Genomic DNA, 65,720 nt, shown 5'->3' on the forward strand with positions numbered 1-65,720 from the left:
CCTCGCTCCAGATCGGAAAGTGCTCACTTCCCTACATACTATCTTCTATACCCCATGACAGCCTAGGTAACAGCGCAGAACGAACGAAACGGCCGGGGCGCTACCTGATGGAAGAGATGCGTGGATGCGACGACCCGTGCTCAGCACACAGAGGCCATTTTCCGTTAGCAAGCTTCACGGTCGACCACGACAGCTTATGCGGCAGCAATCTCAAGCCCAGCTCAGCGCGTCAACGTCCCCCAGTATCAAGAATGACGAAGGAAACTGATCAAAACCGGACTGAAGCGCAGAGTCACAAGCTTCCTCAGTGGGAGGGTGGTACATACAGCACACGTCGCCGTTGCTGGTCCGAGATCAACCGCGACAACAAATGGTCTGTAGGCTACCTGCAAGTTCCGCAAGTGCACGAGGTACATTGCTATGTACTAGGACTGCAGCCACCTCGTAGGCTACAGTGGTGCCCCCGACCTCTGTGCGGTAGACGCTATAACATTTAATGTTTGCCGGCGAGTTCGGAGAGACCTTGGTCCCCTGATGACCAGCTGACCTGATGACGTGACGACTTAATGACTAGCCACGTCACACCTCCCCTGCCGTGTTACGACAGACAGCCCGAATTGCCTGTCAATTTTACACCTCTCTTGGTGGACCTGCCGCCTTCGGATGACATGCCACCTCAAACCTGACCTGTCATCTGACCCGCGTTTCCTGAACCTATCTTGTACCCCAACTGACCTGCCGTATAGCCGCCAACCCGCCACCTCACGACTGACCTGCCATGGCACGACTGACCTACCGTGTCACGACTGACATTCCGTGTCCCGACCTTACCCTGCCGTGTCCCGACTGACCTGCCATATCCTGACCGACCTGCCGTGTCACGAGGGTCACGACTGATCCTTCCGTGTCCCGACTGACCTGCCGCTATCCCGACCGACCTGCCGTATCACGAGTGTCACGACTGACCTGCCGTGTCCCGACTGTCGTGCCGTCTCGCCGCCTGCCGACTGACCTGCCGTTTCCCGCAGCAGCTGCATGCAGTCGGCGTGGTCGCCGCGGCCGGCCAGGTCCATGGCGGTGAGGCCGCAGTGGTCCTTGAGCAGCAGGTCGGCGCCGCTCTCCAGCAGCAGTCGCACGTTCTCCAGGTGGCCGTGCTCGGCCGCCAGGTGCAGCGACGTCTGGCGACAGGCCGCGCCGTGCGCGCGTCACGCCCCGGCGTCGGGCGGGGCCGCACGCCCGCCGCACCCCGCCGACCGCGGCCCGGCACGATATCGGACCGGACGGACACGCCAGGCACGCCAGGCACACCACGCAGTCCGAATTGAATGGACGACGCATGTCAATAAGGCCGGCTGGCGGCGGCCAGTGTGAGCTTTAAAGGCGCAGGCGAGTGATCCGTGCGGCGTGGTGGTGAGACGGGTCGGGACGGGCGCGCGTCCGGCCGCGGTCAAAATACGGGCGTCACTGCGAGCCGCACGAGCAGTGCAGCTGGGCTCTTCCGAGAGGCTATTTCTGTCCGCGCTGCGAGAAGTCACGGTGTCACTGCCCCCTCCTCCCCATCCCCTCTCTTCTTCGAATTCGCAGTGCCAGTCACGGTCAGACCCACGTCCTGGCCCACACAGATACAAGCTCGTCCAGACCCCAGCCGACAGACTGACCAACGGACCGACATTGGGACCGGATTGTGACCCGGGCTGATGGTGCAAATGACCCCAGTCCTGACACACCGCCGGACCCACAGGACCAGTCAGCGACAAGACCCACGGTCTGATCCATAGACGGACATGCACAACCCTGCTGGAACCAACAGCAACACTGTTGAGCTGACCAGGAGTCCAGATACCAAAACCAGCGTAACAACCAGGCCCTGATCCACGATCCGACCAATCCAAATCAGCTTACCGATTCAAAACCGCATAACGACCCACGTTACAACATGTGTTATAGCCCTCGTTTCGAATGGTCGAGCCCTTACCTTGACCCAAAGCCTAGCTCAAATCAAACGAGACAGCGAGACACCCCACAGCCCCAGACGTGCGCGCTCAACCACTAACACTGCCTTTAATCGCATTGTAGCAAGCGTGCCATGCGAGCAACGTGTTATCAGGTGAGACGTCACAGCGACCCGGTTCCTATGAAAAGCAAAAACTATTCTTTGTCCGTATTCAGACAATGGGTACGACGTAGCAGCTCGAGGGGAGGGGGAGAGGGAGGAGCACGGTTCCGACCACTCCTTGTTGGCAGCAGTGCCTCCTGTCTCGCACGTCCTCCTCTCAGCCAGGCAGCCAACGGTGATTCGGCACCCCTCCCCCGGGGCGCTGAGCACGCCGGGAGAGCGGCGCACTTACCCGGTATTCGCCGCGAGGGCCGCACGGCACATCCGGGTCCGCTGCAACAGGGGATGGACGCCATCAGCAGCCGCCTCGCCTCATCTGCCTCTCTCATCACGCGCTCGACTCACACTCGACACTTGAGCATGCGACCGTGCATCTGAGTTCTTCTAGAAAACGAGCATCTGTTGCGCAGTTTGGCACATGACCCCTTCAATAGAGCACTTCGTGGCCTGAATGTTGATTCCGTCAGTGTGCAGTGGGGGCAATTCAGTTTTCTCTGACAAGGACGACGGTGGGAATTCCGACAAGAATGGCGATAACCGGTACGCGCACTCAAAACGTTGTACCTAACACACTTAGCGGGATATAAAGCTACAGAAACAGCGAGCGTGACCATCCATCAGTCTATTAACCAGAGAAACGTTGCCTGTCTTCAAGGCTAGCTAAACATGACTGGTACAACCTCACGCGATGTGCGACGAAAGACAGCGGCATTCACAAACATACGTTTTTACTCGTTCTCGGTAGGGCTACACCACCCAAGTTTTTGACCGCGTCATCATGTTCGATAAACGTCAGCGGTATGTTCGGCGCCGTACGGAACCGCACCACCCCACCGCCTCTGCCCCCATGAAGGCGACGCTACCAGCACGTGCTATCACTTTAACATCACTCGGGCTCCGATCGGCGAAGATAGCTTTACCATCCAACGATCACTAAATATTCCAATCGTATTTCAAGCGTGCGCAGATTTCCACCGACACTAAATGAAACACGGAAAGAGACTGCGGGTAGTTTTGCGTTGGTAGTGTTCAGCGTTATAATCTTTACGTCCAGTAAACACGGCAAGGAAAGCCCACGCGTCAATAATTGATGTTGAGACGCAAAGCGTCAGGATGAACCGAACACCAAAAAGCACCATACGAGAATCAGGGTCGTACTGGATTCCACGCCGGTAAGCTCACATGTATGGCTTAAGCAAATGACTTTCATACATGATACGATGACTGGTATCTGTAACATCGTAGGTCGATTGCAACGCTAATAGTTTGGCAGAAAGTCCATTACATGGCGTCAGAAAACCTAACCGATATTTATTTCACGAAGTTGGAGCTCTAGTCACAGCCATTTGATACAGCCACGAGTTTTAAGTAAGTTATAGGCAGGCAAGAGCGCCTTCTGAAAGGGGGGGGGGGGGGGGTAAGAGAAGCCACGCGGTCAGTAAGAACTGTCACGCGCGGGAGGCGGCAGATGGTCTACCGAGAAGAGCGTGGCTGCGTTGCTGCCGTGACCTGAGATAACTTCGGCACGTGTTATGGAGGGCGTATAGGCGGTCAGACTGTAGAGAAATGAGCATTTCTCGAAATCTCCGACACATCCATGGTAGAAATGTGTGTTACTGAATTCATTCGTGACTTGTGTTGCAACAAAATGTCAGTTTTTTCTGCCCCCTGCATATCCGACAGAAAACATGCAAAAACATGGACTACAGACCCCACTGCGCTCAGCGATTTTCCATAACAGCTGTCAAACTTCCGCAACCAGAGCCAAACACCGCCGTATTTTGCCCCGTCCAGCGTGATTGCGTGAATGACGTGAGATCAAAGTCGGCAAAAGGCAGAGATTATTGCTGTGACTCTGGTGATATCCTCCGAGTGATTTTCAGCGTTCCAATGGTTTTGGGGCGCCCGCTGGGTCCGATAGCGTTCGTAGTGATAGATAGATAGACAGCTGGTCTGGACCGACGGACCGGTCGCCGCCGCTGTCAGACGGCTGGTCTGGAGCGGCGGACCGGCCGCCGCTGCCAGACGGCTGGTCTGGAGCGGAGAACCGGCCGCTGCCGCTGCCAGACGGCTGGTCAGGACCGACGGACCGGCCGCCGCCGCCAGAGGGCTGGTCTGCAGCGACTGCTGGTCTGGAGCGGCGGACACGCCGCCGCCGCTGTCAGACGGCTGGTCTGGAGCGGTGGACCCGCCGCCGCCGCTGCCAGACGGCTGGTCTGGAGCGGAGGACCGGCCGCTGCCGCTGCCAGGCGGCTGGTCTGGACCGACGGACCGGCCGCCGCTGCCAGAGGGCTGGTCTGCAGCGACTGCTGGTCTGGAGCGGCGGACACGCCGCCGCCGCTGCCAGACGGCTGGTCTGGACCGACGGACCGGCCGCCGCCGCCGCCAAACGGCTGGTCTGGAGCGACGGACCAGCCGTCGACGCCACAGGTGGCGCTGCGGGCGCGCTTCAGTCGCCGACGGCGAATCGGACAGCTATGCCCCTCACCAGCTGCCGCCCGAGCAGCAACCCAGCCTCGAGGTGTATCCAGTGTAAGCGCTGTGCAGTGCAGTGCTTCATGCAAACATCGCGTGCTTCGGCTTTAAATAAGCAAAGGCCAAGCAACCCAATTAAAAAAAGACAAAAGCTCAACTAGTAGCCATTATAATATATTTTCGAGACTGTGCTACACTTCAACATGCAATGACAACATGCGACAGCAACCCCTCATCAGTGCTTCAGGGTCGTGCGTTTGTGACCAGCGCCGCGGCGCGATCCGTGCCTGTCGCGTTGCCAGACCCCGGCTCAAGCCGCCCTCCCGGCCCGCAGCTGGCGGTCCAGGACCGTGAACACCGCTCAGCGAGGGTCGGGTCTGGCATCCAAAAACCACAAATGGGCTGAGCCGGCCCAGCTCTCGCTGCGCGGCGTAACACAACCTGCCGCGCTTCCCAGGCACGGGTCAAACCGCGACGTTAGTGAGGATGCATTCCCTCTGAACAAGGGCTCTCCACACTCATTCTATAATGCACATGCACAAACCCTGGATAGTGTTAATGGAGATTCCTCCACAAGTTACATTCAGCGCACGCATAGCATATGCACATCCTGAGAGCAGACAGTCATACTCAAGCTATCAGGCCGACAGACACCAGCCCAGTGAAGCCCCCCTACACAATCGCACACCACACACACTCCCGTTCACTCCTCCTCTGCCGTCCGCATGGCTGCCGGTGTCGCCAGGAAGGGGGAGGGTGTGAGGAGAGGCGTTGACCTCCCACTGACCGCCCGACTGGAGCAGCACGCGCAGACAGCGCGAGCTGTAGGTGGTGGCGGCGGCGTGCAGCGGCGTGCGGCCCCAGGAGTCGCGCGAGCTGATGTGCGCGATCTCCTCGCTGGCCAGGAGATCCTCCAGCAGCTCGGCGTTGTCCCAGAGCGCCGCCTGGCGACGAGAGACACGGTCACACACGTTCACGGGAGACACAGTCATACGCGGTCACGGAAGACATGTGTCATACACGGACATGGAAGACGCGGTCCCACTCGGTCATGGGAGGCACGGAGACACGGCCACACACGGTCACGGGGGACACGGTCACGGGAGACACGGCCAAACACGATCAAGAGAGACAGGGTCACCGGGGACACGGTCATACGGTCACACACGGTGTCATATAACACGGACGCGGTCACCCGGCCGGACGGCGTGGCGCGCCGCAGCTCGCGACGCCTCACACCGATTCCGGCCGTGTGATCTTAGAGTCCACCGGCGGCGCAAACAGCGACCTGGGTGGCCGGTCCGGGCGTCCTGGTCCTGGTCCTGGACCTGGACCTGGACCTGGTCCTGGTCCTGGTCCTGGACCTGGACCTGGACCTGGACCTGGTCCTGGTCCTGGTCCTGGACGCCCGCGGGGACCAGGCCGCCCGAACCAGGCTTTGGAAAGAGATGGTCCAATGCGCGGCTGGCGCCTTGGTGTTATTTTAAGCCCGTCCGCAATCGCACTTATGTCATCAGGTAACCGTGAACGGTGGGCAATCTCGTACGGGTGTGATGTGGAGCCTGCATGGTGTTCTAGACATGTTCGGGGACAGCTGTGCGCGTGATGATATCGCAAGTGTGCGTTAAAATACGCGTGAAGACAAGGTTGGCTATTGGCTGTCAAACACAGCAGTGCAATGAGATTCTCGGTAATCCTGCTTGCAGCATATACCACGAATGTGGTTTGCAGAACCTGTCTCCAAGCGGTGCGACAGGTAACCACTTCAGGCGGCAAACCAGGGGAAAGAGATAGTGGCCACGCAATCTTCAATACCTTGAGTTGAAATACGACGCCAAGCTGTCGTTATATTACCTGATGTAGCAGTCTCCCTGGGAACTCATCCACATCCTCTGGGCTCATTCTTCCTGCCACAATGTCAAATCTGTAAAGAAATTATAAAAACATGTTAATCGCCTCATTAACTGGCACTTGGACGCTGCCTCGAGATTCTGTTTTTTGACAATGGCATTATAATTGCATAAACTGTTCATTACATTAGCGAGTAGCACTATTCACATAGATAGATAAGACAGCAGTATTAGCCTTATTCCTCGGAGAAAAACTAGGAGAATGGAGATATAATCGGGTGGATATTTCGGCAGCATGCAGTTATGGAAACAGTAGCTAAAGTGAATTGTTTACAATACAAATATATTGTTGTGACAATCAGTTTAGGTGATGCTCTAAAAATTCTGAGGTGCCATTGTGCCAGAATTCACATCTGATAACATCAAGCCGCATATTGAGGCGTAATTGCTAAAGAACTGTGGTGTACATCTGGAACTATTTTGTTGATATCCTCTGTCATTGTGGTGATTTTCAGAGTTTGTTCTCTCAAATGATCAAGGTCATTGACTGAAGGCCTTTCCCAGAATACAACTCCCATTCCATGTTACATTGAATTTATTGAAACATGATGGCTTATATTCTGCATCTGCTCCCATATTTTGTTCAGGAATATAAATATGCTGTGAAGGGTCTGTTTGAATGCAAATAACCAAGTAACATTTTAACTCTGCAGGCAGGGACAGCGTCCGGGGGGGGGGGGGGGACGCATCTCTCTCTCTCTCTGTCTTTGGATAGGAGACAGCCCCCCCCCCCCCTATTCCAAAAAACTCTTTACAGGAGAAAATTCATTATTTCCAAGTATCTTTGCTTATGGGCATCAATTTTTTCACCCCAAAAAGTTTGTTCACCTCTCCAGGCATCGAACTGCCAAAAAAATATGACGCTGCGAGCCTTTCACCTTTCCGAGCATACGAACTGCCACTGGGACTTATATACATGACCACTGAGCCGTATTCCCACGATTGTTGGAGTGTGTTAAACATATTCAGTCCATCTCTCTCTAATCCAGTTCATTTGTAGCATCTTCGGCTCCAGAAATACCCCTCTCTGCTAGGCTGGGAGGCTGGATCCCCAGGTATGCTTGAGTTGCAGAATCTGCAGTTCATATAGATGAATCTGGTGACTGGTTTCATACTTCAACATGTGAACAGGTCTGCATTTTAATTTATGTAATCACAGACAAAAGATACAACTATTGCATCATCCAGGTCAGGTGAAAGCACTGACCCATCTGTCATTAATAAACAGGTGATCTATTTGAGAGCAATCCTGTGGCCAATCATCCAGCCCATCCTCATGATGCCAGTCCACCTGCAAAATCCAGTCCACAAGAATGCTTTGCCTCTGCTGGTACATGTTTGAGTGGCACGCTTGAATTGGAACAGCAACCACAAACAACTGAAGCTGAGCACAGACATTCGCCCAAACCTATCTAACATTTGCTTTATTTTACACAAGGGTACAGGGGTACTGGGTTTCAGGGTGCAGGTAACAAGAGGCAGTGAAATGTGTGAGCATTATTGTCTGAAAAGTAACTTCTGTTCCCTTTTCATTTTGAATCAAGTGAAAAAATATACTGTGGTCTTTTTGATGCATCAGTTTTTGCTGCCTGCATGATTTTGTACCTTTAGCCACTACTTTTTGTTACACTGTCACACAATTATTGTTCTGTTCCCATTTGTTGAGCTGTTCTTTCTGTTTCATTGCCAGTAAAACATGTTCACAATCTGTTCTTTATCTGCCAAACCATAAAGATTGTTTTCAAACACCTGCTGTTCTCTAAAATAATGCAATTCTGTGAAAATGGTGTGAATTACATGACCTAAGACGAAGAAATCGCCAACTTCTGAAAAAATCTGGCAGCATAATTGCTTTTCCTTAGGTGCAATGTTTAAGTCTGTAAAGCTGTGTTCAGACATTGCTTTTCCAGCAAGTACAAAATGTTAAATCATTTGAGCATTGGATCAATCAACCTGACCTATTACTGAGACCTGGCCTACAGCGACATTTTGAAGTACTTAAAATGTGTTGAAAATAATCACAGGGATGGTACCAGAAAACTTGCCAGAATGCATCTTTTCATTTTTGTGTTTTCCTGGGAAAAATGAATACAATATAATAATAAATGTGCCACCAAAGTAGGGCAATGCATGTCAATCTATGTGTACTCTGATTTGTTGGCAACAGCCAAACATGTCTTTAGTTTTGATTACTTTACGCTTTTGCTCAACTACACTGAAGCAGCTCCCTTTCATCCATGTCATCTTTGTCTTCAAGACCCTAGTGTTCTTATTCTTGGTTACACAGAAGCAAGAAGCTGTGGATATTGACCTTTGGGAGGCATCCAGGGTCAGTGCCACCAGAGAACAAGGGCCAGCTGCCTCATTGTGGCTTGCCAAGGGGGACCATTTGGGGGAATGTTCAAGGGGAAACAGGGGTTGAATTCCTCTTGAAATTTAAGGAGGCCCTGTAGTGTGACAGTGGACTGCAGATGACAGGTACAGAACATTCCATCAAGTGCAAAAGGAGGGCCCTCGAGGCATGCAGGAGACAATATCTGACCACAGGACGGTCTGGTGGTCCAAAGCTGGCCTTGTTGGTTGACAGGAGGTCCCATCAGATGTGATGGAGGCCCATCATATGCATAGGACTTTTAAGGTCCATAAAAAGCATAGGCTAATCTGCACAACTAAGAGAGGTGGCTTGCAGGTGAACACGCATGAAATCTCAACCTGCTGGTGTTTTGCCACTTGACATGCACATGCTTGATCAACTTTTGCATGGCATGTTTGAATGGCTCACACAGTTGTACATGCTGTGCTCAGAAGCTGACATTGTGACAAGACATTCCAATCACTGGTACAGTACAGGGCATAGGAAGAATTTGCACAGCAATAATCATTTGGGATAACTTCATTTATGGAACTCATGGTTTATCACCCATTTTTACACAAGTTTTATGACACTGGTTGTCTGGTCTTGCCTTCCCTCCTCTTCCCCCCTCCTCCATCACCAATTGATAGCACTAGCCCTGCCTGTAAGAGAAACTGTCTGTAAAGGCAAATGAACTTATGCCAAGTCACATTCCTGTCTATTTGAAACACTGTCCTTTCTCTCTATTGATTTGGAGCTTTACCTTCTTACTGCATTTTTCTGTTTAGACTCACTTAAACTATTTTGCATGGACTGATTTCTGGGATCAGAGCCCTGACTAGGCTGTGCTTATTACTTTAGCCCCGACCCCACCATCGGATTGCATCATTCCAGGTCAACAGCAGAATTTGGTGGGGAAAGGTCAACATGCTGCATCCGACATGACTTGATTTTAAGTGGCTGTCACTGGCTGCATACCATCTCAGTGCAGGGTAAATTATGTGCTTGATGAGGCCTGAGCCCACCCTACCATAGATGTGAAGATTGGAAAGCACGTACTTTGACCAACCACTTCAATCATTTGTGCATTTCTGCACAGCTTCATGTATGCATATATCTCTGAATGCCTTTCCTTGACATAAAACTTTAGATCTCACCTATTAATATTTCAATAGAGTAATACTGTCATTCATGTTTTGTCATTAGTAAAAGGGCAAGATAGTCTCTCCAAACTTGACCCATTCTTATTTGACTTTACCTCCCGTATCAAAAACCATGCATTAAAAGTGATATGGCACCCCTGATAATACACCCCTCAGCATTAGTGTTGCTAATGCTTGTAGAAACACCTGAATGAACTGGTTACGTTCTGACTTGACATTATCTCATTTAGCATTACTTGGAATGATCTAGGGATTTGCTTCCTTTATAGTGGGAGCTGCATGTTCCAGTAGACCATCCTTATCTGCCAACCAGACTGTGCAATCCATCTACCACATTTAATGCCTATATGACATCATTGTGCTCAACCTTGTGCTTATGTGTGCCATACTCAGGCCAGGCCAAATCATGCTCAATTTGTACATTAATTTATTCTACATGTTTGAAAAAGTCCTTTGCCTGAAATTGTCATTGCAATATTGAAATTCCCTGAAACATTGACTCTTTATGCTCTGAAAGTAGTAGTGCACTGAACCTGAGTGTGTGATACTGGTCATGATATGTCAGACATGTGGACATATTCCCACATACTTGGCAAACATTTATTCTCCAGTCTTGTCCATCAGTTCCAATCCTGGGCCAGCCTGACCAGCATCAGGTTGGCATATGCCTGTTACCTGGTCTGTTATGCTTTAAACTGTTTTTGTTCTGCATTTCAGTATGGCTCATTGAAGTCCTTACTCTGTGTTCAATGCAGCATGGCTGGAGTACATCAAGGTGGCAATGCAACATAAACTGAGCTATTGGCTGGACAGTGATGGTGATTGGGGTCCACCAATATTTTCTAGCCCTCCAGCGGCTGTAACAAGCCCGCAGCCATCACCAACTAGGGGTCACTTGGTCATTTCCTTTGACTGAATGGTTCTGCTTGGTTATATTGATTTCTTAAAAACCCTTCTGTAAAATAAAGTAGCAGTTGTCCTATAATTAAAGACCATTCGCATGCATCATCGTTTCTTTAACATGCGAAGTTCACAGAATATTTAAAGCGCTACGAAAATCACATCTCATCTCAGTTTAGCAGCAGAGCACGATTTCTGACTCAGAGGCATCCAACCATGTCTCACCTCCAAATACGTCATCCTCAAGAACGATCGAGACAAATCTGGGAACCCACCTACGCTTCAAACGTCCTCATACATTTGAACTTGTTTGCGAACGCCTTCAACACATGAATGGACAAGCAATAAAGAAATATCCACACAACAATGGGATGAACAGAATGCGCTCCTTCACGCCTCTCTTGCGCCGCTTTGAGTGGCCAGCTATCGCTGTATTCCTAGCTTTGTTTCTTAACCACCTGTCCTACCACCCATCCTTCCCACAAGAGCATATCCATTTTATCGTAACAGATGTACTTAAGGCAACCAGAGCCGTTCACAAATGACTTCTGATTTGAGTAGATCGGTTCTCTAAAGCGACACTGCAGCGCTACGCCGTCCTTTGGCGTTGAATGTTATTGATAATTGCTTTCATATATGCGCTTTTGAGCGCGAAATCGACATTTATCTCCCAGGTGACGTCTTATTTACAAACATCGATCCCGTACAACAGCGTTGCAGCGCTACCCCGCCGTTTGATCTCGAAACTTCGCCTTTCGAGCTTTCTGAGCGCCACAATCGACCTTGAAATTTGACCAAAATTTGAGGGCCCTAAGGTCTAAAAAGGCTAGCCTGAGGTCTCATTCAGGAGCCTCGGCCCGCAGGGCCGGGCACTCCAATACCAGCCAGAGGGCTCTGCACTGATCAGGGCTCCACTGAGTCGACAGGGGCCAATATTTCGATCAGACGCCACCAGTAACGCAATGTCGCCCCCTTGGCGGCATGGGCCTGAGTGACAAAGCCCAAGGCCCAAGCCCAAGCCCAAGGCCCACAAAGCCCATTCCCCAAGCAGTGACAAAGCCGGAGGCAGCGATTTACATTGTTCGCGGTCCCACAGCGCCTAACAGGGGCCCTGTGCTGTCAAGGCGCCCTGAGTCGGCCAGAGGCAATGTTCGAGGAGGCCCGAAGAGCCTAGAGGGCCCATTGGGTCCGACGATCAAGGGCCCGATTGGAGGGTACAAAGGGCTAGTCGGAGTCTTTTTCAGGGGCCCTGACCTGCGAAGACAGACCCTCAAATAACGGTCAGAGGGCCCTTTGCGCCGATCGGGAAGCCATGAGCCGATATAATCCTGTATATTGGTCAGGCACTAGCCTAACCAGCATAGTCGGCTTCGTGTCGGTATGAGCCTGAGGACCCCTTCCTAATCAGGTATCAAGCCGGGGCCAGCAATTTACTACTGGTCGGGGTCTTGTATCTGGCAGGGGTCCACAGCGCCTAAAAGAGAGCCTTGTGCTCGCAAGGGTCTGAGCCGATCAAGGGAATGTTTGATGAGGCCCGAAGAGGGACCCGGGCAGCCCACCAGAACCGATGATCAAAGGCGCGGCTGTAGCGCATAAGGGCGCGAAGGACTGGCTGTAGGTCATATAAGAAATCATGGCCCGTAGGGCCGTGAACTGAAAGATCAATCAGAAGTCCTCTTGCACCGTTTCAGGAACCCCTAAGACAATACGGGTGCCTGAGTCGGTCAGAGACCACGAACACCGAGTAGTCGGCTTCATGCCCGTCTGAACCCTTGAAAAACATTTCCCAAGCAGAAACGAGGCCGGAGTCCGCGATTTGAAATGCTTCGGGATCACTGACACAATGGGGGGCTCCTGTGCCGGTTCGGGGTCACGGTGCCGAACAGGGGACCAGCGGGGCACGTGGCCCAGAGTCGGAGCGGTGTTTGAGAGGGCCCAAAGAGGGGCCGGAGGGTCCCTCGAGACCAACGATCAAGGGCTCGATGGGAAGGCTGGAGGGTCCGAAGGGCTGGCTGTGGGTTACATTAAGGACCCCACCCATTGGCGTCCTCTCCATTGTCAGCGAAATGATCTCTTGTGCCGATAGTTCTCTTGCACCTGGAACAGAGCGTTCCTCTATTTTGGCCAGAGATTCCGACAACGAACAGTCGGCTCCGTGCTGGTCTGAGCTCTGGGGGCCCATTTCCCAATCATGGACACAAAGCCGGACCCGCGACCTGCATTGGTCGGGCTTCTGTATCGTCCAGGGGCCACAGTGCCTAACAGAACATTCTGTGTCAACAAGGGGCCTCTAATGGGTCAGGAAAAGATGCTTCAACAGGAATGGGGACGGGGGCCCGAATGATAGAGGGTCTCTTGCGTTGGTTGGGCCCCTTGCGTTGGTCGGGCCCCTCTGACAATTGAAGGTAACATAAGAGCTTATGATGAATGCTCACATTGAGGCGACAGAAGAGTCATGTGCCAGTGAGGGCCCGCAGTACCGAACGGTGGGCCCCCAGCCGTATTTCGGCATTGGCCCGTTCAGCCCAACTGGAGTCTATGTGTCAATTATTTGGCCACCTGCGGCGAGCAGGGATGCTGTTGCTTTAATGACGGCCTATGCGGGGATCTGGGGTCAACTGCGCGGGCTAGAAGGCCTCTGGCGTTAGGGAGCGGACCAATGTGATACGGCGGATCCCTCTCAGGGCCTCCGTATCGGCCAGGGGATGCCGCCCGTGTCATCAGAATGACGGTCGGAAAACACACCGCGTTGGGAAATAATGACCCCTCAGTCCTTGACCGTGAACAACAGTGTGCTCGGTATTGTGGTATTAAGGGAGCCCCTTGACCGGACAGAAATAAGGGGTTTCAGTAGTGTTGAATGAAGTGAGTCGAAATTAGTTCAAAACGCACAAGACCATCCCATGTTTCCCTGAGAACGTCAGTTATTTTGCAGAATCCACTAGTGAAACAAATCATATCAAAAGGCTTGACCACTGTGCGTCTCGGAAACCACAGCACGTGGTTCGGTTCTCTGCGGCCCCCGCCCTCCCCGCCAGTGAGAGCAGGCTATGTCACACAGCCCCAGCAGCTGAGTGCGTCATAAAGCCGCAATGACACGCCCGCGATCTCGGGGAACAAGGGTAGCGATGGCTTGGTTTGCAGTTTTTGTAAAACCGAACGGCGTTGGCCAGTGCAAGTTACGTCAAGGGCGGGCGCCTTGCGCGTAACAGTGACCGCCGTAAGCTAATGTTGAATGTTTTTTTCACAATGAATCTGTGCAGTTCAAAGATTACATTAGGCGAATCTTCTTGTTAAATTTTGAGGTTGTCCTCTTAGACAGATTCACAGAGTAACGCGTAAAATAAAGATCTTGTCTTTACGCTTCCAATTCCATCACCAGATTCCAGCACCACTTAGCGGTGCTTTAAAGACGATAGCGTTATTGCCATCAACCTAAAACCGCACAGGTGAAATATACGCCTGGAATATGTCTTAGTGTGCAATTTGGTGTTCAAAATCCTTCAAAGGTATTCATTGCGAATGGGTCATCATTTTCGTCTACCTGTTGGCCGCGGCCTAGTGTTAGACCCAGGGCCGACGGTGCGCAGCCTTTAGGAGACTGCAAACCTGGCGTCGCGGTTTTGGTCGCTAAGATGTGCGAGCGCGCATGTCCTCATTTACAAATGGGCCTGCATTGGGTACGAAAAAGGGGTCTCTTGAGGGTAGTTTTTCTTAGCCGCAAGTTGGGTAAAAAAAAAGTTGCTCTCATTAACAAATGGGCCACATCCGGCGATTTGTTGTGGGGGTAGAAGGCTTTTACCATCAGGGGCTCTTTGTCAGCCCTGTGCCCCACCTGCGAGGGCTCCGGCTATGTCCCTGGTCACCCTACTTATTTGATCTGAGTAGTAGTATGTGTAAGAATAGTAGAAGATTAGTGTATTAGATCGTGTACCTCATGACGTGTATGTCTGTCGACATGTTAAGGTAGTGCATTAAGTCGTGTACCTCATGACCTCAAAGGAGTAACCCATCTTTAGGACATATTTTAAAAGCATACCCAAGTGAAACCTCGGAACCAGTTACGCCTAATAATAGCAATGGGTGGTGCTAATGGGTGGTGCTAATGGGTGGTGCTAATGCAGCACCATGAATGCATGATAAGGATATCAGTAGTAATTAATTTCGAAGCCAAATTACGAGGTCAGCGCTTTGTAACAACGCAACGCTTCTTTCCTGCAGTTGTCCCGATCGCCGTCGTCATGACAACCGCCGTGGCACCTCTGCTGGTGTGAATAAGAGAACGTTTGTGATTGGTCCGGCGGACGATGAGAGCCTGTTACCGAGAAGCGCTTATGTTGACGTTTGGACCAGTGCATCACTTTGGATCAGGTTATGTTCCCATTCCCAAAGCCAAAGTGCGCCCCGAAAAAGCTAATGCTGTAAACGCCATGGAGGATGACTCGAAGCCATGGCGTGACGTTTAATGAATTCGCTGTACAATACCTTCGTGTTTGCGTTTTGTTTTTTGGCTGAGCAGAGTGCTTCGAGCGTTCGCAGTGTTTTTAAACAAGCATGTTGATAAACTATTGTGTTGCAAATTTTTCGTAACACGCACGTGATGGAAAGCAATGCAAATCAAATGTATTGTTTTCATAGTGGTGAGCAGGGAGTCTAATTAGATGTTTTCCACGGGATCGGCTGTTTCAAATCGAAATTCTGAGGCGTTTCCGATCTAGTATTTCTGATCAAATCGCACGTAACTGATTTAACAACTAGTGAAAAGTACAATAAAGGAGGCGTACTCCCTTTAATGGAATGTGCACACCAGTTGCATCAAACTTTTCAGGTCAAATAAATAGGGTGGCTGAACAGAATTTCTGGTCACATCAGGTCACGCATAACCCTGCCCAAAGAAATATAAATGATTTATTTTCACAGAGTGCATAAAATCCCGAATCAAATGGTGCTAACTGCTAAACCAAATACAGCTTACTTCAAACGAAAAAGTCATACATGTATGGAAACCATCAGTGTCTGGCGCAGTACATTATTTCTCGTTGTTTTTTACACGGGTCCTTACGACATGGAAAATCCCGTCCGTTGTAATTTTCTTTAAAGGGAGCATGCCACCTTTCTGTACTTTCAGTCAGTATTAGATCAGGCGCGCACGATGTGATCAATAATGCCGGTTTTCTCGAAATCCTTCTGGAAATCTCAGAATTTCTATTTCCGGTAGCCGCTCCCGCCGGAGAAATCTCATTGAACTCTCCGTTCACCATTATGAAAGGAATTCATTCAATTTGCCGTGCATTTTCCAACGAGTGTGCTCTGTAATGGTCCCAGTGCTCTTTTCAAGGCGCACTTCGGCCTTAGGAATAGAGGCACCAATCACATGGTCCACAGTGACGAGGTGGTTTAACCTTCGACCAATGCACTTCTTGTAACAGGCCCATGCCGTCCGCTGGGCCAATCATGACCTTTGCTTTTATTCACACCAGTATAGGTACCGCGGCGGTTGTCATGACGACGGCGATCGCGACAACAGTGAGGAAAAAGTGCTGTGCTGTTACAAAGCATTGGCAGCATACTTTTGACCCGGGAATAAGAAGAACTGATATCCTTGTTATGTCTTGAGGGTGCCGTGGTGCGCTACCCAGTGCCTGTCATTACACGTGACCGGTCTCGAGGTCACAGGTTTCGCTAATGTTTTAGAAATAGGCCCCAAATGTAGAACACTTCAAAAATGTTCCGAGTATGCAACATTTTAAATAACGACGACTTCTCTCGTCCTTTTACGAGCGCCAACGACTGGGACCTCTATAAGTCACGGCAAATAAGATGGATACCTCACATGGACAAATATAACGCGGTAGTTGGATAAGTAACGCAACTAGCATGTGGAGATCGAACTAAGCCTGGTTTAGTCGCATGTACACGGCTATTGCGTTAAAGGTTCCAGTGAAAGAAGTTTGATGACCGAAGCCGTGTTCAGGTCATACCAGGCCACGTGATGACTACTGGGCCTTGGCTAGTACTACCCGCTGTGCGAGTTGACTCGGGCCATAACCCGAGGGAGAGCCGGAGTTGTTTTTCAGGCCTCACCGCGAATGGACAGCAGTATATCATTTCATATAATGTATTCCGTCCCCTGCTAACCAGGTGACGTAACACGTCATTGCAGGCTCGTCTTCACTTCCACTGAGGAAGTGAAGACGAAATAATGGCCCGGCGCATGCAATTAGAAGTGGCACATTTCCAGGCAGCAAATGTCATGCTGGGTCGAATGGTGTCAAGTAACACAACGAATAACTGACATGTGATTTGGATACAATGACACCGATTTGGAGCCACTCAAACAGAACATGTCTCTGGTCTAGCCAGAGGTCACCAACACCGAACAGTCGGGTCCATGTCGATCTGAGCTCAGGGGCAATTTCGCAAGCAGGGGCACGGCCGGACACGCGATTTACATTGGTCAGAGCCCCTGCAACAATGCAGGGCTCCTGCATCGCTCAGGGGTCCACAGCGCGTAACAGTTAACAGGCACATTCCCCGAAACAGATGCTTAAACTACGTTATGTAAGTTGTATATCAATCGCCGCAGTGTTTCTTCGGCTCATTGACTAAAAAGTTCAGGCAGAATTGATCTTGCGGTAGCTTTAAGCTTTTATTCCAGTTAAAGAAGGTACCAGTGAAAAACATCAGACAAGCTTTCACTCATCAACAAATGGGCCATATTTGGTTTTGTAGAGCCCTTATGCTGTCAGGGTGCCCTTTGTCAACCTTGTGCCCGTCCGTTGCCCAGGTTCTGGCTGCGCGCCTTGTCAGATCTCGTGTTAAAATCAGTGAGAATAATTGCTTACAGCAGAGACTGATACAAATTTAGGTGAGAGATAACTCATTTCCAGGCATTATAAGTTATACTTTTGGACTACCCCTCATTCGATCAAGCAGCTGACTCCATTTTACTCGACATGACATATACTTTCTGGAAACATGTCATCAGCACGTGACCTTACCTGATCTCAACCCAAATTCGATAAACATTTTCATTGCACCTGAAACCTTTGACGCAGCTGGCATACACATTTGACAAAAAGAGGTTTGCACGGTTTGCAACATGTGAGTTCACAATGCACGTCCCACATCACGAGTGATATTTGTGCTTTCCGAATATCGGTCTTGCATTCAGAGGCCTCTAGAGGCTAAATTCGTATGCCCCGTGAAGAACCGAGTGATTCCCTCGTTATCTGAAATGTCACACACTTGAGGCACTTGAAAGAAAATAAAAAGGTTCAGTATGTTTTCGATCGTAGATCTGTGTTGAAGTCAATGCGAAATGTTGCGTTCCGCAAGAAACTCATCATTTCCCTTGAGTCAATAAAGGCTTGTTTGTTGTTGACGCACCGCCAATACCGAACAGTCGGCCCCGTGTCGGTCTGGGCTTGAGGGTTCATTTCGCAAGTTTCGACAAGACCGGGCCCCGCAATTCACATTGGTCGGACCTCTGAGTCAATGAGGGGCCCTTGTGTCGGTCAGGGAGCCACAATGCCTAACAGAGATCATATGTTGGCAAGAGACCCCGAATGAGCCAAGGGGGGCCCCTCGGGGTCGGCGATCGAGGGCCCGTTTGGAATGCTGAAGGACCTACCGTAAGTCACATTAAGGATTCTGGCCGGTAAACTGTGGCATCAATTTTCAGCCAGAGGGCCTCTTGCACCGATTGGGTCCCTTGTGAAAGGGTAGACCTATATTTCAGCCAGACATGCAGCGCCGCAGACTTGGCTCCACGTCGGTGGGGCCCTGAGGGCTTATTTACAAAACAGGGACAAGGCTGGGGCCCGCGATTTGCATCGGTCGGGCTCCTTGAAGCAATGAGTGGCCCCTGTGCCGGTCAGGAGCGCCCAGTACCTAACAGGGGTTTTTGTGTCGGTGGGTAACCCTGCGTCGCCAAGCGCCGTATTTGGTAGGCCTTCAAGAGGGACTGAAGGGCCCCCAGAACCAAAAATCAAGAGCCAGTTAGATCCGAGCCGAGATCTCTACCCGCAGCGCCGTGACCTGAAATGTCAGTCAGAGAGCTTTTTTAAGGACTCTCTTATTAGGGCCCTCTACCCCTGTTAAAAAGGGTCTCGACACGGGGCCAAACAGTTGGCTCGTATCGGTCAGAGGCCTGGAGACCTATTTGCAAACAAGGAACAACGCCGGGGCTCGCGATTAGCATTTATCGGAGTCCCTGCAGCAATGGGGGGCTCTGTGACGGCGGGGACTTCACAGTGCCTGTTAGGGGGCTCTATGTCGGCAAGGGGTCCGTAGTCGGCCATGAGAACATTTGCTGAGCAGGGACAGGAGCGAGACCCCGAATGTCAGAGGGCTACTTGCGTTTGTCGGGGCCCTCTGGCATTGAAAGGAAACATGATAACTTATGATGAAAATCCACAATAAGACAATGGAAAGGCTCTGTTGTGCCAGTCAGGCCTCCCCCCCCCCCCCTCTCCCCGTTACCAAGCGGGTGCCGTCCAGCCCATTCCTGCCAAAGGCCTGTTAGCCGAACTGGAGATTCGGTGCCAGTTATTGGACCCATGCGGCGACAAGAGGTCTTTTTACGTTTATGGGGGCCTCTGTGTCGATGGAGGCCCTCCAGCATGTCAGGGAGGGGACCAGCGTATGACATATCGCTCTAAGAGCCTCCGGATCAACCAGGGGATCCTGCCCCCCTCTCGCCAGCATGGCAGCCACTTGGCATCCCGCGCTGTGACGGAATGACCCTTTAACCCATGACCGGTAGCGATAATATAACCCCTAGCGTTTTACTCAAGGGGGCCTTGCCTGGAAACAAGTGAGGGGTCTCATTAGCTTTGGATAGAGTTGGTCGAACGGAGTTCACAAATGAAAAGGCGGACCCGTGTTTGGCTGAGGACGTCCATTCTTTTGTCGAGTCAAATAGTGAAACGAATTACATATATAAGCTATGAGCTTGCGCACTCTCAATTTCATCAGCAAGAACATCTATGGCCAGGTTTACAGTTTCCATAAAAACCGAGCGGTACTGGCCGCTGTAGATAGCAGCAGGCGGCAGGCTCCGGGAGCGCGAGAATGACCGTCGCGAAATTTAATGCTCCTTAAAACCTTCCGAAAACAACTGGCACCGCTCAAAGTTAACACTGGGGAGCATATCCCACCTGTGTAATTTGAGGCTACGCTCAGGACAGATCAACAGCTACGGTAACACAAAAATAGAAGCTCTTCCTTTTCTCTCCCCAGGGTTGTAATTTCCTATTTAGTTGGGGAAGGGGGCGGGGCTTCAGCCCCCTCAGCAACTTGGACTAAAACCCCCAACTTTGGGAGGTAGGGATAATCCGTGGTTTGGTTTGTTTGTTTTTGTTTTTTGTTGGATTAGAGCCCCTTCGAGCAGGAATGATCATTTCAGGGCTATGGGATGAAGGAAAATGGTTAACGATGGGACAGACGTGCATGCGCCTGGGGGGCTAACCGCCGAGCTTTAACCCGCGCATGCTTGGGTACCCGGCCGGGGTCCCCCTTCCCACGGGGCTCTCGGCCCACTCGTGGCTGACGCATGCAGCCCGCCCCGGACAAGCGGGGTGACGCGCGGATGCAGGATAAAGCAAGATAGAGGATAAGAGGGATGGATGAATCCATGGAAAAGCCTGTTTGTTGGCATATTTTTTGGGGGTGGGGCAGGTTGGACCTTTTTTGTTCAACACCCGCAAGCCCATTCACGAAATACTCCACTGACTATCCCACTTCCACCGCAGATTTCAGCACCAGTTCGCCGTGCTGTAAATACTAATCCGCCCCTGTTATTGTGGCGTTCAGGTGTTTTAGAAGTTTGTTTCCGTAGTTGAAGTTAAACCGTAGTTGTTCGACCACCTAACGGAAGTTACAGAAATCTGTGTTTGGCCGTGTCACCGGTGCGGAATCTGCGCATGGAGCGGCGGCCTTCGGTGCGGGTTGTTGTCTGTGTGGTGCGGCGCGGCTGGGTGTGTGGCTATTGTGGGCTGTGTGCCGAGCTTCTTGAATCGGCACTATTGCAAGTAATTGTTTGATTTAAGCGTAAAGTAATAAACCTCTATTAACGGACGGAACATTACAAGTGGCGATGAGGACAGTGGAACTCACGATGGAAACGTGTCGGGCGCCGACGCCATTTTTGGCTGCGGCCAGTCGGCCTCAGATCCTATGGACGTTGTGGTTCCAGGAGCTTGAGATCTTCGCTGTGGCCAGATTTTGGGAGCCGTGGACGGCTTCGCGTCAGGAAACACTCCTCCTGCATTACGTGGGTCAGGAGGCCCGTCGTCTGCACTTTGCGGTGGCAGAAGCAACGCAGCTGAGGGACCAGGACTCTGTCAAGTATGGAGTGGATCCCGTAGAAGACAAGGTCAAGGACCGGCTTCCGGAGGTAGCTGCTGTGTTCCGGCGCCTGTTTCCAGATAGACGATCAGAGCACACTGAGCGTGCGCTGTTCCGGAGATGTTTGCAGCAGGAGCACCAGTCTGCAGAGGTGTACATGGCAGAGCTGCATGAGCATGGTGCCAGATGTGGTTTCGGACCTCTCCAGGAGTAGTTCCTGTGTGAGCAGTTTGTCGAGGGCTGCTGCACGGACAAGCTGCTTGAGCGCCTTGCGGGGATCCATCCCTGACTGTATCTCGGGTGCTGGAGGTTGCAGTGGCTATGGATCTGGCAACGGAGCGCCATAGGCTAGTTGGTGGCCGTGCTGGCAAGCCTGTGCCATCACAGCCACAGCTGGAGGTGGCTGGTGTCGCGACTCGGAGGGCGCCTGTGGTTGCAATCCAGTGTTTCAACTGTGGTGGCCCACGCAAAGCAGGAGACGGCCACTGTCCTGCTCGTGGGCACAAGTGCAGGCAGTGTGATAAGTTGGGGCATTGCGCCAAGTTCTGTAGGGCTCAGCGGGCAACCAGGACCAACAGCAAGCCGAAGACAGCGAGGGCAGTGGAAGTACCGGCGGTCGACAAAGCAAAGGAGCAGAAGAGCCTGTGAGCTTAGGTGAAGGTGGATGGTCAGTGGTTGTGCATGCTGATAGACACCGGCTCAGCAGTAAGCATCCTGCCGCTGCAGCTGTACCAGAAGCAGTTCCTGCATCTACCTCTGCTCCCCGCCGCAGTGCGCCTGCAGGCGTATGGAGGTGCGTCCCTTCCAGTCGAAGGTCTACTTCAAGTGGATGTGAAGGCCGGGAACGGTAGGAGCTCCCATGTGGTCATATGTGTAGTGACGTTGGAGTACCGTTGCTGGACAGGGATCTTCAGGAGGTGCTGCAGCTGTTGGTTGTACGCGGGCTGGCTGTGTGCAGTCGGTCAGCAGGATCCAGACAGGCTGTTCTGCCTGTCTGGGTTCGTTCACCGAGTGCAACTGAAGTCAGGAGTTCAACCAGTTCAGCAGCGACTTCGACCTCTTCCGTTTGCTCTCAGGGATCAGGTACGAGCTCACCTGAAAGAACTTCGACGGGCTGGTATCATTGAGCCAGTGGATTCCTTCTCCTGGATTTCACCCATCGTGGTGCCCGGGAGACGCAGAGGCAACCTGCGCCTCTGCGTGGATCTCCGGGAGTTCAAGGAGGCGGTAGAGGGGAGCGGTCATCCCCTACCAGATATGCAGGATGTGCTGGAGCAGCTTCAGGGAGCGACCATATTCTCCAGCCTGGACATGAAGTCGGCCTACCGTCAGCTGGACCTGCACCCAGAGCTGATAACGTTTGTTACACATCAAGGACTCATGAGCTTCAGGAGATGCCCTTATGAGCTGAAGAGTCCCTCAGGCCTTCCAGAAGGTGATGGAGGCCATCATTCGTGGTTTACCAGGTGTCCAAGTGTACTTGGATGACGTCATCGTCTGGCGCGGCTCTCGAAGTGAGCTCGACGAGCGACCCTCTGCTGTCCTGAGATGTGTCCAGCAGCATAACGTCACCCTCAACATGGCGAAGTGCAGAATGAGGCAACCGTCAGTGGAGTTTTGGGGTTCACCGTGTCTTCGCGGGGTGCGCCTGTGAACCCAGGCAGGTTTCAGGCCCCGACGGAGCTGCAGCCGCCAGCTGGGCTCAAGGACATGCAGGCCATGCTCGGCCTATTCTGTTTCTACAGTCGCTTCGTGCCGGACTACAGCACGCGGGTGGAGCCTCTGTGGCGACTGCTGAGGAAGGGGGATGCCACCGTTCCCGTGGACCGCGAATCTGTCGGCCGTGATGGACGCGGTACGGCGGGGAGCATCTTGACCAGCCAGGTGCTCGCCATGTACGACCCACCCCTGCCGACCCGAGTCACCACCGACGCCAGTGACGTCGGGCTCAGTGCTGTCTCAGCTGCATCCAGAGGGGTAGAGGGTGATGAGCTTCGCCTCCTGCAGTCTCAACCCATCGCAGCGGCGGTACAGCGTGACGGAGCGGGAGGCACTCACGTGCATCTGGGCGGTGGACAAGTGGAGGAGTACCTGTGGGGACGGTCTTTCTGCCTCGAATGGACCATGCTGCGCCCTGCACCCTGGTGGCGTCACCAGGTATGGGTCGAGCCGGCCTAAGGATCGACAAGTGGGCGTCACGTCTGATGGCGTGCGACTTCAAGGTCGAGCACGTCAAAGGCTCGGACAACCCAGGGATGGCCTTTCGAGACTTCCAGGTCGGATTGAGGAGGCTCAAAAAGACGACGCCGTGGCGGTGGCAGCGGTGACGGCCCAGCTCCAGGCCGTGCGGCGGGACGAGCTGGCTGAGGCAACGCGGGAGCACCCGGTGCTACGCCAGCCCACGGAGCAGACTCCGAGGCGGTGGCCGCGGCGGTGCAGAGACTGCCCAGAGGAGCTCCAGCCGTTCTACCGTTGCCGGGGTGAGCTCAGCCTGGTGGACGACCTGATGCCACGCGGGCAGCGAGAGGTCGTCCCGGCAAGACTGCACTCCAGGACGATCGAACCGGCTTACGAGGACCACCAGGGATCGTGAGATCCAAACAGCGAGCTAGAAAATGTTGCTGGTGGCCGATAATGGACACCGAGGTGGAATCTGCTGTCAGAGCTTGCGACGCTTGCTCAGCGCTGGACAAGACGGCCAGGACACGCGGCGCGCCGATGCAGCCCGTACTTTTGCCACGAGCAGCATGGGACGAGGTCGGGGTGGACTACATCAGCCCTATGGAGACACCCGAGAACCAACGGTTCGCGATGGTTTTGGTGGACTTCTAGTCCAAGTAGATCGATGTAAAGGTTTGTGCAGAACCGAGCTCAGAAGCCGTTATCCAGTTCCTGGAAGTGATCGCTTCGCGAGAAGGCTACCCGAAAGAGTTTGTCTCCAACACGGGACGCACTTCACGTCCGTAGCCTTCACTGAGTACCTGCAGAGTGTAGGGACTTGTCAGATTCGCGTGACTCCGTACCACCCGGCGGGGTCGGGTGCGGTGGAGCGGGCCAACCGCACCCTGAAGTCAGCACTGCAGACGGCAGACCAGAGTGGCGAGGACCGCATCGAGTACCAGCAGAAGTTCACAGCAGTACCGGGGCACACCGCACGCCACCACCGGAGTCAGCCCGTCTGAGCTGCTGCACGGCAGACGACTGAGGACCAAGCTACACGCGGCAGCCGCCGAGTCGCCTCACAGTGAGACAAAGATGTAGCATGTAGTAAGAAGACGTATGCGGAGCCGGCAGGAGTATCAGCGGAAGTACGCTGACCGCACGAGGAGTGCCAGGCTACCCTCGTGCGCCGTCGGGAACTGGGTCAGGTACCGCCGGGTACCCCGGCCAAGGAAGGGGCGCCACCAACTCTCCGAGCTGGGGCAGATCGTGGCTCGCCAAAGGGCGTCTAGTTACGAGCTGGACTGTGGTACCAGGGTGTGCGCCGAGCGTCTCACTCGCTTGACGGCTGCACCTGATCACCAGCCGGCGGAGCAGGCCGCTGAGCTGTCTGTGGGACAGCAGCCGGAGCACCAGCAGAACCGAGAGAGTGCATCCTGGCCGCCTGAGCAAGGGGCACCGCGTGTGTCGGCAGTGGAGACGGCGGTAGCGCCTGGTCGCGCTGCGCCGGCGGCGGCGGTCGCGGATGACGAAGCTGTGACTGCTGTACCGGTATCGTCTGGTGGATCTGTGCGGGTGGACCCGGGGTTTTCCCCGGGCCGGCCCGGCTCAGCATCATCTCCGGCGGATGCATAGCCAGCAGGAGACGCTGAGGAGCGGCCGCCTGCCGGGGTGATCGCGGGAGCGGAGCTGGTGGTAACGGGCGGCGCTGGCGATGAGCTGGTGCGTGACGGTAACGGTGACGTGCGTGGCGCAGCTCTCATTCGTTCAGGACGGAGCGTGCGTGCTCCAGAGTGTTACAGATTTTCGGGGGGGGGGGAATGTAGGGTTTAGGTGTTTTGGAAGTTTTTCCGCAGTTGACATTAAACCGTAGCTGTTCGGCTGCCTAGCGGAGGTTACAGGAATCTGGGTTTGGTCGTGTCACCGCTGCGGAGTCTGCGTGTGGGGTGACGACCTTTGGTGCGGGTTGTTGTCTGCATGATGCGGCACGGCTGGCTGTAAGATATATCGCACGGGTAAGACATAAGCCCATTATATCTTCTAAGCATACGAATTTATATCATTAAGCACTCAAAGGTATTCTTTCAGATGCATCGAAATTTTGGTCCGTCCGCTGGCCGCCGCCTTTCCGCCGTTGGCCGTCGCGACACCGCGCGACTTACGGAGATCGCAACGCTGGACGCCCAATTTTTTCTTTTTCGTATCTGTGAGCGCGCATGTTCAAAACGTTGTTTCTTTGTTACGCTAGCTTGTATCCTATTATCCTATTACTCTGGCTTTCACCATCAGAGGGCTTTTGTCAACCCTCTGTCCACCCCTCGCCATGGCCCTGGTTGCGCCCCTGGACATCGTCCGGCAACGCAAAGCATGTCCCAATGCAAATGCGGATGGTTGGTGATTGACGGGTAGTGGCGGATGCTTAGGTTAATCGTTGTCATGTCAGTTGGCGCAAATTTTGAGTAACTTACAGAAAGCGCGGCGTTCTGAAGGGCCGCGTGCTCGAGTGAATGATGTCTTCAACGTCGTTTTGCGCATGCGCCAAAAACTAAGCTCATGCGGCAAAAGCAACGCACTTAATCCGTGCTGTATTCCGCAAGGCTGGCATACAATCTGCAAACCAGTGGAGGGGTGATGTGTCTGGGTGAGAACTGCGTGGGCGTGGAGTAAAGCTCAGGAGCTGTGGGTGTAAGTGTCGTGGATGCACTGTATGAACTTGATTGATCAATTATGGAGTGCAATTGATGTTTGCACTAGCTAAATCCGGGGAATGTGGATGCCCTGGAGCTGGACCCCTTCGCCTTGATTTTATCTGGACTTGACCTGGTGAGGTGAGTAGTGGCCCACTTGATTGGCAGGTAGATACCTTCCTTCCCATCCGCCTACTGCTATCATGTGTTGCTATGTGCCATTATTTTGGTGACGCCTTTAGTGTTGATGCTGTGGAAAGCTCCATTGAGTAATGATGCAGGAGGTATGAAGTGACATTAACTAAAACTGAGTGTCATCCTGTGGCCTGGGGAAATGATGGTGGATTTGTAATCCAGCAGTACCAGGTGCAAGTTCTGGAGCAGGAACATTGTCCCAATTTCACTGGAAAGGTCAGCTGGGAGCTGGTAACAAGGATCAACTCAGGACTCTGGCAGCTCTGCCAGCATTGCACGGCATGTGAAACCCACTGCCTTCCAACATCATAAAAGGATGGAGGCAAAATAAGTTGTTGAATTGGGTGGCACAGCTTTGGTAGCAGGTACAGGGTACAAGCAATAAGCTGTGCTTAGCATGTGCTCTGAAGCCAAAACCCATGATTCATACCATTCAAAAAAGATATTTAAAAAGTCCCAGAAATTAGGTGAGTTTTTTATGCCTAAGTGATATGGATTTGCTTAGCCTTGTATGTTTATGTGCTGAACCCATTTAAGTGAATTAGGTGAAACTTTCCTTTTTTGGCTTTAAAAAATATTTGGGGAGGGGAAGGTTATTCAATTTAAAGTGACTGTACCTACTGTACTGGTGCTTACTGGTTCTTTCAAACATTGGTTATATGTACAAATTATTGGTGATTGCCCATTAAACTCAGGACATTTATGTGTGCTGCATAGATATGCTAATGTGGCTGCTATGCTCTACACCAGGCATTTTTGGTATAGCATGCATTTTTTAGTTGTAAGACAAGGCTGCCATTGAATTCACTAGGCTGTTGCCAATAATTGTATGATATGCCCCTGACAGGCATGTAATTTTGACCAGTCATGAATTTATTTCCATCCTGTTGGGTACATCATAGGGATGCAACGTGCTTGCTATGATAATGGTATCTGAGCCTGTGATCTAGTCTTTGCCCAAGATGCTATATATTTACAGCATGGGAATGTGAAAATGTGATATTTATTATAAGATGTCAGGTACCATTATCATCATAACAAGCCAACTAAGGGCTACCAACATGCAATTGCACTGGTCAGCTGGATGGCCTTTTGCAGTGCTGGCAGTATGCTGTGATTTATTGCATTAACTCCCCCCACATTATGTTGTGGATGTGGGGGTTGTAGATCTATACCTATCACAAGGGAACACATAATGAAAATTGGCAAGGATGGTTGTAGACTAATACCTGTTATGAGAGAATAAGTTGCTAAAATACTGTAAATACAATAAATATTTGAGAGGTGTTAGCAAGGATTGACAATAAAACTTAATTTAAATAGTATATTGAAATAATTTGTCATGGATGTAATAAAAGGTGAAGAGAATAATAAAAAGTAGGTAGTGTATTTTTACAAGTGAAATACAATCTGGGGTAAAGCTTCACATCAGTTGCTTGCAGGCAGTGTGGAGAAATGGCTAACTCTCTCTAAAGAAATTGAGTAAAAGGTGCTTTCTCCCTGGATTTGACCACTTGCTATTTTCTGAAGAATGTAAGCTGCTCCCTGCAGCTCAAAAGAAAACCACACTGATTTTTTGGTAACATGGCTACCATAAAGTCCATCCGTCCCAGTGGCTCAGTTGGTTAGAGCACCTGCCTCCCGATTCACCCACCCGTGGCGGGGTGGGTTCAAGTCGCTTTAGGCGCTCGCTATTTGCCCTTGACAGGTATGGCCTGCTACTAGTGGCAGCGGTCGCACTGAAGGTCAGTTGACGTCAGAGGGCAGGACGGACCGTGCCGAGCATTGTGGCACGTTAAGCTTTCGCCACTAAATTCTGCCGTTGCCTGGAATTGTGTGATCGGATGGTAAGGGTCAGGGCTCACACAACAAGCACTGCTTAGCGTGAGAGCTGATCCCAGAAATCCATCCATTCAAAGGGTTTGGATCAAATTTTTAAAAAAAATCACTAATATATACATATATACATATATATGTATATGTATATATATATATATATATATATATATATACATGTGTGTGTGTAAATACATATATGTGTGCATGTGTATATGTATGCATGTATGTGTATACATATCTGATTGGCATTTTACAGATTTGATCCAAACCTTTTGAAGGTGTGTATGTGTGGGATCAGAGCCCATGCTAAGCAGTGCTTGTTGTGTGAGCACTGACCCCTACCATTTGTTCATCATCATCTGTAGAAACATCATCTGATCCCCATCATCTGCAAGGCCAGGGCAGCAGTAGAATTTGATGGTGTAAGTTAAGCATGCTTCAGTGCTCTGTACAGCCAGCCCTGCTCTCATCTGACCCTTAGTGCGGCTGCTGTGACAGACCAGAAGACCAGAAGACAGGTGGTTGTGGACCAGAAGACAGGTGCTACAACCAGTCATAATAATGGGAAGAATGAATTGAAACAGACTGGGTGCTTTGCTAAATGAGTGAATACCATGGACCCTAAAAGGAACAGGAGTAAAATACATGTTCAAAATGAGCTGTTAAAAGATGAATGAACCACCATAAAATTAGTGTGTTAAGATGAAGTCATTGTCAAGTGATATTTGTTTCAAATTGTTCCATAATGAATACATTGGGCATAAGGTTTAATGTCACAGCAGTGATAGCAGTAACAGAATAAAATAAGCATAATTTTTGACTACATCCTTATAAAATTGTCATATGGTAACCAACCTACCAAGATCTCTCCATGAATTATCATAGGTGTTTTTGTCCATTTCCTCTGTGGTTAAGCACCATTTAGACTGGAAAAACAGCCCCTCCACAAGTTACGCTATGTCAGCTGCCCACAAAAGTAGCATCAGTCACTCCTAAGTGGGGCTGTGATGCGTAATAAACACTGTCATGGTGCTTGTCATAATGGGAAGCCAATAATTTATGGCTTTGAGGTTTTGATATTGAATATATGCATGATTTGGAGCCGCACCTGAGCTTAACAATATGCTGTCCAACTGTGTTTGCTGTGTTGCACATCAGTTACAGTCCATCAAATATGTTGCCTTGTGTCGGCAACAGGGACAGAGGCATTAGGGGAATGTGAGCAAAGGGACTGGCAAGGATAACTCTCAAGGGGTGGATATAATTTTGAACCCATCAAACTTTAGGAGTCTCCAATAGGCCAACAGGAGCCACATATGACTGCAGGAGAAAATCAAGTCAAAAGCAGAGAATGGTCCTTGGGATGTGGGGGGCATGCGGCATGGGGCATGTGGGAGACTACCCTACCCTGAAGCAGGCCCTAGATGGTCGCAAGTCGCAGTCAGCCAAGTAGCAGGGCAGGATCTACCCCTCCTTTAGCCCCATGTTATCATCACGGATGGCTTGGGACATTGTGGAAAATCACCTGACAGAACATTGAAAACTGGCGTGATGTATTCTCACTAAGCTCCCCCTCTCCTTGGGGGAGCTTCACACTTCAGAACTGCAAAGTTTTGGTCCTGAAAACCGTGATGAGGAAACAATTTGCATAACTCGTCATGCATGAAAATGATGCGCTGGCGGTACGGTGCTCAGAGGTCTGGCTGACATCTAAGGCATCAATGGGAGGCATGTAACGTGAAGCTGAAAGATGTTACAACTTATCTGGCTGTTTGCATTGTCAGAGGTTTGAAAGTTTGGGGCAAGTGAGGAGTAACTTTGTAGGTGGACAGAGGCGTTGCATTCTGTCATCTTTTCGGCATTGGTTTTGGGGGTCATAGGGATTTCGCATGCCGAAGAGGCTCTTGTCTGTTTTTCCGAAAAGGGCAGACACTTCTGTCTTATACATGCAGCTTTCAAACTACGGCAAATTCGTAAGGCTGACATGTTACATTTGCGCTTCATGCTCCCCGGAATGATATTGACTAACATCCCGTTATAACAGGAGTGCTACATCACTGCGTCATACCCGCTTGCCATAAGACCCACATTAAGCCAAAACTTTGTAGAATTTTTTCCAGTGAGAAACCCTGCCTGACAAATATCAAGGGATGGGCGCAAAATGACCCTAGAAGTCGACGCGCCCTAAAACCCCAATCATCATCAAATGTCAAGGGAATCAGCGAGTCCATGGCATAGATTTCCAAATTTTACTTGGGAAATATGTGTGAGTAAGCAGTGGTGTATACAAGGGCAGCACCAAAATCTTATACCCTCTCCCTCATATTAAGTTTTAGGGGTATTGCACCTGAATGAATACCGACTATATCGAGGGACACGTTAAAATAAAAATGTTAAACACGTGCGGTGTTGTATACGACACGCCAGAAATTCCACGCGTTTGCGACACGTTAAAATGACTTCGGGTCACACATTTTGGGTTGCCCCCCGGCCCTCCGTGACGAAATCGGGCATATGCACCTGTCTGTGGACCCAATCCACTTCCTTGGTGATTTTGATCGGTTTATGTCGCTTCTCGACGGTGACCTGAAAGGCAAACCTCAGTTGCCACACTGAGAGGCCGAAATTTCATGATTGGGGTGGACTGACGTTAGATTGTGACGCTGTGAAGTGGCGCGGGTGTTCCGAACCGGGTGCTGTGACGGCGAGTCCCGTGATCTGGCCGGCCCTCGGCTAATGAGCGGACGCTGCCTTTCCGGCTGAGGTCATGTCGGCTCTCGGAGGGCAGCGGACGCACAGGCGGTCTGTGTCCTGTCCTGGTCTACTCTTTCTTCGAGGTGCCAAGTCGTCCTCTTAGTCTGCTCTTCCCCCGAGGTACCAAGTCGTCCTCTTAGTCTGCTCTTCCCCCGAGGTGCCAAGTTGTCCTCTTAGTCTGCTCTTCCCCCGAGGTGCCAAGTCGTCCTCTTAGTCTGCTCTTCCCCCGAGGTGCCAAGTCGTCCTCTTAGTCTGCTCTTCCCCCGAGGTGCCAAGTCGTCCTCTTAGTCTGCTCTTCCCCCGAGGTTGCCAAGTCGTCCTCTTAGTCTGCTCTTCCCCCGAGGTGCCAAGTCGTCCTCTTAGTCTGCTCTTCCCCCGAGGTGCCAAGTTATCCTCTAAGTCTGCTCTTCCCCTGGCGTGCCAAGTTGTCCTCTTAGTCTGCTCTTCCCCCGGGGTGCCAAGGCTTCCGCCAGGCTGCACGCGACCGCAAGCTCCGTGGTGTAAATTAAATCGCGTCTTGTTTCCACGCCTGGGAAGCCCAGGGCTGGTAGTCGAATCCGAATGAAGCGTCGTTCAACAGCCAACAAAGCGTCCGGTAGTCCAGGCAATCATGTCCGAAGGAAGCGTCTCAACAGCCCTCAGTGTTCAGCCGTGGAGGCGGTGCGGCTCGCTCCATCTGTCCCGCGATCTCATAGAAGGCCTAGTTCGTATCGATTCACGGTACAATATGCTCTGATGCGTATCGATTCACGGTACAATATGCTCTGATGCGTATCGATTCACGGTACAATATGCTCTGATGCGAGCCTCAGCCTCAGCTGGACTCCATCCGTGCTGATGGAAGCATGTTTGAGAGGACTCGCTTAAATTTTCTGTGGTGCTTTGGCCGTTGAATGTCTCATTCTGACGCCACGCCTATTGAGACACGCAAGTGTTTGCGCGAGAAGCCCAGAGATCAGATCAGTCGTCATCATGTGCTACTTGCGTGAGCAATAGCTCCGGTATCCGGTGGTGAAGCGAGTTCTGTATTTTGGCGGCCATGAATGGTCGGATTGAGTCGCATGCCATGCCCTTTTATGAACTCCCTTGTTCCGTGTTAGTATTGCCGATTGAGTCACGTGATGCCCGAATATAGGCGTGTTCCTTGGGCAGCGTGTTCGATGTGAGGTTATCGCGGTCTGTGTCCTTTTGATGGCAATGTGGTGGGTATTTGGGTCCGTCCTCACGGTCATTTTTTGGTTGTTTGGAGCCCCGTCAGGGAGAGGGTGGTTGAAGCAACTAAGACCAGATTTTGCGAAAGAGTACCTCTGGGAAATGTTGACCTTACACCTGTTGTTTAAAGTAAGGTGTGCCATCAGGCGCGCAGCTAAGAACTTGGTCTGTGGAGGAGCATGTGGGCTCTCGTGGGTTGCCGAATCCTTGCCAACTGACAAGGAGGGGGTGGACCTTTGCTTTTTCTTTAAGGGCGAGGGGGAGGTGAACCCACGAACTTTACTCATCCGATTTCCCAAATGCGTTTCTTCACGAACTTGGGGTACTTTTTGCTGTGGTCATAATTTGGGCCCTTTGGTGCTGTTTGGTGCTTTTGATGTATTGGTGCTATTCGGTTCATCTCACATAGTTTATATTTCAGACATTTCACGCAAAAAAGATTGCTGGAAGTGAAGTTGAATATTAATATTAGCATTTGTATTTCCGTTCCTTTCGATGAATAGTTTTTTTGTCGACATGTTCAAAATGACACGCATGCCTACGTTTTTACTGGTATTTTGTGTCATAAACGGCGTACAGCTTCCAAAATGTGATATAATAACTTTCCACCTTGTTTTCTTTTTAAAAACTTATCATTTGCTGGATAAAGACTAGACATTGTTTGGCTGCAGCACCCTCCTGCCGTAGTGGATACCATACATGCGCACGAACTGTGCTTCGAGGTCGTTTTAGGAGGTTGCGGGAAGGCGGCGATTTTGAGAAGCTAATGGACTTCTCCCGGAAGCACCTGCCACTGGGGCTGAATACGATACTTCATTGAATAGTGTGATTGCAATGCTTCATGGCCGTCGAAATTTGATTGTCTCGTTCTTCTGGTTGTAATTGGGCAATGCTGTGCATGTAGGGGCGGATTCAGGATGGGGGATGGGTCATGGAGCCATGCCACCCGCCCCCTTGGGCCACCCATGTTTTAATACTCCCCCATTGCACCAAAATCTCATGGTGAAAGGATAGCGAAATTTTCATTTCGGAACTACATAGCCTTTACTTTCAAGAGGCAGTCAATTTCGGAGGGTATCACAACTGCCCCAGGCCTTCATTCTCAAGAGGCACCAATTTCCTGGGACACAATAATGTTGTGCATCCCATCCCGAACTAAATCTTGGATCGATCCCATAAGCAAGTGGGCACCAAAACCTTTATGTCGGGGCACTCTTCTTTTTATTCTCAAGAGGAATTTCTGTGTCTTTCATTCCGACGAGATCGCTGATGGGCTCGTTCTTCGCTGTCGGTGAAATGCCTTCAAAAATATTTATTTCGGGTAGTCGTATCCTTTGTTTTTCAGAGATACCCAATTCAAGGGACATTACAAAGGGACACCTTTGTTTCCAGAAATACCAAATTATAGGGGGAAACCGCAAGTTCTGACCTCCATTGACAAAATCTTCGGGATCGGGCCCATTCGCTGGTGGGTCACCAAAACTTTCGTTTTGGGGTGCCATAACTCTTGATTCTTGAAAGGTATTAAATCCAAACTGGTCATTTAAAGGGCCCCAATATCTTCATTTTCAAGGTGAAACAATACCAGGGGCAACACAGTGTCTGTTCTCCCATCCTGACGATATCCTAAGGCGGCCCATTCGGCGAAGATATACCCAGGGCCCTCATTTCGGAGCACCATGACCTGTATTTTCAAAAGATACCCAATTTCGGGGGACCTTCACAATGGGTCCAAAACCTATAATTTTGATTGACAACAAATTCCAGGGGCACCAAAAATTGCTCAAAATGAATATGTTTACGCGGAATCAAGGGTGCCATCGTCGGAGGTACAGGGATGCGGGACCAGCCTGAGGTCCGGAGGTTCCGGAGGGTTCCAAGTGCCCTTTGTGCCCTCGGGACCGGCGGTCAAGGATCCGAGCGGAGGGTCTGAAGGGCAGGCCGATGGCATGTGAACTGACCGTAGTCAGAAGGCCGGACCATCAAAAGTCAGTCAGGGGCCTCTTGCACCGACCGGGGCCTCTGGGACGGTGAAGGCCTCGAAGTTAGTCAGTTGAATGAGACCACAAAGACGGAACAGCTAATGCCTCTCCGATCTCGGCCCTGGGGCTTTTTCGCAAACAGGGGCAGGGTCTGGGCCTGAAAATGCCAATCAGAAATATGTTACATTGGTTGGGATCCTAAAGCAGCAAGGGTCCCTGTGCTGATCAGTGGCTCGCAGTGCCTAATCCGGTGTCGGCGATAAGCCCCAAATGGGCCAGGGGCGCATTTGCTGAAAAGGGACAGAGACACGACCCCGAACATTTAATAGTCTGTCGCGTTGGTCTGGATCCTCTCGACAATGAAACAAGACACGCGAAATGATGCTGCAAGGGTTCGCGCTCATATGCATACAGTGGAGAAGTCCTGTGTCATTCAGAGGCGCCAGTACGGAGCGATGGAGCGATGAGGATGGAGCGATAAAGCTCCGCTCTGTTTCAACCAGGGGCCGATACGCCGAATGGTATATCGGTGCCGGGGCAGAAGGGCCCTACACCTCCTGGCCAGGAGAATTCACCAGGGCAATTTCGAGATTGATCCGCGGAATGGAATTAGCAATTACAGCAGCACGAGCGATCGAGATTACGCCATTGCGTCATGAGTTCGTGACGATGAGCCTGATGCCCTGTTCCGAGTATTAATCTGGAAATCGCACGGGCGAAATATGCGGCTCGGTGTGCCTTCTGCACGTGTTCGAATTGATCGCAAAAAGCGTTCGAAAGTCTGTTTTCCGACACGTGGTCGTTCTCGTCCGCCCGTTGGCCCCAACCGAGTGTTAGCTGCGGGGTCAACGTGGCGAGATCCATGGAGACTGCAACGCGGAGCGTCGGCGTTTCCTTTAGGCATGCTTGAAACGTCCATGCTTATAACTATTTTATACAAATTGTAGCTAGTAGATTCTAAAGAAATAGTGGTTGTTGAAGGGTTCGACATATCATTACAAGTTTTGGACCCAGTTTTGATCCACGCTGGTGTTCGATCAACGAGCCCCTCGCCATCTTTGTAAACCCCGAAAAAAACCTGGCAACGCCCCTGACTGTTATCGTTACAAAGAAGGGGCTGAATGAACAGTTGTAAAGCGCATACAGGGGCGCGGGAACTGTATTCAAGTTGAAGGGAGGGGGGAGCTCTAAAATGCCAAAATGGTCCCCTAAGGTAAAGTAGTAGGCCCACTTCAAACCGGAATGGCCATTTAAGTCAGTAATGGGTCCTCTGCAGGTCAAGACGGGCGTTCATAAAGACAGAATAGGCTCTCTGCAGAACGAAATAGGACCTCCGCAGTCATCAATGAGACCTCTACAGGTTAGAATCGGCCCACTACAGGTCAGAATGTAATCTCTAAGGGTCCGAGTGGGCCTTCGTCAGAACAGAATGGGCTCCTTACAGACCAAAATGGGCCCTCTACGTGCCTGAATAGGCCCCTTTAGCAGGGGCCCTTCATAGTCGACACCATGCCCTTTATATGTCGGAATGTGCCTGCTACAGGCCAGAATAGGCCCTCTACAAAGCACAGTTGGCTCTCAACAGTCATAAATGGGCCCCATTCAGGCCAGATTTGGTCCTCGATGCCACAATGGTAGGAACTGCATTCAATAATGGGTCCTCTGTAAGCCTGGATGGGGTCCTCTATAGGTCAGAATGGGCCCTTGACATTCTGTAATGGCCGCTGCACATCTCAACGGGCCATTTGCAAGTAATAACGAGCCCTCTACAGACCAAATGAGCCTCTGAAGGCCAGAATGATCCATCTATAGCTCAGAATGGGCTTCTATTGGCGGAAATGGGCCTTCTCCTGGTCAGAATGAGCCCTCTACGGACCCATTCCAACTCAAAAGTGCCCAGAAATGTCGGAAGTGCGTCTACTGGCTCAGAATTGCCTCGTTTGGTCGGAATGGGTCCTAAATAGGCCAGAATGAACACCCGACAGGCCAGGATGGGCCTTTACCGGCTTACATAATCCCTTTACGGTTCAGATTGGTCCTTAACATACCCCCCAAGTTGGGGGAGGGGCGCCCTGTGAAGTAAGTTGGTCGAGGTGTCCCCCCGCCCCCACCCCCGTTCCTGTGTCCTTGGGTGCATAGCTCCCACAGTTTGTTCGATGCAGTCATTAGATTAATCAATAACTTCATTTTAGTTACTTCGTGATGCGTGTTGAATAATGTCTTGTGGTGGCTTCTGGCTTCTCTCACTGTCAAAAAAGTTGCCATGAAAAGTAAAAGAAAAAGTTGACCTCGAAATACAGTAGGCGAAATGCGTCGGACCATTCCGGCGGGAGGAAGTTTGGTCATTAAAAAGTAATAATCTGAAGACGAAGTGGTCAAAATCCGGTACTTGAAGGCGGGTGGAGAGGGGGGAGGGGGGGGGGGGAGGCAAGCTCTAAGGGGCACTACAGTGAAGCGTGGCACCTCCTTTGACACAATGCTGGGTCCGCCCCTAATGCCAGAAGCTGATCTCGAGGCTCTTCACTGACGTCAGTTTCTGAACTGATCAGTGAATGCAAAACGCTATGCCAGAAACCGAGGGAAATGGAGAGAAAACTACTTGCGCGTGTGTGGCCCGGTTCACGGAGACCGCAACAGCACCGTCAGAGCAGTTCATGCAACCAAAAACGGTAGCGTTTTCCGCAGTGTTTTGTCGCCGCAATGGAATACGTGAAGCTCTTCAAGTCATGGAGCGCGACTCCGAAGTGGTCAGGTCGATGCGCCAGCCGTTCATAAGTATCGGGATTTGCGAATGTGTACGCGAACGCGGCTTCAATGAACGCCCGCCCGACGAGCGCTCGTAAAAGATGGCTACTACGTCATATTTATATGGTGCATTTGTGTGGGTTTTCAAAGGCGTCGGGCTCCGTTGCTGCAGGCTTCGGTGTCAGGGAGTGCAAACACGTCTCGCAACACGCAAGTCGCCTTGTCGGCTCGTCGTTGAACCGCGGTATGCCGTCCTCTCCGGCCTGCATCGACTTCCGTGGCGCCAAGCGCGACTTTCGGCTGGAGTGACGTCACCTCGGGCCGGCGGTGACGTCACGGCCGTGGGGTGGTGACGTCACACGGGCGCCGGCCGCCCTCCGGCCGCGCGTCGCGCTCCTCTGTGCCAAGGTCGCGCTGCTCCCGTAGGATCGATGAGTGGACGGAAATAGTGGCTGCGACGGGCGCCGGCCGGCCCGGCTCCGGCCCGGTGCACTAATTGTGCGGCGGGCGGCGGGCCGGAGACGGCGGCGGGGCGGGGCCGGCCGTCGTCCCCGGGGAAGCCGCGCCAGCCCGGACGTCGGCCGGCCTGGGACTGGACGTTCCCCACGGGGCCGCCATCGGTCAGCGGCGTTCAGGCTCCGGCGAAATTGACGCCTCACCACGGGAGCTGGGCGTGGGATCTCCCGCCGGGCTCGCAGGCGGTGTGTCGCGTAGTCAACGGTTCCTGGGGGCTACAACGCGAATAAGTTATGACTGTGGCAATTACTTGCGTGGTGAAATAATCTAACTGAAAGAGTGCGGCATCTGTTCGTGCAGTATGCAGGTGCCAGCAAATGTGGTATTAATCGCTCGCCAGCTTTCATTATTTCAATATTTACGTTTTCTTCAATAAGTGAGGCACCTCCTGCATGCGGCTCATGCAGCGCATACACCAGCGCCTTTTGGCCGCCATATGATATCACCAGCGCGCTTACGTCTCGGACCGCCGTCTCTGACAAGCATGGCACTCGCAAATTACATGTGGCCATCGATTGGCCACTGGCCCATATCCCGTTACGGTAGTGGTCGGCTGGCGTGCCCGATGACTACTGAGCGCCGCCGCCGGCAATGTCATGACCGCGGCCACGCCCGGATGGGCACCGCTCGCTTCGGGCACGACGGGCCTCTGGTACGCAGTGCGCACGACGGGCCTCTGCAATCCCCGGGTGCCGATGGCGCCGCTCTGGCGGCTAGTCCGCAGCCGGCCGGCCCACGCAATCGGCGCAGCCAGCTCCGGCCGGGGAAGTGCATTGCGGCCGCTGACCGCCGCGCGCGATACGGCCCGGCTGAGGGCGTCCGTGACGACGGCGGCCGGTCCGACGCCCGGCCGCGGAGCACGTGCCGGCCGCCCAGCAGCGCGGCACGCGGCTCGCGCCCTAATCGGCAGCCGCGCCGAACAGGCCCCAGCAGGCTGTCCGTCCGGCCGCGGCACGATACAGTGACCTCGCTAAAGTTTCCCCCGCCCAGAAGCGTGCTTTTTTAGGTGCATGCATGGTGCAGTGGTGAGCGTCAACGTAGTGCAGAATATGGAATATAGTTGTTGGAGTCCAAAGTAGATGTAAGTGAGCTTTGCAAGAAGGTACCTTATCAGTATGTCCTACGTGTGTCGCTTGCAAAAAGCTCTGCACCGCATGTTTCATATGTCTGTCTGTCCGCTTGCACATGCTGTCTGAGCCGCGCCCACTCTGCCGAGCGCCGGCCTTCAGCGTCGGGTGCGCCGGTTCGGCGGCCGGGCTGCGGCGCCACTGCTGGCACGGTCGGCGCCGCGTGGCGCACGTCACGTACCGGGCCCCGGGGCGCCATACAATGCGTCGTGGAGGCCGCTGGTGACACGGCGGCGTCCACAGGCTCGTCGGCCGGTGCTGACGTGGCCATCGACAGGGTGCATTGTCCGGCGCGCGCCGGCGGCACCAGGCGCGTAGTGAACTGGGGCACCCCGTGGTCGGCATTGCGTCGAGCTCCGATCGCCAAGCTTGGCACGTGGGCGGCTGGCCGGTGGGGACACCCGGTCGAGGTCTGGGAGTGATAGCCCTGTGGGGGCGTGACGCGCTCTGGCGCAGTTCGCACCCGGATTGCTTGAATCGCCCTCATGTCACGTCCGAACGGTCCGCTGGTCACGTTCTCGGCGCTGCGTGATAGCCGCCTGGGAGCACAACCTGGTCCGGCTGGTTTTCTCCGGTGCGGTGTGCTCATGCTGCACGTGCAGGCGATTTGTGCCTTGTGCGGCCGCTGGGGAACGGGCGTTGTCCCGCCCGTAGAACTGCGTCGCATTGAGTCCAGGGGCATTCAGATCCCATGGATGCGCTTGTCCTGTCGAAACGCGATCGGTTTCAAAGGTTCTAGCCGCGCACGGAGACTTGCCTCCCTCACTCATATGACGGGCCGTGTCGATAGCGGAAGGGGACAGAACTGTCAAGCTAGGCGCGCCGTCAGACGTGCACCGTAACTATGTAGGTAGATGCATTTTTCTGAAATGGTTGCATTTGGCAGCTCGCGGTTGAGTGGTCTGAGCTCCTGTGCACTTACCGTGGAACGGCCACTGTCCCACTCAGGAAATCTGGTGCCTCGGATCCGAGAACCTCGGAACCATGGGTGTCACTTCGTATACTTTGGGGGGGCGACCCCCCCCCCCTCCCATGCTGACTGCTTTTCTGAGCCCCCTACCCCACTGAATGTGGACAAAAAGTGAACATGGAACCAAGGCGATGCAAAAACTGCCCTGAAATGCTTGTCCCTGAGACATTACTTAGTTTTGTGATCCTTTTGTATCGCTTAGTATCTTGTAGGTTCTGCAAGTGCATCTATGTGTACTATGTGCACCTGTGTAGGTAACTGCTTAAGCTGCTAGGCCAGTCTGCAAATAGTAGCAGATTTTTCATGAGATAAGACGTGGACCGGCAAAAAAGGACGGCATCTCTCTCACGTTCTGTCGCCCGAACGCGGTACTGCGGTAATGGCTGCACGAAACGCAGGCGGCTGAACCGAAAGGCTTTGATGACTCGTACCGACTAAAAGCACATAAACGACGTTACCGGCGGGTGTCACCACGATGACGAGGGAAACCTTTCCACACGTACATAGCTAAACGACGTTGCTCATAAAGCGTGGCAGTAGTTCGAAAGATAAGCGTACGACGTCAAAGTCCTAGACAACATTTGTATATTGCTTTGGGAGAAGATGACAGCTGTGCAACACTCTTATATCTTGAGATCCGCGTGGTCTTTTGCTGTGGCTAAAATGTATTCTTAAAGGATGACATTTGCTGCGCCGTGACACCACACGTGAATGCCGTATATTACGTGCCACGTGTTACCCAGTGGTGTGGCGCGATCTGCAAATGTGCGTTCCAAAATGTTTTCCAAAGCTCCATGAAACCGAAATGTGTGGTTGCGGCCGTGGGTTCAAAGTACAGGTCTGTGGTGTATCTTTGACCTGATTGCATCACGACAAGTGTATCAAGGATTGGAACGAACACATTTTGCATGGTGTGTTTCGGGCTGAAATAAAGGTTGGCGCACTGTTACATTTTTTTGTTTTGTTTAGAGGAAACCTGACCATGAACACCTGTTTAAAACGTCCAATTTTAGTCAACGTGGCCATTGCTTGCTTGATAACGTGTTTTAACCAGTACCACCTCTAAAAATGAAGGCCGATAGAACGTTTACGAGCGCATGGCCTTTCTTGCTTGCATCAACTTCGAACTCGCGTTAAGGCGCAGGTCGCGCTGTTTTTCATCCCGGCCATTCTCTGTTTGTACACGTTCAGTTTCGCTTTTTAGGTGTGGGTGCTTCCTGTCAGTGCGCACCCGTGGCCTCCGCACAGCCAATGTATCATGTGTGCATTCCTCTCTAGTCTGCACGTGTCAGGCCGCAGCAGTCTGCATGGCACTGTCTGTTTGCCGTGGCCTCCCCACAGCCATTGTATCATGTGTACATTCCTCTCTAGTCTGCACGTGTCAGGCCGCAGCAGTCTGCATGGAACTGTCTGTTTGCGGCTCGGACGACCTTTCGTGGACATTAAACAAGGCGTCTTTACGCGGATCGTGTGGGACGGTCTTACCGAGGTGTTTTCTGTGGATTACACCCAACTCTAAGCTTCTCACAAAGCTGCAGTTTCACGTAGACTTAGAAAGGGGTGCCATTCGCCCACAAAGCATGCTTAAAAAACAACATTTTTTAATGTTTGTACTGTGTTGTTAATCCTTCACATCCGGAACTTGACTTAAGGTGGTCGAAATGCAGGGAGAAGTCGGGTTTTGTGCTAGGTTAGGTCGATCTTATCAGCTGAGGCACCAACCGGCTTTAAAAAGTGACACCCCTGACTCAAACCCCATTGGTACTCGCGCATCGTCCATGTTCGGCCCGCGCCGGGGTTAGCAGCCGCGCGCACATATCCGCACAGAACACAGCTCACGGTTCGGGTGGACTGTGCTGACGACTGAAGAAGCTTCCAAGTGCAGTCCGCTGACTGATGTTCCAGCTGCTATGTGGGCATCACGTCTTTGTGAGGTGGATAAGTCAGTTGGTCTACGACATACATGCTCACGTGTTCTGCCGCGCGACTCCCTGTGAGCCCGGGCCGCGTTTGCGCAGGATGTCCCGGCCATTTGGCGTTCAATAGATGTCTGTGAGGAATGCTGTGAAAAGCTGAGGTAGGAAACAGCTTGCTCCATCTGCCTATGTAAATGCCCATGCCTATGGTGTAAATTGCATGCGCATTTAGTGCCTTGCGAATGCATTTAAATGCAAGTGCAGAATGGAGTGCCCAGTGCCCGTTGCGTAATGAATTTCCTGTGTGGCAGTAATCTCACGCCGAGTTAGGCCATTTAATTACCGAGTTATTTGCCAGCAGTGATCAAATTGTAAGAGGTACACATGATCACGAGCTTGGTATGTAGCGCTGAGGATTGAAAACTCACAAACACGTTTCAATTTTACACGCGCTCTATAGGTGCTCTCTTATGCTGGGTTAGTTCGGAACCGGATGGTGGGGAGTGGACGATTGGAGCACCGGGCGTTACAACCATCGGAGCCATCTGGCCCACACATTGCACACAATTCAAGCTGCTTCTCTGTCACTGTGTCATGGTATGCTGTCTAGGGTATTGGTCGGCACGTCCCGCTAGTTGCGCTGGCCCTCAATAACAACCTTGACGTCGGTTGACTTCCCGTGGCATTGAAAGTGAACAGGGAAGGGCTCATTTCGCTCCAAAATATACGGGTGGCGTTCAGTTTTCCAAGTCGCTTTGTTTCGCGATGCGTCTTCACTTTTAATGGCCGTTCAAGTGGCCGAGCGGCAAGCAATGAAAACTTGGGGTTCCAAGTCTTTTAAATACCAGACTAGACCAAGTCTAGTATTAAGACTCCAGTAGCCAAGTATTTTACTTCGTCTAGTAAAATACGGTTTCCAGTCCGTGCCATCGGACGTCCACTCATGGGGTCCGTCTGGACGCCTTTTGTTTTGACGGGTGTGGTGACGTGGTTAGACTCTAGCGTTTGGACACCGAACAGCTGAAATGTTCAATTGTGTTACTAGTTTTGTCGGCTGGTACGATTCTGACCACAATCATATTTTGCAATTAAAGTTCTGACCAATTCGTCACGAGTTGAAGAAGTTCCATGAAGTCGGGATTAAATTCTCAGGGCCACGTCACGCGCCCAGTGCCGTGGTGCACCACAATTAGTTCAAAATAGAACCGCTTCTTTAAGTTAGCTGGAGGACCGGTCCGGGCTCAGTCCTTTGTTCTGGACTGACTGTATGCTTATCTTAATGCCTTTAAGCATATGTAAGCTTGTGTATAAGGCGTATTGTGCCGCTCATCCGATGAGTCCATCGCTAACGGAATTCCAATGGCGAGGTGAAAATGATATGTTTCCGCCTTATACAACGAGGAGAGAACGAAGGCCCGTTAATGTTCACCAGCTTCGTCTGTTTCGCTGCATTCCATAGCTTGGACGCTGGTACGATCCTGCTGCTGACCGCACCCCCGTGCGATCCCGCCACTGATCGCACCCCATGCAATCCCGCTGCTGACCGCACCCCCGTGCAATCTCGCTGCTGATCGCATCCCGTACGATCCCGCCACTGATCGCACCCCGTACGATCCCGCTGCTGATCGCACGCCGTACGATCCCGGTGCTGATCGCACGCCGTACGATCCCGGTGTTGATCGCACGCCGTGCGATCCTACTGCTGATCGCACGCCGTGCGATCCCGCTGCTGATCGCAGGCCGCACGCCGTACGATCCCGCTGCTGATCGCAGGCCGCACGCCGTACGATCCTACTGCTGATCGCACGCCGTACGATCCCGCTGCCGATCGCACGCCGTACGATCCCGTTGCTGACGCCGTACGATCCCGCTGCTGATCGCAGGCCGCACGCCGTACGATCCTACTGCTGATCGCACGCCGTACGATCCCGCTGCTGATCGCACGCCGTACGATCCCGTTGCGGACGCCGTACGATCCCGCTGCTGATCGCACGCCGTACGATACTACTGCTGATCGCACGCCGTACGATCCCGCTGCTGATCGCACGCCGTACGATCCTACTGCTGATCGCACGCCATACGATCCCGCTGCTGATCGCAGGCCGCACGCCGCACGATCCCGCTGCTGATCGCACGCCGTGCGATCCCGCTGCTGATCGCAGGCCGCACGCCGTACGATCCCGCTGCTGATCGCACGCCGTACGATCCCGCCGCTGACCGCAGGCCGCACGCCGTACGATCCTACTGCTGATCGCACCCCGTACGATCCTACTGCTGATCGCACGCCGTACGATCCTGCCGCTGATCGCACGCCGGAGCCATTGAATCCGGATTGAAAAGCCGGTGTGATGTATGGACAGCCTTGATCAAGGCCATTTTTATTTGCGCTATGCAGATGACCTGCGCGATGAGGTCATGTTAGGTCAGATACAATTTTTGCCATCCCATTGATGCTTTTAGACTGTCTGCAGGGTGAAGCCGGTTGATGCCAAAGCGTGACACCGCGTACTAGCAGGAAGTAATCCAAGTTTTCGTGAGGTGTCATGACACGTTCCACTATCAAAGTTCTGCAAACACATACTTGGGCGGCTTAGAGGCCTAACCAGACGGGCCCTGGGCCTTGAATGAGCCTGATATCGTCAGTGACACGACAGGCATTTCGGTTCGCGTCGCAGCGGCTGGGTGGGATGGTTTAACGTTAAGTTCAAGGTTTTACCTGAGGTTATTGATGTGAATGATCTGTGCGAAGATCACGGGCGTTGATGGCGCGCATCTTGTAGCCGTTCCATCATACGGCCATCGTGTAGCCCAAGATGTGTTTTATCTCTTTATAGAGCGCATGCTATATTGGAATGTGCTGCAACTTGAATGCATGCATACCACGCCTTTGTTACAAGAAGATCCCAAGCATGGGCAGCTTCAATTGTTTCGCAGAATGACGATTTTTTGCAATGTCGCCTTCGAGAAATATTTTTCGCCTTCGGGGACGAAGTCATAGCGAGCGACTTAACACTGACATGGAGGATTGAAGGGTTGGAAAGAGCTGCACCTACCCGTGCTATTGTATTGAAGCTAAGCCGTAAGGAAACCCAAGGTTTTCTTTCAAACGTGACCCCCGAGTTGGCGTTGTTTGGAACCTGACGATTCGCAGCATTTCTTGTAAAAAGGGTCGCGGCTACCAGCTGCCTGTTGCCGGTCAACACCTGTTGCCTAACATGCCAGTGTTACATAAGTGCTCGTGCTAAGGGCGGATACAGGACGGTTACTGTGCTACGGCCGGATCAGAGTGGGTTTGACGCACGCTGCAGCGTTGTTGTGGTGGGCGTTGGTACGTGTGGCGCGTGGGGATTCTGCTCTGCCTCCAATGCTTGCTTTTCTTCCCCCAATTTTAGCACAAACCGGCTTGCTATCTACAACTGATTCGTTCGTATGTATCGTCGGCCGTGGGTGCCGTCCGTCAGACGGACGTGTCGTGCCGCACTGAACCAGGGCGGTTGCAGTCGGCCGCGCTCTGACGCGTAACGTGGCGGCGCTCTCGGCGGCGCCCTCGGCGGGGCCCTCGGCGGCGCCCCTGGGGCGTCACCGGCCGTGCCGTGAGCTGTCGGTGGACGCGCGCCGTGTACGGCCGGGCCACACGCGCCGACGTGGCGTGCTTCGCCAGCCTCGCCCCCCGTGTCTCGGGCTTCACCGCTGACCTTGCGTGCGGCCATGTGTGCGTGTGTGAGTTGCGGCTGTCTGTCCGCCGCACGGTGGCGAGAGGGGGAGTAACCTGGGAGCAGTACGCCAGGCCGTGACCCGTTCCTTACGCCTGCCCGGCAGCGGAGGCGGTGACCGGAGGTGGCCGCGGCCCGGCGCCCGCCGGCCAGCCATGGACTCCATGGACGGACAGGCCGAGCCGCCGGCCGCTGACGTCGGCATCGGACCAGCGCCCTCAGGTACGGCCCCCACGACTGCACGCCCGAGCCCCGGCCCCAGCCCCGGCCCCGGCCTCGGCCCCGGCCCCGGCCCCCTGCCCCGGCCCCGGCCCCGGCCCCGGGCCCCAGGCCCCGGACCCCGGACCCCAGCCCCCAGCCCCCAGCCCAGCCCCGGCGAACGGGCGCCGCACCCGGCTCGCCGCGCCCCCTGTGAGCCGCTCCTGGCCCACACTGCGACATGGGTGCCGCCATAGACCTGCTCCACTAACTCCGCGGAATGATCCTCGAACAAGCCATCCGCCCCACTATGTCCACTCAAGTGAGACGAGCTCGGACACCAGCGCCGGGCGTCCCCGCAGGCGGCCGCCGGCGTGTTCGTCGGCGTCCGATTGCCGATTTGTCACAGCCAGGCCGCCCTCGAGGCCGCTCTCATCTGACGGCGCGGCCCCGGCCCGGACGGCCCGGGAGCTGTCGGCGCCGCCGGGCCACCAGCTATTTATACCGGCGTGCAAAAGCATCCAGCTGGCGCATCTATTTTTAGCCGGCGCTACAACGAAGTCCGGCTGCGTCGCTCGCCCGGCCATTGGCCGCCGCCGCGGTATTGATCGCTGCAACGAGGGCGCTGATTGGCGGCGGCGGCGGCGTCGGCGGCTGCCTGTTTACCGGGCGGACGGCGGCTGACCTTCGGCGCCGGCGGCAGTGGGCTCGGGTGCGCGGCGGCGGGTCGGTGCGGCGCGACGCGACGCTCGGCGGCACGGGCCGGTCTGTGACAGGGGCGTGCGCGGCGGCTGACTGCTGGCGCCGCCAGGACACCGGGCAGGAGTCGGGGAATGCAGGTGAGCGCGCGCGGCCAGTCAGCGCGTCTCAGAAGCGTCTCGCGGGCGGCGGCGGGCGGGCTGCGGGAGCGACGCGAGCCGCTGCAGTGTTTCGCCGGCCCTGTGCGGCCGGCGGAACTACTGCCCTGTACGTCGTGCCTGAACGCTGGGGAGCATGGTACCAGTCGCTCGAATTTGCGAGGTGGTTTGCTGCCCGATAGTGGTCGTAAAATGCACGCTATCGCGTTTGCCACGTTCAACACACCGATCAGATCCGAGTGTTGCCCCCACAAGTCCGACTCCCTCCCCATCTCATGAAGTCGTGCGGCTGCTCAGGTGCGTGTTGTTGCCCGGTTTCTTGCCAGCAAGCTCACGCCGTTTGCTGCAGCCCCTCAGTATCAAAGTGTTGCAGTTCCGCGGGATCGGGCTGCTTCTCGGGATGACCGGCCCCTCGTGACCCGCATGACCTCCCGCCAACCGGTGTGCCCGGGACCGGGCGTCGCCGGTTTTCCCCTCCCAGCGGCGGCCCGGGAGAGCACCACGGTCACATGTAACCTTCGGGTGCCAGAGCGGTCTTGAACAGCCATCTTTCATTGAATGCAGTCATCGATCTGGTAATGCGCATCAAGTTCTATTCATGTGATATGGATCAACGTTTCCTGCTGTGGAAATGCTGCCGAGATCTGGGGTTCAGTGTAAGGGTTTGCTTAGAATAAGTTGCAACCTATTTTGAAGCAGTTCGGACGGCAGTGACGGAGATACTGTCGTTCCACCGAGTGGCCACATTAGTGCACACATGCCTCCTCCATGAGTGCCCGTAGTGCGTTGGGAAGGCGGCACTCACCGGCCGTCGGTGACTCGGGCCACACCATCATCCACCACGTCTTGAGGTTGGTCGGGGGCGCTCGCAACACTGATGACCGCAATCATCAGGGCTCGGCGAGGGCAGGCACACGATGGCGCGTGATCTGGTCGGGGCGCGCGTGCGAGCGGCCAGTCCCGGCCAGGGCCACGTCGCGCGGGGCCTGATTCGAGCGGGCCCGGGCCGGGCTCAGCGCTCTTCCAACTGCACCTGGCCGGCCGGCGGCACCCAGGCAGGTCTCCGACCACCCCCGGGGTTCTCGTGGTTGGTGATGGGCTGGATTTCTTAGGTTTTTGGTGCGTGTGGCTTATGTTTATTAAGTGCGGATGGTTTATTTCACGTTATGATTGGCATGCGTGGAGCCGCGCCGTTTGTGCTGCGCTCCACCGGGGATCGGGAGGTGATGCAGGTGGAAGAGCCCGCGCATTGGATGTCAGGAAGTGTTGCTCAGCGTTACACCTCGAGCGACGCGAGGAGACATCGTTAGAAGGCCTTCGATACGAGCACACGGGATCATGTAAAGCACTTGGATGGTTGGAAGTGTCAGTAGCGCTGGCGTGTTGCTGTGCCAGCACGTTTGAGCAGGGCTGGAGTGGTGTCGGCGTCTGCTGCTTCAGCCCCGGTCGAGCTGTGCTCGTTTATTAGCGGCCCTCGCTGTGTCGTGCAGCACTAACGGCTTTCGTTATGTGCTATCCCAACTGACCCGGCATCGCGGTCGAGCAACCCGTGATTATCTCGTGTCTCGATGTGCGATCGTCTGCGATGGCTGCTGACTCACGTGGCACATTCAGCAGCGCGGCCTCTAGAGGGCCGGCTGTGTCAGCTGGCGTCTCACCGACTGACCTTCCTCGGGGGAGAGCGGGGTGGTGCGAGGGGCGAGCCCGGACAGGACGCCGCGCCCCACCGACTGAGGGACGAGCCTGGACAGGACGCCGCGCCTCGCCGACTGACCTTCCTCGGGGGAGAACGGGGTGGCGCGAGGGGCGAGCCCGGACAGGACGCCGCGCCTCACCGACTGACCTCCCACGAGGGAGAGTGGGGTGGCGCGAGGGGCGAGCCCGGACAGGGCGCCGCACCTCACTGACTGAGGGACGAGCCCGGACAGGACGCCGCGCCTCGCCGACTGACCTTCCTCGGGGGAGAACGGGGTGGCGCGAGGGGCGAGCCGGACAGGACGCCGCGCCTCACCGACTGACCTCCCACGAGGGAGAGCGGGGATGGCGCGAGGGGCGAGCCCGGACAGGGCGCCGCGCCTCACCAACTGACCCCCCTCGAGGGAGAACGGGGTGGCGCGAGGGGCGAGCCCGGACAGGACGCCGCGCCTCACCAACTGACCCCCCTCGAGGGAGAACGGGGTGGCGCGAGGGGCGAGCCCGGACAGGGCGCCGAGCAGCACCGGGGCGCCGGGGTTTGGGTTGTGCTGCAGATGTCCAGATACGAAAGGACACGGGATGACAAGGAGCAGGTCTGCGGTTCAGGCTGCAGGGATGGCACGAGCGCACGAGCACCTGAGCCACATACGGCAGAACTGGCTCGGATCAGGGGCCGTGATTGCCCAGTGTTCAGTGCCTTCGGTTTCCACGAGGGGACCCGGGTCCCAGCCCCGGTCGCGCTATGACCTCTCAATGTTGCTGTGATCGCTGCAGTCGCTGGCACTCCATAAAAGGCCTGCGCTTGCCGTTCTTTAGGTAAACGAAAAAAGCACGATGGATTGTTGGTAATATCGCTATCATTTCACGACTCGTTGGCCGCAATGATCTCGCGCCCGCTCTTGTCTAGCTGATGGCAGGAAAGAAAGGCGGAGGTTGGCTGGCCTCCGTTTCGCCCCCTTGACCCTATGGGCGACCCTGTGCCACTGGGGTGCTGAGCCCCATCAGTCGCAATCGCCGCGGCAGATATGGCGTGCAGCCGCAGCCGCACCCGGTCCGGCGTCATCTTCAGCGCACGCTGCTGGGCTTACCGAGAGGTCCGCAGTGTTTTTGGATGGCTCCCGCAAGTGAACTCTTTGACAGGTGAACACCTGAACAGCAAATATGCATGACACCACGGGTGCCACCTCAGCTGCTTGCATGCCACCGCGCCACCTCACCGGCGGAGTTGGCCGGGCCACCCCGCGACCGGTCTGAGCGAGCCTCGGACTCTCGGCCCCCGGTCCGGGGCGTCGCCTCTGGCGTCCAGTGTCGGGCCGCCGGCTCGGCTGCGTCGCCTCAGGGCGGAGGAGCCGCGCCGACACGCTCCCGCCAGGCCGGCTCGGCTTTCTCGTTATGTCGCTAGGAGCCGGCAGCCGTCATCGGTTTGTCATCTGACCGTCACAGGCCGCCGGGCGTGGGCGGACTGCGATGGTGTCCCGTACCCCGTCGCCCACAGTCCGTCCATCGCTGTATTCTCGGCCCCTGATTGGCTGCTGCGGTGCGTCCTGGTGCGGCGTCCTGCTGCTGGCTGCGGGACCTGGGCCACCAGGGGGCGCCCGACTGTTGGCTGCGGGACGGGGGCAACCAGGGGGCGCCCGACTGTTGGCTGCGGGACGGGGGCAACCAGGTATGTCCGACTGCTGGCTAAGAGACGGGGGGAACCAGGGGACGTCCGGCTGCTGGCTGCGGGACGGGGGCAACCAGGGGACGTCCGACTGCTGGCTGCGGGACGGGGCAACCACGGGATAACCGGCTGCTGGCTGCGGGACGGGGGCAACCACGGGATAACCGGCTGCTGGCTGCGGGGCTGGGGTAGCTACGAATGTCTCGCTGCTAGTCGAGCCGGATGACCGAACTGATTTGATTGCACGGATCGAGGTTTGATCGAACTGTATATTCATTTCGGTCGTCATTAGCGATAAAAACAACACACAAAAACACCTCCCATCATCAGCAGGAAAAAAAATTGTTCGACCAGAATGGACACTTTTTTTGGTTCTGGCATGGTCGTCTACGCAGTTGCCACCAAATGCAAATATAGCTTGTTCACCTCGTTACGTAACGTGTCGCGCCATGCCCGAGCGCTATGTCAGGCGCGGCGGGGCGTCGTTCCTTGCCAGCGCAGTATAACTTAATTTGTTTCTTTCGTGACAGGCTGCGGATAAGGAGCTTGTCACCCCGGAAATGTATGGGCGGCATGCGTGGCGCGGGCGCGGGGGTGGGATGAGGGTGGGTGTTTATGACTGATACATTGTCGCACCACGCGGTGCTTTGCCGGGCTGACAGCACTGGCAGCTATCTTAGTCAACTCAGCTGAGGCCGGGAGCCGACAGGTCAGAAGGCTGGCATCTAAAAACAGCAAGTTTTGCCTGCTGAGCGCACGCAGCCTGTAGCAGTTTTCGTATACCCATCCATACAGCCTATAGTAGTCCCCGTGTACCCACGCGACCGGTGGCTGTTCCCGTTTACCCGCGCAGCCTGTGGCAACCCCCGTATACCCGCGCAGCCTGTGGCAACCCCCGTATACCCGCGCAGCCTGTAGCATTCCCCGTATACCCGCGCAACCTGTAGCAGCTCCCGTTTACCCGCGCAGCCTGTGGCAGCCCTGTATACCCGCGCAGCCTGTAACAGCTCCCGTATACCCGCGCAGCCTGTAACAGCTCCCGTATACCCGCGCAGCCTGTAACAGCCCCCGTATACCCTCGCAGCCTGTAACAGCCCCCGTATATCCGCGCAGCCTGTAACAGCCCCCGTATACCCGCGCAGCCTGTGGCAGCCCCCGTATACGCGTGCAGCCTGTAGCAGCCCTCGTACACTAGTGTCCCAGCGGCTGGAGTGAGGCCTGTCCAACGCCTTTGGGCCATAGCTCAGCGATAGCAGTGGCGCCCATTGGTGCCGATTTTCACTCATAGTTAACGTGTCTTGTAGCCAAAACAGATTCGGCTGAATGTTTATGCTCGGGATGGCCTGACGTGAGTTTGGTCTGATTACAAACTCACATCTCGGCAATGATCGATTGCGTCAGTCGGACTTTTATATCGAGCTGGACTGTTTTGTGGTCTGAATCGTGGCATTCCAGATGGCCACCCATCTTGGGAATTTGCTCGGATTTCGCCGCACGTGTCAAACATACGAGGCCCCGTCCGACGTCCTCGGGGTCCCGCGCGGCTCTGGCGGGGATCTCGGTCGCCGCCCCCCGCCAGCCTGCCTCAGGGTCCCGCGCGGCTCTGGCGGGGATCTCGGTCCGCCACCCCCCCGCCAGCCTGCCTCGGGGTCTCACGTGGCTCGGGCGCGGACCCCGGCCGCGTGCAGGGGTGGCCGCGGGCCCTCGCGGCTGAGCCGTACTCTGCGGCGGCGCGGCTTATTCCTGGCGCGGCCTCGGCCGGCGCCGCTCTTTGTGGCGCAGCCGCCGGCTCGAGACGGCGCGGCAGATCGACCGGAGCGCCCGGTCGACTATTAATAGCCCATGGAGCTGTAAAACGGGCGCCGCCGCCGGCCCGCGCCCGCGGCGGCCCGCCGCGGGTGGGGGGACACTCCTCTGGCCACCGTGTGGGGGCGGGCTGATTGGGCTCTGTAAGATGGGCAAGTCCACGCAGGCGACTCTCACTCCGTGGGTTTGCTGCTCTCGTTACTGCGTTTGGTCAGATTCAGGTCTGCTGGCTGCCCGTGGCTATTGGTGTAGTCCTATGGCCTCTGTTCCATGGCCTTGGTGAAGTCCAATGGATGCAGCGTGAGGGAGAAATGCGTGTGGCCCTGTGCGATTGGGCCTGAGTTGGCTGGGCCAGGGAAGCGGAGCGGGTGGTGTTCCGGGTCATCAGTACCCTCGCGAGATGAGGTGCGGGTGACGACCGGGGCCGCCCAGGAGCCCGGCGTCGCCAGGCAGCCGGCAGTCCCCCTGTGGCACGGCTCAGCGGTGCAGGCAGGACAGGGCGGGGGCGAACGATGACGGCGCCGCAAAACAATGCACAGCGTGGTCACTGAGGCTGCCGGTGTCGTAGTCCAACAGCTGAAGGCCAGGACCGGACAACGCGACGCGACCTTGACTGGAGGGCGCCATGATGCTGCCGCGCCTACGACCCATCAACAACGGCTGCGGCGTGGTCTCCGGTGACGCGCGGATTGAAATGGACAGACGCCCCACCCCTCCTGCCCATGCGCTGGGAAGGGGTACTGGGGCAGAACAGGCAGCAGCCACGCTGCTGGCCGGAACACTGAGCCCGGGGCATGTGGGGACGACTGGGACGACGCCAGACGCCGTTGGTGGTGGTCTGCTGTATGCAATGGCGCGATCGCCAAGCATCGCAAAGATTCCGCGATACTGCTGGCTGGCCTTGGCTCGCCATCGGCCGTACTTATGTCTAAACTACGCGTCGGCACGTGTTGTTACTTGATGAGCTTCATTCGATCAGAATGGTGCGGAGGCCCAGTGAAAACAAGAGGCATAAGTAAACTAATGCAGTCATCGTTGACGTGCATTTGCAGGACGTCGGGCACGAGCACATTGCCGGGTTTTCTTGCAGGGCCGTCAGTTCAAAGAAACAAACATCTGACATAAGTATCTGTAATTTCCCCGTCTGGCTGCCAAATGTCCGACGATCTAACTAGTCGTATCCAATCGTAAAGTTGCGGAAACGCAGCTGAAATTTTTGCTTGTCTAAGTACAAATAGTGCTATTCTAGACTTCTTGTTAACCTGAGCGCGCAGGATTGAAGGCGTGATGAGGGCTGGCATAGCCCTGAAAAAGTCCGAAGGCTAGTGACGGAAATTGCTCCTTGTGTTGCACTTGTCTGTTCGGGCTCGTTCTTTTTTTCTCATGTTCTTTGGAACGCTTTTTCCGTTTGCTTTTCCTTTTTGCGACGACCGACCCCTGTCAGGACCGAGAAGTAACAGACTTGCGTGCCCCCTCCCCTCGCTTTCCTTCCCTTCCGCTCGCCTCCAGCCGTCTGAAAAAGAAAAAACAAGGCAGTGCTGGCGTGGAACCGTTACTAGCTAGAACGACTGATAATCAACCTATGTAATACAGCTACACGCGGCTTGTCGTATTGAGCCATTATACGGGGCGAGCCAGGTCAGGACGTGCAGGTGAAACTGTGGTTTCCATTCGGTTCCGAGGATGAATATACTTTTCCAAGATGATTGTATTGCTGACCACTGTCGTTTGATAATAAAATATTGGGCGCGTTTCACGGCCTGTCGCATAGCAAGTTCTGCTTCAGTTCACGTAGTGCCTAAGCTCATGCCAATTTGACGGTATCTACGACCTTGTGTGACCTATTGCACATATAGCAATCAGGTGCGTGTGTTTTGGCTTCGGCATTATCCTGTCCGATGTCTCTCAGATTGCCAGTGGCCATGAATGCCGCATAAGATTGTTGACTTTTCCGGAGTTCAGGAAGGTCAATGATCTGTGTCCCCCGACACCGTCCACCGGCACTTTATGCTTCACGTGGATGTGATTGGTGTGTTGGAACGGGTCGGGGTGTGACGTCAGTGCGATTATATGACTGTGCGTCTGGGAAACTAAATGTGCGCGGTGCCATTTCCTGCGGTGGCCGCCTTTCCTGCCAGGGTGAGAGGCGGGCGACGCCATGCAGCTTTAGCGGCGCAGTGCGTCGCAAGGCCGCGATCGCGACGGTGATAAGAGTTGGCGGATACGCATGGCATTGGCAGATACGCGTGGTATGCATCCTCGCGAGCCTTGCCAAACTACAGGCTACCTATCCAGGCTATACATACGTACAGACATACATACATACATGCATACAAACATACATATATATATACATATATATATATATATGTATGTATATATATATATATGTATATATATATATATATATATATATATATATATACATATATATACATAAGGTTGGAATTGGTGCCAGCCTGTGTGGAACGAAATCATGTTCAGTCGCTGCAAATTTTCAGTTCCATCTTATTGTTCTTTGCTATATCTGAAGATTGTCCCCTTTCGTAGAACGTCATTTATTTGATAACTGTATGGAGCACTCACCGCTCTTGATAATCGGTCTGCTTCTGGTGAAGCCTCAGGGCCAGCTATGTCTAAAAATAACACTGGAGAGCGTTGCTGCAGCTCCAGCAAAGCACAATGACCAAACTGAATTTGATTGTGTTCAAGTCCACATCGCGCAGTAAACGTTTCGGCACCGCGCTCCGTTTCTTTCTTTGCAGCCCAAGGTTTAATTTCTGGAATGAGCGATGATGGCCCATACGAGGCGTTCAGTTGATGTATTGATGGTAGCCTCCGCGGCTGTACGCTGGGAGTTTTGCTCAAAATGGGCATGAAAAGTGACAATAAAGATAAAAGTTACCTGCGAACACTAACGGCCCGGCCTTTGCCTCAACTGAAGTGGAGTGGTCACAATGACTTCCACCATTGGTGGGTATGAATGACGCCAGCAGAAATGAACTTCGTGATTGGCGTTGCGGACGGCGTTAACTATTCAGCGAGACGTGCATTGTTCGAAGGTTGAACTTGTGCCCCACGAGGCCTCGTGATGTGTCGCTGGTGTATACCTGCTTTGTAAACAGCCTTGCAACGAACCGAGCATCCAAACACGCCATGTTTCGCAAAGCCAAAGTGCGCTTCGAAAATGAGCGCCGCTAAACACCAAAGGGACGGATTATAGCCATAGTACGCAGTTTTTAATTCGCCCAACCTCGTATCTGTTTTTTTTCTTAAATAGTGTTTCAAGCTCCCTTAGTATGTGTTGGGTAACCATTTTGGTCAGTTAGGGTATTGCAAACATTTCGTAACACGGCTATTATAAAAGCAAGCGAAAGAAAATTATTACTTCCGTAGTGGTGAGCGGGGAGTTTAATGACATTTCTTATGTCGGGGGAGCTACTTCAAATAGAAATATTGAGCTTGTCAGTAAGATTTAGAGAAAACAGATATTCCGGATCGCATAGGGCTCGTCTGATTTGAATAGATGTGAAAAGTACGAAAAGGCGAGATGCTCCCTTTAGTACGTTCATATGTGACCAGACCTTTTGGCGGGTCGTATTGTTAGCGTCCCGTTCTTGTTTTACCACGGCACTGATGCCTGTCCGGCGTATCGTTGACACGGGTGGGGACGGCGCGGCGGCGTAACAGACGCGCTGGGCCCGTGACGAGTCTAGCTTGGCGTCACGGCCGCCAGCTGTGTGGCGCTCCGGCCCGCCGCCCGCCGTCAGTCCTGCACCGCCAGTGCCCAGATGGTACGGACGTATAAGGCAGCCCTATGGCTAGCCCATGAAACGGGCCTGCCGAGAGTTGTTCCTGAGGGAATCGTGCTTACCGTATGCGCCCACTCACTGGCTGCCAAAAAGTGTGATGTTGATAACGATGCATCTGCTACCTGAATGAATGCTCTGTTGCGGACGCATCGTCATCGATATAATGTATAAACAGCTAGACGTGGTCGTTTTTTAGACCTAGGCGGTTCCGTTCTGTCAGGGTTGTCCAGGTGCCTGGCTTGTGGAACTCGGCCGAAAGCTTGCCATTGGCCAATGGAATGGCTGCACCCGTGGCTAATCCGCCCCCGTCCTGTTTTCAGATACTGCCGCGCACAAGTCACCAATGATGGAAATAAACTCCGCCTTCACGCATCTGCCTTCTAAACGTAGGTGTCGGTTATTGCGCCTGCCTCGGTTGTATGAGTGTGCTATGCATCGATCGGTGTACACTGTCGGCGCCGAGGGCACACTGCTCACCTGGGCTAATAACCCGGTCGAAGTTGTTATCTCCGGCTGTTGGCCCGACTCCCACGCGGCGCCGGTGCACCAGTGACGTCATCACCAGCTGACGCTCGCGGCCGTGTTGCAGCGGATGTGAACAGCGGCTCGCCGGTGCTGGTGCGCTCCACCGAGGCTAACAACGTGGCCAACTCGTGGCACGACGCGTCCCGCCACGACGCCTTTCAGCAGCAGCTCCTGCAGGTGAGAGCGCGGCTAGCGCTGGCCCAGCGCGAGCCGGCCGCGGCGCGCTGCCGCTGGGGCTGGCGCTGCCTCTGACCCGCCGTCTCGCACCGGGGGGTCACGGCGAGTATTGAATCCCCCGTCGGCTGTGCCCCGCTGCCGAGCGAGGGACTAACTGGAGGGAAGGGTGGGAACTCGCCTTCTTGCGCTTGCTCTCGGAAGTGGTGATTGCTCTCGAAGCGTCCTTTGGCATTTGGTATGACTATAACTTCTGTTTTGGCCGGATCCCTCTCTATGTTTGGTTGTCGTGGGTGGCGCCACAGGGGGAGGAGTGGGGGGGGGGGGGAAGAGATGAGGGGACAGTTTGCCCACCTGCTCGTGGGCGGGTTTTGTGAAGCCTGTTTTGTTCAAGCTGATGGTTTCGTAGCTACACTTATGTTAACGAAATTCATAGTAAGGAGGCCTCATAGTTAAACTAGCGGTTACTAAGTGGGCCCAGAAGCCTTTTCTGCGAAGCCTTTTCTGCATTTCTGCCCGTTTTCCGGACCAGGAACCCCCATTATGGATCAGGCGGCCCATCCCCAGGGTCAGGAGAACCAGATTTTGTGTTATGGACGCCCCTGTGCTGGCCCGGTGGGTCCGCTATGAACCAGGATATAGTACATGAATACGCACATGCACATACATACATATATAATGCATGCATACACACATCCACACATCCATACATCCACACGTACACACACATACATATGTATAAACATACACATACATCATACATATATGCGTACATGCATATATATATATATATATATATATATATATATATATATATATAGTTAAGATGACCCTTATTCTTGATTTTTTAGTTTCGTACGTTTATTCACGTGGGTATTGTACACAGAGCTCTTTGATAAGGCAGACGTGTCCCCGGTGCCCCCGGGAATAGTTCACCGCCCAGAAGCGGAGGCGAAGGTTTCTCAGAAATGTTTGGGATGCAAATGACATGTTTTCGGCCCTTGTTTGTGTGCAACTGCATAGACCTAACGTCAATTATCTGAGATGGGGGGCTTGCAGCAATTAAGAGTTGAGTTACACCCATGCCCAGGAGGCCTCTTCCCCCCCCCCCCCCCTTGTGAGGTGGTGTCAATCTGTCCAGGAAGCCCCTGGAAAATGCTGCCTCCTTATCCAAAACCGGTGGTGCCCCCGTAGCTATTGTAATGCTATTGATATGTCTGGCTTTGTGGCCATTGTCAGATGTAACACTACAGGAAATAGGCCTCCCACGAGAGGTCATGGTTGCATCTGTACTTAGCTGCGATGGCAGGGGAGGGGGGGGGGGAATGTGAGAGACGGCCGAACTATGGCGGATGACGCGGTGGCGACATAGGATGGTACCAGCGGTGATATGTCAACCGCATTAGGCCCTGAGCAGACGCGTCGGTAGTCCTGATGTTCTAACACACAGCACGCGTGGCCTGACTCGCAGCCCGCGCGTGGCTGGACTGGCAAGCAGCGAGTATGGCACAGGCTATGGTGTTTATACAAGGAGGGTGGGGGCCTCTCCCACGGGTGGCGAGGTACTGGCGACGCGTGGCGAAGCCGGGGCGGCCCCACTGTCACATTGCCATTAGACTGGAACGAAATTACCCCGCAGTTCGGACCTTGCTGTGGCATTGGCTGGTGGGGAATATTGGCCAGTTGGGAAATTAGCACTTGGCTGGTGGGGAATGCCATCCTCACAATGCGTCATATGGAGTAGGTTTTGATCCCAAAGGCATTCGAACAAGTGGTCCTTGTAATATTTGTAGTAGAGAGTAATATACCCAGGAGGGAATATTGCGATCGTCGGATAATAAACGTACGGTCCTACAACTATCCTCATGGTAAGGACAGATCATTGTAGTGGCTCTTGAAAATTTTGCCAAATACATTGCAGCGATGTCTTTAAGATCGGGAGCCGGAAGCGGTAGGCCCAACCAACCCTAAAAAACCGCCCCAGATCAACGGGTAGTTTGACTAAAAGATTTCAAGGCGCCTCTGAATTTTGGAGGCGGACACCCCCGCTTCTGCAATAGGGTTTTGATCGATGCCTGCTACGCATTGGGAGAATCCCGGACGCTCCGTCGTGTGATCGACTGCGACGACGGTCCCATGCATTATGCATACCAAACAGCACCCCTGAGAAGCACCCACGTCAATGCCACGCCGACGCGCGAGTGCATGCGTACCCACACCTTGGCGTGCATGTCGAGGACGCGGCTGACACCGAGCGGCTCTGCCGCGCGTGTAGGGACTGTGACTCTGAACGTGTCAGGCACGCAGGAGCGTGGTCCTGTGAGGCCTCTGCGCGCTCACTGTGCTGCTCTCACTGCAGCGGCCAAGATCGGGAGCTGTCCGCCAGTGGCTATGATTGTGAGGCTGGTGCGGTGTGAGCGATGAGACGCCGTCGGTGATGTTGCGTCTGATTCGGGGGCAGCGTCGGGAGCCGTGAGAGGGCGACGGTCAGGAGCTGAGCTGTGACGGGAGGCTGTCACAAAGGCTGGGGTTCCGTCAAGATGATGTTGCTGGCAGTGAAAATGCCATTGGGATTCGTTCCATATTCATGTATGACGAAGAGTGTGAACAGACGGTCTCAGCTTCAGTAGATTGCCTTGGAAAGCTGACTGCATCTCACTATGAACTGCATCTCACAGACAAGCTAGGTTACCTTCCTGACGCATACTCACGAAGGTTGACGCGTGAAGAAACCCGACGAAAGAGGTCTGTCCGCGCACTTCGAGCTAATCTGTCACTTTGCCCGACGTTGGCTCGCCGTTCAGATATCGAACGAGCCGCGTCCGTCCGGGCATGCAGCTTAAAACGCTAGGCGTGGGAGCACGTAGGGTGACCGCTACTGGCTGCAGTGTGGTAGCGTTCTGGGACTGCGGGGTTGGCGGCAGACCGTCCGCCACCAGACCGTCAGGTCCTGGATTGGACTCTCCTCGCGGGCTGTTTTTCTGCTCCCCCGCGACACGCGGCGCGAGTGATCAAGTCGCCAGCGCCACAGCAGCACTGTGCGTCAGCCGGCGGTGGCCGGTCGGGGTGTTGCGTTGCCTCGCGCTCCGGCCGTGTCATCGGGAGATCGCTGCCGCCGATCTCGCCGTGCCGAGGCGCCCAGCTGATGTCCGGGAACCGTTACGCCTATTCACAGCACGCGAGGATGGTACACGGCGGCCCGTTTTAACGCGGGGCACTCGGCGAAACGGCCGCCACTTTGCCAGGTGTTGTTGCACGGCCAGTTTCAGAGGCGGCGGCGGGTGGCGGGCGCGCTGGTATCGGCTCTGGGGACGCGGCCGCGGGGGCCCGCGCGTCGGGACGGCCCCGGCCGCCGCCGCTGAGTCTGTGTGGTCGCCGGAGCTGTGGTCTCCGGCCGGCTGTCTGTCGGCGGCGCGCCGCTCGCGCCACTCGCGCCGTGGCGCGCCGCGCGCTCGCCCCTGTCAGTGTGACGCCCTCGTGGGCCGCCGCGCCGCCACCGTTACAAGGCTGTCCTCTCCGCTCTCAGATGGGGTCGGTTAACAAGGCGATACCGGACGATGTGCTGCGGGTGAGTTGGTCCGTGTGTATGTGTGTGTGTGTGTGTGTGCGTGTGCGTGTGTGTGCGCGTGCTTGTACTGTGACGTCCGGCGCAGTCAGCTAGCCCGCATGCCCCGCTCACGCGTTCGGCACGGAGTTTGGTGTGCCCTCTGCCGGCTGCTGTCGACCGCATGCGCACTAAGGTGTGTCGACGGAAACAGATCATGGTGGACCCATGTTTCCCTGGCGCGCACAAAGAAGAGCGAACTTGACCGAGTTGGTGGAAGAAACATGAAAGCTCTAATGGGCGGTTGAAGTTCTACCACTGACATCTGGCACTGGCACGGGCACCTGGCGAGTGGTTTGGGAGCTGCTGGCCTCTCTCCTGCCTTCAGGGCCAGCATCATTGCGATCTGGCACGGACCTCTAGCCTCTGTCTGATGATGTCTTTATATTTCCCTGACTAGCTTGAATGGTTGCGCTTTAAAAAAAAAAAACAACATCAATGAGTTTGCCCCGCTGTTAGACCTACGCCATTTCAGGGGCTTTCCCGTCTTCCGCTTCGTTGGAGCGCGGCTGGTGCGTCACGCCGTGCTGATTCCACGTTTGGTATGCTAGGCAAAGCGCAAAGTAGAGCGGTATCCGGTGTGTGGTTTACGTTGTTTTTTCTCTGGACATTTGAAGCCATCGCGTGTGGATGGCCGTCAAGTCAGGGCAAACGAGGTTAGGCCTCAGTTTTATCGGTGATTTCAAACCCTAGGATGACCTCAGATGCCCATGGCGTGCCCCGCACTGCCCCCGCGGCGGTAATGGCTGAAAGTTTTGACCGGAACCAACTGTGCTGTGCGCCGGGCATCTGAAAAATCAAGCAGATCCAAAAATTCAGTATCCAATAGAATAGTTAACTAGTAAGTCAAGAATGTAGAATCTAGAATCAGGCCAATCTCTGAAATGGCAGTGCGTTCGGTGCAGTCAAGTCGCCAATGGTTGAACTGCAATTTCCTCCGCAAAAAAAGTTTTCTTCTTCCCAGCAGCGTGTTCAAATTCGTGGTTCCATGTGCACCCCACACAAACATGGCTGGCCCAGCTAGACTGGTGGACGTCTCCTCAGTGTGCGGTGACACACCCTGCGTCCCATGCATGTGGCGGCTACGGCGCCAGTGGCGAACTGGCCCTGCAGAGGTCAAAGGCACCCGGTCAGATCCTGCAGAAGTCAGAGGCACCCGGTCAGATCCTACAGAGGCCAGAGGCACCCGGTCAGATCCTGCAGAAGTCAGAGGCAACCCGGTCAGATCCTACAGAGGCCAGAGGCACCCGGTCAGATCCTGCAGAGGCCAGAGGCACCCGGTCAGATCCTGCGGAAGTCAGAGGCAGCCCGGTCAGATCCTACAGAAGTCAGAGGCACCCGGTCAGATCCTACAGAGGCCAGAGGACACCCGGTCAGATCCTGCAGAGGCCAGAGGCACCCGGTCAGATCCTGCAGAGGCCAGAGGCAACCCGGTCAGATCCTGCAGAAGCCAAAGGCACCCGGTCAGATCCTGCAGAAGCCAGAGGCACCCGGTCAGATCCTGCAGAAGTCAGAGGCACCCGGTCAGATCCTACAGAGGCCAGAGACACCCGGTCAGAGCCGGCGCGCACGGCTCGGCTGCTTCCACCGCGTTTTCGCAGGCTGACTGGACTTGTACTACACGGCTTTGTTGCACTGTTTGTCGGCTTTTTGTGGTCTTCGTTTCGCTAACGCATCTGCCTGTGCCCTGGATTTAACGCTGAATGCTATTTGAGTTATTTATGTTGTTGGTGTGCATTGTCCGTTGAGTTGTCATGTTCATTACTCTGTCCTAGATGTGGTGTTGTTTCCTCCTATCGGTATTTATTTTTCTTGGTCAGCGTTGTAAGTGGGGGCTACAATCTTACGCCACTTTTAGACCAAGCCGTGCACTTATACGAGCCTGGAACAGGTCAGTGTTACCTAGGATTGTGATGTTGACGTCCTCGATGAGTTGCGAGAATTCACTAAGCTGGTGGTCCGCACATCCCTGCTGGGTTAACTGATTATGAGGCGCCGTTCGAATATCGCCTTATGACACTGCACGCCATCTCGCCTGGTCCACTCATCACAGGCAGCGACTCTTATCAGCTTCATGTCGGCTGAGCCGAACTGTGTGAAAATGTCTGAGCAAGACGATTGCATTCGGAGCGACGGTAATCCTGGCAAAATTAACCGTTGCTTTGCCCACACACGGAGTATCTCGCACTTCTCTCACTGGCTTCGTTCGAGTTCTAAATGGCTGGACGTTCTGGTACCGTGAGGCCTCATTGAACAATGTTTTCCACGTGCGTTCGTAATACAGGCTGGGAACAAACCGCGGATGACCATTTGGTGAATACGTCATGCTTTTCGACAGCTTTTTATCATATCCGTGTCGCACACAGGATATTATGTATTCTTTATCCCGCTTGGTTGCGCCGGTCAGTCATCTAGAGAAGACAGAGATGATTTTAGTAGCTTGTGGGAATTCCCAGCACGTGTTCTATTTGTGCCACATTTGGAGACGCTCGCAGCGTTTTATGGGCTACAATTTCCTTGTTCATCTAAATATTTCAGATGATTTAAGCGGACATTTGAGCCCAAGGTATAACTTACATTGCAACGAGCAAGTCGTCTTGGATCCCAATTGGAGCACCTTCGAATATGTTTTACGTGTCACACCTCTTTTCATGACGTCACCGACTCTCGACGCGCGTCCGGCGGGCTTGAAAAAGACAACACAAACAAAATCGCCTGCGCGAACAGGCCGTTATATTGGGGTACGCAGCACACGCACTAAATGGGGCGCACTGCGTGCTAAGTGGGTTACGCAGCACACATCCACGCACGCCCCGCCCGGTTGTTCTCATGTGGCGGCTAACGGCAGCCGGTCAAGCAAGGTCAGCGTCGCTCGCCCGTGCGCCGGACGATCGGTGGGGGGCCCGCGAGTCGGATCAGACCGGCCCCCGGGACCGCGGGCGCGCGCCTGGCGCTCCGCCGGGTCTGACCGTTGGCGTTGTTTGTCATCGGTTGTCGGATGAGAGGTAAGGTGTCGCGGTGCCGGAGGGGACGGGGGAGGGGGAGGCTCTGTTCGGCAGGTGCGTCGCTAATGTGTGGGTCACCGGTGTAGGAGTGGGACCAGTGCAGGCACAGTTGGGTCGATGTGCACAGTGAGGTGTAGGTACACTGTGGAAGGATTCCGTGGCACATGTTTGTTTAACCAGGAAGGGTTAACGTGTCCATTGCTGCTCTACTGAAACGTGTTTACGCAAAGTCTGTCCCTGAGGCTTATAAGCGGCATGTAATGGCGTTTATACAAATGTCGAAAATGATACCCTCGTCAACTCAAAGTGAGCAGCGTTCGACATCGGGCTGTAATGAGTATGTTCGTCGGACGAAGATCGAGAATCTGCCGAATGGCCCACGGCAGGCATCTCGGTAGACTCGGTCGAGGTCTCGGCAGACAAACGCCTCGGTGTGGGATGTCGTCATAGCGTGGCGATGGTTTCGGCCCGAGGTTGGTAGTATGCTACCAAATAGAGAGGCACGCTGGGAACTCCAGAGGCGGTCGAGCAGGATGTTGCCACACAAGATCCAGCCCCATCCGTCATGCGACCCTTAGAAAGTTAGCCAAGAGTCGGAACGGATTATGCACAATTTGGCAGCGGCGTTGTCTGGCTCTGCCAGTAAGATGTCAGGGATCCGGAAACACCTGTGCTATCAGATGTGTTGCTGTGGAGGCCCCCGGGTCGCCCTCCTTGTTCGTTGCCTGCTGACTTTAGCTGACCCCTGACATTGAGGTCGGGCTCTTCTTGGCTCGATGCGGATGCCGGTGCACCGCTCTGTTCAAGTGTGATCTGATTCTGTGACACCAACTCCGGTGAGAAGTCGGGAGCACCGGGGTGCCGGCTAAACGCCCTCGTCATATGGACGCTGGGCGCTCGCCTCCACGTGCGGGCAGCGGTGCAACATCATACGCAAGGCACTGCTAGAAAGTGCCAGCTGCGTCCGGATGCGACGGACGCTGCTCAAGCATCCCCTGCCTGAAGGAGTCAGCGTGGTTGAAATTGTGCTGGAGCTTCACCGGGCGCATCACACACTAGTGGCTGGGGGTACACATTGAGACATTTCCACGTGCAGAGGGGGCCGATGCCAGCAAGAATCACCTGTTCGGTGGTCTGAGGCAGCGGTGGTCCACGGAAGGTGTACAGGTAGAAAATGGGTGCCTACGGATGATGCTGGCGAGCTTCGGGGAGCGAGCCCACTAGGTAGACGCCAGCCATGTAACCAGTCGCTGGTATTCCGCCCCCCCCCCCCCCCCCCCTGTCGTGTGAGGCAGTATTGCTGGGCTCTGACGTCACACGAACGTGCTTCCAGAGGCCGACCTTCGTCGGCTTGGCGGAGCGAACAAGCATCACACTCTGAGTGCATGTGGAACTCGCCGAGGTCTTGTGTGACCAGCTGTGTGCCTCCATATGATTAAGCAACCACAGCTATGGCTGGAGCGAAGTTTCATGAATGAAATGCTAAGGGTTTTTGCTCGTTTTTTTGTGAGTGACCAGCTGCACGACTGAGTTCCAGTACCAGCTGACCGGGGACCAGTGAACCGGCCGTGTGCTCCACATGTTAAGGACCACAGCTATGGCTGGAACGAAGCTTCATGCATGCAATGATATAGTTGTGTTTTTTTGCGAAATGCTTAGCACAAAACGCTCGAGGGCTCTGATGTTTCCGGGCAGGATACCCCGAAGCATTTGTATCTATCATAAGCCACACGGTGGCCCGGGGGAGGTTGCACGAACTCTTATAACGGGTGCCGGACATCCACTATGAGGCACTACTCGCGCCGGCTATGGACATTTGCGCGAAGGGCGTTTCCGTGCGGAGGATGTACCGTAGGGCTCTTTCTGTCCGCGTTCTCATCCGCCATCACATGTTGGGGACGCAGGTCCTCAGTGCGCTGGCAGGCTGATATCGGTAACATTGGGATCTTCGTGCGATGTGGGCGGCTGCGATGGTCATTGCCATCACAGTCAGGCCTCAAAACGGTGTAGGGAAGCCGAAGACAAAACAAAACGTCGAGTAGTGCGTCGCAGACCCACAACCTCTAGGCTGTGGTGAGACAAAAAGACGTAAGAACATGGGGACATCTGGCCAACAAAGAGCCATGATGTCCCATCGAAGTTGGCCTTCCTCAGGTTCCGCACACGTCCTCAAAGTTAATATTACCATCTGACCTGCCCGTGTTTAGCTATAAATGGGAGTTAAAGACCAATAGAACTTGTCCAAACAATTTTTGATCCTGCCAGGGAGGGGCTTGCTACAACTTCGTTTGACAGTCCATTCCAGTGGTTTGCTACTCTTTGGCCAATGATATCTGCCTCTTCATAGTTCTCCTCCTCTCTCGTGCTCAATGAAACTGGTTTCCTCTAAGTCTCCGCCTAATTTCCGGTGCTCCATGTAGATCTACCTCGTCGATCCCTCTCGTAATCTTGAATACCCCTATCAGATCCCCTCGAAGTCTATGCTAGTTCAGTGAATGCAATCCCAAACCTCTAAGCAAGGCATCCCAGGCCAAGCCATTCCCGATGCTGTAGGGAACGCCGTCTTACCAGTGGAACACGAGACAGTATTATCATCGCCCTATGGACATGAACCGAGGTTGGAATTATTCCTCGGACGGTAGGTCGTCTGAGTCAGCCGAAGTTCCAACAAGGATGTCCGCGATGAAAGTCCGCGGACTCCGCGCTGTTGCCAGGATCGTGGATTTCACAGGAACTGCACGGCATCACTTGGGTGCATTGCCGGGCAGATTACGTGGCGAATGGGAGGATCACGTCGGTGGACGTATAAAAATGATAGTGGTCGGCGGAGCGGATCTGGCCGGTGCATTCCCGGACAACGTGGGTGCAGGGCTGGAAGCGGACCTGTCTGGGGCGGGCTGCGTGACGCTGCGACGGGGTGATAACTGTGCTGTCACTCCGCGTCACCCGCCGTAGCGGTGAACGGGCGACTGCCGGCATGAGTGGAGCGGTGGGCGCCTGTTGACTGCGTTGCTCCCGGGGTTCCTCTGGCCGGCGCGTTCTGTCCGGCCGCCGCGTGCCGTCGTCCGCGACAGCTGGGTCTCGAGCGGTCGTCACGGGGTCACACGGGGCCTGCGTGAAGACCCCGTGGTTGGCGCGCCGCCTCCTCGCCGCCGCTGTCTGAGCCCGGCTCTGGGCCGCCCGGGCGCGTGACGCGGCTGCGGTTGGGCCGCCGCCCACTGCCACCTGACGACGCTGATGTAACGCCGCCGTGGCGCGCCGACGGCACCGCGGGAGGCCGGCTGGCCGCTGACCAGAG

The 65,720-nt window shown here is 54.2% G+C and overlaps 2 protein-coding genes across 3 annotated transcripts; one reads left to right on the forward strand and one right to left on the reverse strand.

The window, feature by feature from the left end:
* Positions 1 to 1,012: 1,012 nt before the first annotated feature.
* On the reverse strand, positions 1,013 to 11,313 carry LOC119096289 (E3 ubiquitin-protein ligase XB3; the record flags this gene model as incomplete). The annotated part of the gene is given in 5 exon segments (XM_037219115.1): positions 1,013 to 1,178; positions 2,349 to 2,389; positions 5,379 to 5,535; positions 6,446 to 6,515; positions 11,181 to 11,313. Coding segments are annotated over 4 exon segments (412 nt in total), but the record flags the coding sequence as incomplete, so codon positions are not given.
* Positions 11,314 to 26,043: 14,730 nt separating this feature from the next.
* LOC119096290 (uncharacterized) lies at positions 26,044 to 60,480 on the forward strand. Of its 2 annotated transcripts, XM_037219116.1 has the most exons (5): positions 26,044 to 26,255; positions 45,190 to 45,305; positions 55,435 to 55,500; positions 55,704 to 55,816; positions 59,340 to 60,480. In XM_037219116.1, the coding sequence occupies exons 2-5, from the start codon at positions 45,239 to 45,241 to the stop codon at positions 59,472 to 59,474; spliced, it is 381 nt and encodes a 126-aa protein (XP_037075011.1). In that variant the 5' UTR covers positions 26,044 to 26,255; positions 45,190 to 45,238; the 3' UTR covers positions 59,475 to 60,480. The 2 variants fall into 2 exon arrangements, 1 of the variants encoding a protein (XP_037075011.1); XR_005094045.1 differs by lacking the exons at positions 26,044 to 26,255; positions 45,190 to 45,305 and adding an exon at positions 45,984 to 46,120.
* Positions 60,481 to 65,720: the final 5,240 nt, after the last annotated feature.

The sequence above is a fragment of the Pollicipes pollicipes genome, unplaced genomic scaffold (genome assembly GCF_011947565.3).
Source record: "Pollicipes pollicipes isolate AB1234 unplaced genomic scaffold, Ppol_2.1 Scaffold_4295;HRSCAF=5057_pilon_pilon_pilon, whole genome shotgun sequence".
Lineage (NCBI taxonomy): Eukaryota > Metazoa > Arthropoda > Thecostraca > Pollicipedomorpha > Pollicipedidae > Pollicipes > Pollicipes pollicipes.

Coding starts and splice junctions, on each gene's coding strand:
- LOC119096290 (XM_037219116.1), top strand. CDS start 45,239: ATGGACTCCATGGACGGACAGGCCGAGCCGCCGGCCGCTGACGTCGGC. Junction 45,306..55,434: donor CATCGGACCAGCGCCCTCAG/GTACGGCCCCCA, acceptor TCCTGTTTTCAG/ATACTGCCGCGCACAAGTCA. Junction 55,817..59,339: donor TTCAGCAGCAGCTCCTGCAG/GTGAGAGCGCGG, acceptor CTCCGCTCTCAG/ATGGGGTCGGTTAACAAGGC.